Source organism: Mus caroli, unplaced genomic scaffold, assembly GCF_978045245.1.
Source record: "Mus caroli unplaced genomic scaffold, Mus_caroli_1 scaffold_17, whole genome shotgun sequence".
Lineage (NCBI taxonomy): Eukaryota > Metazoa > Chordata > Mammalia > Rodentia > Muridae > Mus > Mus caroli.
The window spans coordinates 47,617,017-47,689,105 of record NW_028227272.1 but is presented as its reverse complement, the minus strand read 5'-3'; the positions used below and the strand labels follow the sequence as shown (position 1 = coordinate 47,689,105).

General features: G+C 39.9%; 1 pseudogene; it reads left to right on the top strand.

Annotated features, from left to right (window-relative positions):
• Positions 1 to 41,447: 41,447 nt before the first annotated feature.
• LOC110311841 (26S proteasome regulatory subunit 4-like) lies at positions 41,448 to 42,853 on the top strand (annotated as a pseudogene).
• Positions 42,854 to 72,089: the final 29,236 nt, after the last annotated feature.

Below are 72,089 nucleotides of genomic sequence, written 5' to 3'. Positions count from 1 at the left end.
GAGCTGTCTCTGAGTTTATAGCTGCGTCACACTTCCTCTTTGTTCTCTGTATCATATGTGTGGTTGAAGATGTGATTTCAGGCTGTTGGCTGCTACACGTTCCCCCCATCCCCACCCAGGAGGAGGAACTCGGATCCTTCTGGAACTGTAAGTCAAAATAAACACTTCCATAAATTCATTTTGTCCATGGGCAGGCTGCTTATTTCTTTTATCTTTCCTTTATTTTCCCATACTTCCTTCCTTCCTCCCTTTTTTCTTCCTTCCTTCCTTCTTCCCTTCCTTTCTTCCTTCCTTTCTTCCTCCCTCCCTCCCTCCTTCTCCCTCTCTCACTCCCTCTCTCTCTTTCTTTCTTCTTTCCTTCCTTCCCTCCTTCCTTCTTTCCTCCCTCTCTCTTTCAACCACAGAAACATGAAAGTAACCAATATATTAAGTTTTCAGTGGCAAGCAACAGAACAGACCAAACTTGAAAGAAGAAGATCCTCAACATGGGGCCTTCTTGGGTAGCCATGGAGATGCACAGCTCACATCTTCCACTTTTAAAAAAATGTAAATATTAGCACCTCCATGAAACTACTTTAGCATTTTAGCTAAAGCTGTGCTCTTACATGCCTTTAGTCAAAGACTGAGCCTATTGTAAGTCCCATGCATACCTAAACAAGTCTTCTCAGATGGATGCTGCAGGCCCCTGTGTTGGGTTGGCCAATATTTGTGAGAGCTGCACCATAGACTGAGGTTCCTTCTACCTTACCTAACTTCTTCATCCCTTCCTTTCAAGGAGGAGATCTATACCAGGATCAGAGGCTCAAGGATCCTGCTTGTTCTTGCTCTTCACTGTTGTATTTCACAGTCATCTTTTCCCAAAAAGCACATGGCAATTTTAAGTTTATTCTAGGATACCTGAGCCTGAAGTCTAATTAAAACCTTTAGAGTCTCTAGTTATTAAAAAGATATAGTGGTTGGTTCCGGGACTCCGCTGAACTTAGGAACTTAGTCTGCACAGGTGAGAGTGAGGACCACAGAGGCAGACAGCTTCTGGGACAGGTGGGAGCCACAGAGCCGCTGAGGCAGCACCCTTTTGGGGCCGCAGACATCCGGCACCCTCCAAGCCGGAGGACAGTGGTCAGCCCTGCACGGGAGCCCTCTGCCTCAGGGTCAGGGAGTGCCATCTTGGTTCCGGGACTCCGCCCAAATTAGGAACTTAGTCTGCACAGGTGAGAGTGTGCACCACAGAAGCTGACAGCATCTGAGACCTGCCAAAGCAACACAGCAACTGGGAATGGTCCTGTTTTGGGCCTTCTTCTTTGGCCAGGAGGAGGTCCAAACACCAGATATCTGTGCACCTTCCCTGTGAGAGGAGAGCTTGCCAGCAGAGAGTGCTCTAACCACTGAAACTCAGAGGAGAGAGCCTGTCTCCCGGGTCTGCTGATAGACAGTAATCAGAATCACCAGAAGAACAATCTCTAAACAGAGATAACTATAACAACTAACTCCAGAGATTACCAGATGGTGAAAGGTAAATGTAAGAATCTTACTAACAGAAACCAAGACCACTCACCATCATCAGAACACAGCACTCCCACTTCGCCTAGTCCAGGGCACCCCAACAGACCCGAAAAGCTAGACCTGGATTTAAAAGCATATCTCATGATGATGGTAGAGGACATCAAGAAGGACTTTAATAACTCACTTAAATAAATAGAGGAGAGCCGGGCTGTGGTGGCGCACGCCTTTAATCCAAGCACTCGGGAGGCAGAGGCAGGCAGATTTCTGAGTTCGAGGCCAGCCTGGTCTACAAAGTGAGTTCCAGGACAGTCAGGGCTATACAGAGAAACCCTGTCTCAAAAAACCAAAAAAAAAAAAAAAAAAAAAAAAAAGAAGTACAGGAGAACACTGCTAAACAAGTAGAAGACATTAAAGAGGAAGCACAAAAATCCCTTAAAGAATTGCAGGAAAACACAACCAAACAGGTGATGGAATTGAATAAAACCATCCAAGACCTAAAAAGGGAAGTAGACACAATAAAGAAAACCCAAAGTGAGGCAACGCTGGAGATAGAAACCCTAGGAAAGAAATCTGGAACCATAGATGCGAGAATCAGCAACAGAATACAAGAGATGGAAGAGAGAATCTCAGGTGCAGAAGATTCCATAGAGAACATTGGCACAACAATCAAAGAAAATGGAAAATGCAAAAAGATCCTAACTCAAAACATCCAGGAAATCCAGGACACAATGAGAAGATCAAACCTACGGATAATAGGAGTGGATGAGAATGAAGATTTTCAACTCAAAGGACCAGCAAACATCTTCAACAAAATTATAGAAGAAAACTTCCCAAATCTAAAGAAAGAGATGCCCATGAACATACAAGAAGCCTACAGAACTCCAAATAGACTGGACCAGAAAAGAAATACCTCCTGACACATAATAATCAGAAAAAAAATGCACTAAATAAAGATAGAATACTAAAAGCAGTAAGAGAAAAAGGCCAAGTAACATATAAAGGCAAGCCTATCAGAATTACACCAGATTTTTCACCAGAGACTATGAAAGCCAGAAGATCCTGGACAAATGTTATACAGACACTAAAAGAACACAAATTCCAGCCCAGGCTACTATACCCAGCCAAACTCTTAATTACCATAGATGGAGAAACCAAAGTATTCCACGACAAAACCAAATTCACACATTATCTTTCCACGAATCCAGCCCTTCAAAGGATAATAACAGAAAAAAACCAATAAAAGGATGGGAACCACGCCCTAGAAACAACAAGAAGGTAATCCCTCAACAAACCTAAAAGAAGACAGCCACAAGAACAGAATGCCAACTTTAACAACAAAAATAACAGGAAACAACAATTAATTTTCCTTAATATCTCTTAATATCAATGGACTCAACTCCCCAATAAAAAGACATAGACTAACAAACTGGCTACACAAACAAGACCCAACATTTTGCTGCTTACAGGAAACTCATCTCAGAGAAAAAGATGGACACTACCTCAGAATGAAAGGCTGGAAAACAATTTTCCAAGCAAATGGTATGAAGAAACAAGCTGGAGTAGCCATTCTAATATCTGATAAGATTGACTTCCAACCCAAAGTCATCAAAAAAGAGGGAGGGGCACTTCACACTCATCAAAGGTAAAATCCTCCAAGAGGAACTATCAATTCTGAATATCTATGCTCCAAATACAAAAGCAGCCACATTCATTAAAGAAACTTTAGTAAAGCTCAAAGCACACATTGCACCTCACACAATAATAGTGGGAGATTTCAACACACCACTTTCACCAATGGACAGATCATGGAAACAGAAACTAAACAGGGACACAGTGAAACTAACAGAGGTTATGAAACAAATGGATCTGACAGATATCTACAGAACAGTTTATCCTAAAACAAAATGATATACCTTCTTCTCAGCACCTCACGGTACCTTTTCCAAAATTGACCACATAATTGGTCACGTAACAGGACTCAACAGATACAAAAATATTGAAATTGTCCCATGCATCCTATCAGATCACCATGGACTAAGGCTGATCTTCAATAACAAAATAAATAATAGAAAGCCAACATTCACGTGGAAACTGAACAACACTCTTCTCAATGATACCTTGGAAAAGGAAGGAATAGAAAGAAATTAAGGACTTTTTAGAGTTCAATGAAAATGAAGCCACAACATACCCAAACTTATGGGACGCAATGAAAGCATTTCTAAGAGGAAAATTCATAGCGCTGAGTGCCTCCAAAAAGAAACTAGAGAGAGCACACATTAGCAGCTTGACAACACACCTAAAAGCACTAGAACAAAAGGAAGCAAATTCACCCAAGAGGAGTAGACGGCAGGAAATAATCAAACTCAGGGGCGAAATCAATCAAGTGGAAACAAGAAGAACTATTCAAAGAATCAACCAATCAAGGAGCTGGTTCTTTGAGAAAATCAACAAGATAGATAAACCCTTAGCCAGACTCACTAGAGGGCACAGGGAAAGCATTCTAATTAACAAAATCGGAAATGAAAAAGGAGACATAACAACAGATCCTGAAGACATCCAAAACACCATCAGATCCTTCTACAAAAGGCTATACTCAACAAAACTGGAGAACCTGGATGAAATGGAGAAGTTTCTAGACAGATACCAGGTACCAAAGTTGAATCAAGATCAGGTTAATGGTCTAAACCGCCCTATATCCCCCAAAGAAATAGAAGCAGTCATTAATAGTTTCCCAACCAAAAAAAGCCCAGGACCAGATGGGTTTAGTGCAGAGTTCTATCAGACTTTCAAAGAAGATCTAATCCCAGTTCTTCACAAACTATTCTACAAAATAGAAACAGAAGGTACTATACCCAACTCATTCTATGAAGCCACAATTACTCTGATACCTAAACCACAAAAAGACCCAACAAAGATAGAAAACTTCAGACCAATATCCCTTATGAATATTGATGCAAAAATCCTCAATAACGTTCTTGCTAACCGAATCCAAGAACACATCAAAACAGTCATCCATCCTGACCAAGTAGGTTTCATCCCAGGGATTCAGGGATGGTTCAATATACGGAAATCCATCAACGTAATCCAGTATATAAACAAACTCAAAGACAAAAACCACATGATCATCTCGTTAGATGCGGAAAAAGCATTTGACAAGATCCAACACCCATTCATGATAAAAGTCTTGGAAAGATCAGGAATTCAAGGCCCATACCTAAACATGATAAAAGCAATCTACAGCAAACCAGTAGCCAACATCAAAGTAAATGGTGAGAAGCTTGAAGCAATCCCTCTAAAATCAGGGACTAGACAAGGCTGTCCACTTTCTCCATACCTATTCAACATTGTACTTGAAGTCCTAGCCAGAGCAATTCGACAACAAAAGGAGATCAAGGGGATACAAACTGGAAAAGATGAAGTCAAAATATCACTTTTTGCAGATGATATGATAATATATATGAGTGACCCTAAAAATTCCACCAGAGAACTCCTAAACCTGATAAACAGCTTCGGTGAATTAACTCAAACAAATCAATGGCCTTTCTCTACACAAAGAATAAACAGGCCGAGAAAGAAATAAGGGAAACAACACCCTTCTCAATAGTCACAAATAATATAAAATATCTTGGCATGACTCTAACTAAGGAAGTGAAAGATCTGTATAATAAAAACTTCAAGTCTCTGAAGAAAGAAATTATAGAAGATCTCAGAAAATGGAAAGATCTCCCATGCTCATGGATTGGCAGGATCAACATTGTAAAAATGGCTATCTTGCCAAAAGCAATCTACAGATTCAATGCAATTCCCATCAAAATCCCAACTCAATTCTTCAACGAATTAGAAAATGCAATCTGCAAATTCATCTGGAATAACCAAAAACCTAGGATAGCAAAAACTCTTCTCAAGGATAAAAGAACCTCTGGTGGACTCACCATGCCGGACCTAAAGCTTTACTACAGAGCAATTGTGATTAAAAACTGCATGGTACTGGTATAGTGACAGACATGTAGACCAATGGAATAGAATTGAAGACCCAGAAATGAACCCACACACCTATGGTCACTTGATCTTCGACAAGGGAGCTAAAACCATCCAGTGGAAGAAAGACAGCATTTTCAACAAATGGTGCTGGCACAACTGGTTGTTAACATGTAGAAGAATGTGAATCGACCCATTCCTATCTCCTTGTACTAAGGTCAAGTCTAAGTGGATCAAGGAACTTCACATAAAACCAGAGACACTGAAACTTATAGAGGAGAAAGTGGGGAAAAGCCTTGAAGATATGGGCACAGGGGAAAAATTCCTGAATAGAACAGTAAAGGCTTGTGCTGTAAGATCGAGAATTGACAAGTGGGACCTCATGAAACTACAAAGCTTCTGCAAGGCTAAAGACACCATCAATAAGACAAAAAAACCATCAACAGATTGGGAAAGGATCTTCACCTATCCTAAATCAGATAAGGGACTAATATCCAATATATATAAAGAACTCAAGAAGGTGGACTCCAGAAAGTCAAATAACCCCATTAAAAAATGGGGCTCAGAACTGAACAAAGAATTCTCACCTGAGGAAAACAGAATGGCAGAGAAGCACCTGAAAAAATGTTCAACATCCTTGATCATCAGGGAAATGCAAATCAAAACAACCCTGAGATTCCACCTCATACCAGTCAGAATGGCTAAGATCAAAAATTCAGGTGACAGCAGATGCTGGCGAGGATGTGGAGAAAGAGGAACACTCCTCCATTGTTGGTGGGATTGCAAGCTTGTACAACCACTCTGGAAATCAGTCTGGCGGTTCCTCAGAAAATTGGACATAGTACTACCGGAGGATCCAGCAATACCTCTCCTGGGCATATATCCAGAAGATGTCCCAACCGATAAGAAGGACACATGCTCCACTATGTTCATAGCAGCCTTATTTATAATAGCCAGAAGCTGGAAAGAACCCAGATGCCCCTCAACAGAGGAATGGATACAGAAATTATGGTACATTTACACAATGGAGTACTACTCAGCTATTAAAAAGAATGAATTTATGAAATTCCTAGCCAAATGGATGGACCTGGAGGGCATCATCTTGAGTGAGGTAACACAATCACAAAGGAACTCACACAATATGTATTCACTGATAAGTGGATATTAGCCCAAAACTTAGGATACCCAAGATATAAGATACAATTTGCTAAACGCATGAAACTCAAGAACAATGAAGACCAAAGTGTGGACACTGTGCCCCTTCTTAGAATTGGGAACAAAACACCCATGGAAGGAGTTACAGAGACAAAGTTTGGAGCTGTGATGAAAGGATGGACCATCTAGAGACTGCCATACCCAGGGATCCATCCCATAATCAGCTTCCAAAAGCTGACACCATTGCATACACTAGCAAGATTTTGCTGAAAGGACCCAAATATAGCTGTCTCTTGTGAGACTATGCCGGGGCCTAGCAAACACAGAAGTGGATGAGCACAGTCAGCTAGTGGATGGATCACAGGGCTCCCAATGGAGTAGCTAGAGAAAGTACCCAAGGAGCTAAAGGGATCTGCAACCCTATAGTTGGAACAACATGATGAACTAACCAGTACCCCGGAGCTCTTGTCTCTAGCTGCATATGTATCGAAAGATGGCCAGTCGGCCATCACTGGAAAGAGAGGCCCATTGGACTTGCAAACTTTATATGCCCCAATATAGGGGAATGCCAGGGCCAAAAGAATGGGAATGGGTGGGTAGGGAAGTGGTGGGGGCATGGGGGACTTTTGGGTTAGCATTGGAAATGTAATTGAGGAAAATATGTAATAAAAAATATTAAAAAAAAATTCCACCAGACAACTCCTAAACCTGATAAACAGCTTCGGTGAAGTAGCTGGATATAAAATTAACTCAAACAAATCAATGGCCTTTCTCTACACAAAGAATAAACAGGCTGAGAAAGAAATTAGGGAAACAACACCCTTCTCAATAGTCACAAATAATATAAAATATCTTGGCGTGACTCTAACTAAGGAAGTGAAAGATCTGTATAATAAAAACTTCAAGTCTCTGAAGAAAGAAATTATAGAAGATCTCAGAAAATGGAAAGATCTCCCATGCTCATGGATTGGCAGGATCAACATTGTAAAAATGGCTATCTTGCCAAAAGCAATCTACAGATTCAATGCAATTCCCATCAAAATCCCAACTCAATTCTTCAACGAATTAGAAAATGCAATCTGCAAATTCATCTGGAATAACCAAAAACCTAGGATAGCAAAAACTCTTCTCAAGGATAAAAGAACCTCTGGTGGACTCACCATGCCGGACCTAAAGCTTTACTACAGAGCAATTGTGATTAAAAACTGCATGGTACTGGTATAGTGACAGACATGTAGACCAATGGAATAGAATTGAAGACCCAGAAATGAACCCACACACCTATGGTCACTTGATCTTCGACAAGGGAGCTAAAACCATCCAGTGGAAGAAAGACAGCATTTTCAACAAATGGTGCTGGCACAACTGGTTGTTAACATGTAGAAGAATGTGAATCGACCCATTCCTATCTCCTTGTACTAAGGTCAAGTCTAAGTGGATCAAGGAACTTCACATAAAACCAGAGACACTGAAACTTATAGAGGAGAAAGTGGGGAAAAGCCTTGAAGATATGGGCACAGGGGAAAAATTCTTGAATAGAACAGCAATGGCTTGTGCTGTAAGATCGAGAATTGACAAGTGGGACCTCATGAAACTGCAAAGCTTCTGCAAGGCAAAAGACACCATCAATAAGACAAAAAAAAACACCAACAGAGTGGGAAAGGATCTTTACCTATCCTAAATCACATAAGGGACTAATATCCAATATATATAAAGAACTCAAGAAGGTGGACTCCAGAAAATCAAATAACCCCATTAAAAAATGGGGCTCAGAACTGAACAAAGAATTCTTACCTGAGGAATACAGAATGGCAGAAAAGCACCTGAAAAAAATGTTCAACATCCTTAATCATCAGGGAAATGCAAATCAAAACAACCCTGAGATTCCACCTCATACCAGTCAGAATGGCTAAGATCAAAAACTCAGGTGACAGCAGATGCTGGCGAGGATGTGGAGAAAGAGGAACACTCCTCCATTGTTGGTGGGATTGCAAGCTTCTACACTACTCTGGAAATCAATCTGGCGGTTCCTCAAAAAATTGGACATAGTTCTACCGGAGGATCCAGCAATACCTCTCCTGGGCATATATCCAGAAGATGTCCCAACAGATAAGAAGGACACATGCTCCACTATGTTCATAGCAGCCTTATTTATAATAGCCAGAAGCTGGAAAGAACCCAGATGCCCCTCAACAGAGGAATGGATACAGAAATTATGGTACATTTACACAATGGAGTACTACTCAGCTATTAAAAAGAATGAATTTATGAAATTCCTAGCCAAATGGATGGACCTGGAGGGCATCATCTTGAGTGAGGTAACACAATCACAAAAGAACTCACACAATATGTATTCACTGATAAGTGGATATTAGCCCAAAACTTAGGATACCCAAGATATAAGATACAATTTGCTAAACGCATGAAACTCAAGAAGAATGAAGACCAAAGTGTGGACACTATGCCCCTTCTTAGAATTGGGAACAAAACACCCATGGAAGGAGTTACAGAGACAAAGTTTGGAGCTGTGATGAAAGGATGGACCATCTAGAGACTGCCATATCCAGGGATCCATCCCATAATCAGCTTCCAAACGCTGACACCATTGCATATACTAGCAAGATTTTGCTGAAAGGACCCAGATATTGTGGTCTCTTGTGAGACTATGCCGGGGCCTAGCAAACACAGAAGTGGATGAGCACAGTCAGCTAGTGGATGGATCACAGGGCTCCCAATGGAGAAGCTAGAGAAAGTACCCAAGGAGTTAAAGGGATCTGCAACCCTATAGTTGGAACAACATGATGAACTATCCAGTACCCCGGAGCTCTTGTCTCTAGCTGCATATGTATCGAAAGATGGCCAGTCGGCCATCACTGGAAAGAGAGGCCCATTGGACTTGCAAACTTTATATGCCCCAATACAGGGGAATGCCAGGGCCAAAAGAATGGGAATGGGTGGGTAGGGAAGTGATGGGGGGGTATGGGGGACTTTTGGGATAGCATTTAAAATTTAATTGAGGAAAATACATAATAAAAATATTAAAAATTAATAAAAAATAAAAAATAAAAAGATATAGTGTCCTTAGCTATAATAATAAATATAAATAAACCTTTAATCCTAAAATATGTGTGAATAATTTACAAATTTTTCCTATTTTTATGCCAGTGACTACACTGGGAATTTTGTGTTTGTTACTTTTTAAATATAAAAATTTTTGATTATTACTACTTAATAAATCACCCTGTTTTTCTTGAGCTTTACATGTTTGATATTTATACCTACTAAAAAGCCTCATTTCAGGGTCACTCTTCATCCTAATGAGCTGGGATCTGAAATGAATATAGAGTTGGAGATAAGATGGACTTATTATTGCTCTTCAATAAATTATGTAAGACTAGGTGGCTGGGACAACATATGAGGGGCTAGAAAGATGGATCAATGATCAAGAATACTCCCTGCTCTTACATAGGGCCTGAATTCTATTCCTAACACCCATATGGCAGCTCATATCCCATTCTAGCTCCTCATTCCTTTCCAGAGGACCTGGTTTCTTCTGGTTTCACAAGGCAGCAGGCACGCATGTGATACACATATATTCAAGTGAAATGCTCAACACATAAAATAAATAAATCTAAAAATCTTTAAATTAAAAAAAAGAACAATGTGTTTCTACTATCCCATGGCTTCTGCGTGTCAGGAATGAGTATGTGGCTGTCCGGGTCCAACTTTAGGTCTCTCCTTGACTATGCCCCTCTGTGGCTTGACAGTTCTTATTGTGATGACTTAGATGGTATGAAGTGGACCGGGAAATAGATTCATGTAACAACACAAGTCGATCATATCAAAGTGGAATTTAGATCACCATCATTATTACAGGCACATTTCTTGAGTCTTAGGCCTTGGGTCCTGAGCACTGGCAGCCTTTAAGACAGCCCCAGAGAGTTCTGTCTCCTGCTAGTCCTTGTGAAACTCCCACTTCTTTCTCAATTTCAGGGAAAACACTGAGCTCACAGCACTTCTTTGGTTAAGTTTTTTGTTTTGTTTTGTTTTTTGCTATCACCTTCACCTTGCCAGTCACCTCTGCTGATTTCTCAACTTGTCTGCTTTTTTAGTTTGCTTGTTTTTTGTGGTGATAAAGATCAAATTCACGGCCTTACACATGCTTACAATGCCCAGTATCACAGAGCCCTCCACCTTTATAAGTATGCAATACTGTAAAGGTCCCTAGGCTAAGACATGGTGACACCTTCTGTTTAAAAGTCAGGAGGAACTGAGGAACTGGGACCCTCAGTCTATCAACTAACTGCCCCATGATCCCCTTGGAGACCTGCCTGACCAATGGCTGCAACAGCTTTCCAGGCCATACATCCTATAATTTTGCCTAAAGGCTGATGTCAGTATTATTAAGGACCAGGGAAATAAAGCAACAAATTTCAGTGGCCTGAAAGGTCTTCACTGCCAAAGTAAAGTAAGGGAAGAGTGGAGTGGGCATAGCTGTTTAAGAGTAACTGAAAGCTCTGTATGCAGCAGTGCACAAAATTGTCCCCACAAACTATGGGTGCCACCACCATGCAAACTACAGCAACGAGGCAGTAGTTCTGGGTCCATGGCTGCTCCACAAGGCATTAGTTCTGGGTCCCTGGCTGCTCCCTCCGTTTGCCAAATAGGAAGATGGAGTTGGGTGGTGATCAGATTCCATTGTTTTTCAAAATTGTCTAGGAGAGCTAAGGGACTAATAGGCAGTGGGGGGAAGGGAGTAGAATATACTCCAAGTCCATTATATACATGTGTGTAAATGTCCTGATGTTGCTTGGTACTGTGTGTAATGAATATATGTCAGTGAGAAAAATAAAAATTAATTTTAAAAATTCCATTGCTCTTATTCTTTATGGTTCCTTGGCCTGGCTGGATATGGAGTCATAATGGGCTCCAGTTTATAATAACATATTCAGTCCAATGTAGTCGAGAATCTACTTTGTGACGTCAGGAAAGCCAGGAAACCCTATCAGATCAGGAAACACAAGGTTTCTAATGGAGCAAAGGAGCAAAAGATGGCTTCCTTTCTCAACTTGAGTAGGAACAGAAGTGGGTTATGTTTTCCCACCTTCTGAGTCAGTGCTTGTCTCAGGGGAGGGGTGTGCATGTGGGTGGGACTGCCCACAGAGGCCAGAAGGGGCATCAGGTTCCCTGGAGTTAGAGATACAGACAGTTGGGAGTTTCCTCATGTGAGGTCTGAGAACCAAACTGCTGTCTTCCACAAGAGCAGCAAATAGTGGACGTTCATAGAAATATGTGGTGGCCAGACATTATTTTTTCAGCTAGCATATTCAGTACTTTATTAAAATTCAAAGAGCAGGAGGCTGGAGAGATGGCTCAGCGGTTAAGGACATTTGCTTCTTCATGCCATCTCTCTGGTGCACTTGGAGAGCCTGACACTGCAGGAGGTTCTGATACAGAGCTTCCTGGGTCCTTGAAGTCAGGTGATGATGATGGCTAAGGCTCTGTCAAAATAGATAGAGACCCAGAGATACAGTAAGGCCAATTATACTGTGGACTAGTTAGTGTAAATACCAGATAATGTTGAAAATGCAAGGCATACTTAAAAATCATGAGTTGCATATATTGAAAACTATGAATTTATTAACCAGAGCTGGAATTGTTTAAATCCAGATAAAATAACCATAGTAAAATTGTCTCAAAACTAAAGTGCTTGCTAAAAACAAAACACCATTAAGCAAGAAAAAAATAATTCCTTGCCATTAGTATTCATTACTTGAACATTATTCCATAAAGATAAAGTGGTTGTTTTGATACATCCCTATGCACTTGAATCAGTCACTTTGTGTCCAATAACATGTCACAGATATTTCCTTTTAAGAATGTGGTGTTTTAGACAAAACATTTAAATATTTTCAGTAAATTACCTTCAGTGTTCATAATGCTGTATTTTATGGATGGTGAGATTAAAATTATTAAAATCTCCACTGACACAAGGTAAAGGCAACAGATTTTAAACCAAACAGATTGTAAGATGTCAGCATACACCAGATCTTTCCTGGTCAAAACAGAACAACATTACATTCTAACTAGAAAACCAGAGAGAGAAAACCAGATTTTAGAGATATACTGATTCCCACACCGATGTCAACCCTCAGTATGGGGCTGGGGGTGAGGGGAATCACATTTCTAAAGTGAAGCATTAGAAGCAAAAAGGCAAGGCCTATCAGTCATCAGAAATGAGACCACAGTGGCCCACGGAGCCACCGCTGACCTGGCTAAGTAGTGTCTTCTGGTTGTGGCGTCATTCTATTCCCCCTCATAAGAAATGGGTAGATACCTATTTCTAGCTCTTGCAGCCACCCACCCTCTGAGACAAACACGACTGCAAAGTGACCTCCCAGACGGGCAGGAGAAAATGGCAAGGCACGCTGACTTGGAGGAGACAGTGTGTTAAGGAACACTGAATGTGTTCTCTCTGAACTCACCCTGTCTCAATGAGCCACAAGAGGCAACTTGGAGGAGCCAAGTGAAACTGAATAGAAGAAGAAATTAGCGAACAAATACTTTTTTCCTCTTCAGGAAAAACCAAAAAAAAAAAAAAAAAAAAAAAAGAAAGAAAGAAAAAGAAAAAAGAAACAAAACAAAACAAAAACAAAAACAAAAAAAAAACAAGTAAGAACCCGCCGTTTGCAACCCAGGTTGGAGAGTCCTATACTCATGTGACATTCCTTGGTTCCTCCCACAAGTCCCAATACAAGCTCAACTCCCCTGAGGGTCCCTGTCTGCACTGCCGAAATCAGGTGAGAGAGAAACCCTGTACACCGCAATCATCCACGGATGTTATCTTGAATCGGTATTTTGTTTTCTCAGTATGGTCTCCTAACAGGGATTATTTTTTTCCCAAGAACCACAAGAGGGAGTGTTCTTACTTCTTTGTCACACTGCCTAGCTCTGCCACTGGAGAGATATTATCCCTATTTTGTTTAAATGATAAGGCATATTATTAAACAGTAGGCAAGCTCCTTTATAGTCATCTAAAATCTGAGAGATTATCTGCTTCTCTTTTATTGATTCGTATTTATTATTTCCTAGATATTTTCTTGGCCACTCATGATGAAAGAGAAAGCAGACAGTCTTTCCCTCCAGTTTCTTCTCTCCTGTGTATCATCTGGGCTTGTGAAAAGGGATTTCTCCATTAAGCTGTGTGCAGCAAGTGCAAGAGCTGGGTACAGGGTTCATGAACCAGCAGCAAGGGAGTCAGTTATCTAGGAGTAATGGCTGCGGCAGCAGGCTGGCTGCTTTTGTTCCTAAAAGGCTAACAGGAAAGCACACACCTGATTCTATCCCTTCTCACCCAGGATGATAATAGTTTATTTTTTTCAGAATCTGAATTAGGCTGACTTTATACACTGACTCCTTAAGCCTGGCTCATGAACAGTCGCTAAAACAAAAGAATTGAAAGTATCCAGGGACACACAAATGTGTGCATGCACACACACACATACACATGATACACATCCACATGCATACACATGCACACAGGAAGGGAGAGAGGGAGAGAGAAATTGAGCTCTGGTCAAACCTTCTGATGACAGGTGACCATCATAGGGCTCTCTTTCATTCTTTTTGTTTTTTTGGGTTTTTTTTGTTGTTGTTGTTTTGTTTTTTTTTTTGAGACAGGGTTTCTCTGTGTAGCCCTGGCTGTCCTGGAACTCACTTTGTAGACCAGGCTGGCCTCGAACTCAGAAATCCGCCTGCCTCTGCCTCCTGAGTGCTGGGATTAAAGGCGTGCGCCACCACGCCCGGCTCTCTTTCATTCTAAAACAAAAACAGAGAGCTCTTCTCAAAGGGGAAAAAAAGGTATTTTTTGGGACAGGTGCAGCCATGGCATATTCAAGGAGCTCCAACAAATGGGGAGTTTTCAAAGGCTACACTGATGACTTTCCATCTGATCCTTTAACCCTTGGCCACAGTGGTGAGTGAGAGTAGCCTTGGTCTAGGACTGAACAGACAATCTGGACAGATGTCCTTGTACAAGTACTGTTTATGTAAAGCTGCGGTGGCTTCTTGTGGCTGCGTTATGGTGCAGCGTAGGCTGCGAGTCTTTCGTGTCCTCTGGGGTACTGCTGACCAGGCAAGTTTGCATAAGAAGCTTCCCTCAAAGTCTCTGGGCACTGTTTACTCTTTTTTTTTTAGTTGGCAGTATGAGTCTATTTTGATTTTTAAAAATTTCGAATTTCTTTTACACAAGGGATAACTCACGGATTCAGGTACCTCCCGTTATTCTATTTCAGCATCTGCCTACTGAGTTCTGTCTTGGCTTGTGTGCAGAGTAAAATAACTTTAGGAGCCAGAGTGGGAACTGGTCCATTTTACTTTGTTCTACAAGCCATCTCCAGTCCCAAAACCCATTTGGATGGGAAGTAAGCTTTGTGTATGGCCTGGAAAGAGACTACAGAACTAGTAAGCTTGTAGACCACAGACTCTTAATGTGGGTCTCATAGTTTTCCAGGCCTGTCAGCTTGACTGAAAATAAATGACATCCTTTAACAGAAATTTAACATTTCTTCCAATTAAATGTTGGTATGGTAGATGCTGCATGTCTTAGTCAGGGTTTCTGTTCCTGCACAAACATCATGATCAAGAAGCAAGTTAAGGAGGAAAGCATTTATTCAGCTTAAATTTCCACATTGCTGTTCATCACCAAAGGAAGTAAGGACTTGGAACTCAAGCAGGTCAGGAAGCAGGAGCTGATGCAGAGGCCATGGAGGGATGCTACTTACTGACTTGCTCCCCCTGACTTGCTTATCTTGCTTTCTTATAGAGCCCAGGTCCATCAGCCTAGGGATGGCACCACCCACAATGGGCTGGACCCTCCCTCCTTGATAACTAATGGAGAAAAAGCCTTACAGCTGAATCTCATGGAGGCATTTCCTCTACTGGGTCTCAGTTTGCTATGATAACTCCATCTTGTGTCAAGTTGACACAGAAAAACCAGCCAGTCTGCTGTAGTACTCTAAGCCTCACGCTATTGAGCCTATCTGAACTCAGCCCAGCCAAGATGAGCAATTTCATATGTGATATCAGTGTCTCTCGTAGGAGATGACATAGCTGTCCCTTTCCATCTCCATGTTTTCTCCAGAGTTTTAGAAGGTCACTCAATGGATACATAGGTACCACCTAAAAGTACAAACTGACTAATAACCACAGGGCAACATTTAAACAGGGTTCAGTACAGGTTCACATGTAAAGAGACCAGCCCCCAGTTCTTTACTGCAGCAATTCTGATGAATACTCTAAAACCTTTCCAAAGTTTTGCAAGTAGACTCCACTGCTAATGTTCTTAGCGAAGATTAATACAATGATGAAATGTCTACTTACTTTCCTCTTGGCTGTCTTGTTCTCCCCAGCAGCTCACTCTTTCCTAAGATGATCTCCCAAGTTCCTGTGTCAAGGCATCACGTCAGCCTCTGCTACCTTGAAAACCAGTTTAAGTGTTAATGTGAAAACAGGTTCCAGCAAAACCTATCTCACTATGGGGCTTTACCATATCCATACAGCAACTGTTGCATGTTTAAGTGTGAGTAGATAAACACTACATATGCTGTGACATCGTAATGACTAAGAGCAGCTATGGTATACTGGATGTGGTAAAAGTACAAGACAAAACATGAGCATCCTTCTAGTGTTGGAATGGTATAGGGCAGTGGTTCTCAACCTATGGGTTGTAACCCCTTTAGGGGTTCAAATGACCTTTTCACAGGAGTTGCATATCAGATATCCAGCATGTAAGATATCTACATTATAATTTATAATGATAGAAAATTAAAATTATTAAATAGCAATAAAATAATTTTATGTTTGGGGGGGTCACCACAACAAGAGGAACTGTATTAAACGGTCATAGCATTAGGAAGTGAGAACCACTAATATAGGGACAAATGTCTTTTAAAGGAATTAGTTGTGTAAGCTGTGCTTGGTGGCTCGTGTTCATAGTCCCTTAGGCAGAACAATCTCTGGTTTGTTTCATTTGTTTGTTTGTTTTATTGTTTTAGAACACACGAACTACATAATTACGTTCCAGGTCAGCCTGGCCTAGAGTGAGATACTCTGTCTCAAAACTACACCAGAATGAAAGATATGTAGATAAAACTGAGAAGTTGGAATTACAAGTTTCTTTTAAACTTTGTGTTGTGAAAATAATCTCTACCTTCTTCTAGAGAAACAGCATTTATCAACTGAAGACCCCGTGATAGCTCAGCTAAAGGAGACGTTCATCACACATGCCTATATTCTTCAAGATCTACACTTCCTTCACTGTCTATATGTCTGTCCAAAAATGACTGCTGCCTAGTCCATGCAGGGAAGGATAATTTTTGGTGTAAATCATAAAATTTGTAAGATTGGAGCAATATATACTAACAAGAGCTAGACACGAGCCTAGAGTTAGGAAACATCCTATGACCCCGACTGAGGAAGGGTTAATGAATGTGACTATGCTCCCTCAGATCTTAATGCCCTAGAGCCACCTCTTCCATGTTGCCACAGTGGCTCCTCTATGCTTGGATGTGACATTGTGCTGTATTAAAGGAAGTAGAGATGACAGATTGTGTTTGGCAAATTGATGGAAGGAACAGGATTACATAAATGGACACTTCAGATGGATTAATTATTTGAGAATGAAAAACTACCTGACTCTGTTCCATAGAAACCATCCTTCACCAAGGACAAAGCCATATACTAGTGATAGAGACCCCAGTGTCCAGGCTATGAGGAGTATAATTCTCTTAACTTTGTGGGATCCTTGAGGATTTGACTAAGATTCATATAATTTCATTTAAGCTATACCTACTGTCTTAGTTAAGGTTTTATTGTTGCAAAGAGACATCATGACCAATGCAACTCTTATAAAGGCAAACATTTAGTTGTGGCTAACTTACAGTTTCAGAGATTTAATTCCATCATGGTGTGAAGCATGGCAGCATGCTGGGAAACACGGTGCTGGAAGAGCCAAGAACTCTACACTTTGATCTGAAAGCAGCCAAGAGGAGATTATCTTCATGTAGACAGACAGAAAGGGGAGGACTCTCTTCCACACAGTGCAGAACTTGAGCAATAGAAGACTGCAAAGCCTACCTACACAGTGACACCCTTCCTCCAACAAGGCCACACCTCCTAGTAGTGCCACTCCCTATGAGCCAAGCATATTCAAACCACCACACCTACCAATCTCAAATCAACCAGCTCTTTTCTCCTTTTAAAAATGTATTTTAATTCACAAGTAAATGTCATATAATTATAGCATACACCATGGTCTTTTGACCTATGTATACTTTCTGGAATGGCTAAGTCAAACTCTTTGTGTTGTGTGTTACTTTATGTACTTTTCTATTACTTGTTGGGCTGAAGTGAGGAAATACTTGAGCAGGGCTTAGTTGGGACAGGGTACATTCACTCTGCTCCATGTTGACTGGGCAACTCTGAGTCTGGAAGCTTATCTGTCTACTGATTATTGATGGAGACCTGTGGCATTAGCTACAAGTGTCAGCTCAAACATTTTTTATGTGTGTCTACATGTGTCTCCACAACATGGTGGCTGATTTACAAGAGTATGTTTTTCAAGAAAGACAGACACAGAAAAGCTGTACTGTCTTGGCTAGCATATTGTTGATACTAACACCAATTCATATTTCAGTTCTTTTGATGCAATTAAATAACTTTGGGCACTGTGGAAGGAGACAGTGGTTCAAATGAACCCAATGAAAAGCATGTTGGAAAAAGTGTGAACAGTTTCTCAAACTACACCCACACACAGTTCACTTAAAAACTAATTTACAATATCCCCCTGACCTGACTAGAGGCTTTTATTATTCCAACCATTAATAAAAATACTTCATTGATAATATAAAATCTGAGATAAATATAAGACTTGACAGGAAACCCCTGGATATGCTTAATAACAGAGTGGAGATGACAGGGAAGAGTACCTTAGGGGAATTATCAAAAGATCCCACATTTGTGTAGTTGGAGCTCCATAAGGGAAGAGAAAACGAATACTATAATACCATTTGAGGAAAGGATGTCTAAAAATATCCAGTGTTAGAGAACCTCATACATTTATAGACAAATAGTCCCCAACACAACCATAAAAAAGTTTGACTATATATATTGCCTGTGCCAATATATATAGCCAAACTTTTAAACTGAAATGCATAAGGAAAAAAACTGTAAACACTCATGAGACAGAACAGGAATTTAAAAGGGAAAGAAGGCAACATTTCCATTGGCTGTAGGTGTCTCCTGTTGGATCAGAGGCCAGAAGATTGTCACAGTACTTACAAGTGAACACTTATCCCTTGAAAACACTGAGGAACCAGAGTGGTGGTGGCACATGAATTTAATCCCAGCAGAGGCAGAGACCATGCACATTTCTGAGTTCAAGACTAGCCTGGCCCCTCCATAGTGAATTCCAGGACACCCAGGGCTGTTAACACAGAGAAGACTGTCTCAAAAAACAAAAACAAAACAAACAAACAAACAAAAAAACATACTGATGAAATAAATATTTCTGAGATAAGAGAAACCAGGAAAATGTATTACCAAAATATTGCTCTAAAAATTGTTGAGGGGAAGTTTTTTGGCTTTTTAATTTTCATTTTTAATTTTTAATTTTTTGAGATTACAATACAATGACATTTCTCCCTTCTCCTTCTACCCTCCATACCCTGCTACATAGTCCTCAGAAGCAATTTGTTTAGATCAAAAGATAATCAGAATATCAGGAACAAAAGAAAAAAACCAAAAAAGTGGAACTATGAGTTAGCATGGCTTCTCTTGAGCGCTTTAGGGTGCACTTGATGGGATCTGTGAGATGATGCAGCAGGTAGGCTCAATGGCTCCAAATAGGGCGATCTGAGTACAGTCCCCAGAGCCCACATAATCTGAGAAAAGAACTGAATCCTCCAGGTTATCCACACACACGCACACAAGCACACTCATGCTAACTCACAAAATAAATGAATGTAACAAAAAAAAATACATTTGTGAGATAGAAACTAAACAACTTCATTCGTGGATAATTTCTGTGAACAGTGATGTAATAGCTTGGACAAACCTATGAAATAAAATCGATGAAATAAAAATGCCTATACAGTAGTAGTAAACTTACTTTATTCTAGTGCAAGTGGCAAAATGGAGTGTTGGAATGGCCCATGAAAAAGCCTAGTCGGCCATCACTGCAAAGAGAGGCCCATTGGACTTCCTCGGCCATCACTGCAAAGAGAGGCCCATTGGACTTGCAAACTTTATATGCCCCAATACAGGGGAACCCCAGGGCCAAAAAGGGGGAGTGGGTGGGTAGGGAATTGGGGGGGGTGGGTATGGGGGACTTTTGGGATAGCATTGAAAATGTAAACGAGGAAAATACCTAATAAAAAAATAAATTAAAAAAAAAAGAAGCAGAAAATAAACATAAGACCTATCATGGAAAGTCCATAGAGGGCTGGACTGAAAATGGCTGCATTTGTAGATAGTAGACAGGTGTGCACATAACCTATTGTAATACTTGTTTTGTTTCTTTTACTATTTGAATAATTTATTTTGACATAATAATAAAATAAAATGTGGGATGCTGTAAAAAAAAGAAAAAGAAAAGGTAAACACTCTCAAAAGGTTGATACGTAAACTATAACTACAGAGAGTGAGAGAAACAATAGGTGAGACAGAATGCCGGAAGCTCCTAAAACTAGAAGGATGATGGTAAAGAAAATATGCAACAATGAAGGAAAAGGAAGATGGCGAACTGTAGAGTGCAGGCCTAAGTCCAGATGCATCAGTCGCTCAGCACACACAGTCAACATACACAAACACAAAGAGAAAGACTGTGGGAAAAGATTTTAAATGGAAACTGGAACTGGAAGCAAGTTAAAAAAAATAAATGGATAAAAGAGGGGGCACTGGGAGGAGAAGAGGGAGGGAAAAACTTAAGTCAAGTCATATATATATATATATATATATATATATATATATATATATATTTAAAAGGACTTACTTTGTAAAAATGTAATTATGTATGTGTTTGTGTGAGGGTATGTACATGTGAATTCACCACCCATGGAGGCCACAAAGAAGTTATTGGATAGCCTGGAGTTGGGGTTACAGATGGTTGTGAGCTGCCTGAGGTGGGACCCAAACTTAGATCTTCTATGAGAGCAGTAAGTGCTCTTAGCTCCTGACCCATCTCTCCAGCCCCCAGGTCCTCTGCTTTCATTGGATATAGTGTTTTACAGATTTGAATGACACCTTAGTTGGTAGTGTTGCTCAGTTCTCTCTTCTTTGTTTGCTCTATAGAACATGAGAGGCATTGAGGTTGCCTTGTATAATTACACATTTGTGTACTCCTCTTTCTGTTTCCCTGTCAGTTTTAGCTTCCTATGTTTTTGAAGCTCTGCTGTTGGTCTACTCTCTGCCTGCCAAATCTCCAGAGGGGCCTGTGCTCCTGAGTTCCCTTCACTACCATTCCAGGCCCACACATCGACTGTCCACCCCACTGTCAGCCACCACAACACCCAGCAACCTGGTAGAAACAAAACCCTAGAAGCTTATAATTAACAAGTCAAATTTATATATCAATAAATTCTCAATTCTCAACATGCCCACACAAGAATTTCAGGGCTAATTGATAATGGTACAAGCTGCCCACCTCGATTTGACATGTTATCCCAATTATTCTATCCTTTATAATGTCATATCTACCTGTGGCTCTTTAAAGTCATGCTGCTTCAAGCATCTTCTTCCTGTCTGTCCTCCATCTTGCTTTATTTCCCCTCTCCAGTCATATTTTTTCCTTCTCTCCCTCCCTCCCTCCCTCCCTCCCCTCCCCTCCTCCTCCTCCTCCTCCTCCTCCTCCTCTTCTTCTTCTTCTTCTTCTTCTTCTTCTTCTTCTTCTTCTTCTTCTTCTTCTTCTTCTTCTTCTTCTTCTTCTCCTCTCTCTCTCTCTCTCTCTCTCTCTCTCCAACTCTTAGCTCCTCCTTCCTTTCCCTGTCCAATCACAGGCCTCCTGCTGAGCTAATATTTTAATGTAATTGGACAGGGAAAATCCTGCCACATCAGTCCTCTCTCATTTAGGGCTATTTTTTCTTGATGCTTTGGTGCTTCAATTACTATGTGACAACCTGCTTTCTACTGGATTCTTTTTTTTTTTTTTTTGGATGAGTGTTTAAATGAAGCACCTTTTCTATTGTACACACACACACACATTTTTTTTTTTTTTTACATTACCAAATAGGAAAGGCTGAGAAAGACACAAACTATCACTCTTGGGACTGAAGGAGTTTGTCACTTAGATCCAACTTTAATGAGGAGCACCGTGGAAGAGCAGTTACACATTAACTCAACAGCACAAGGCTCACCCAAGTCACAAGCACCACCAGCTGCTGGTACTCACCAAAGATAAAACACACATTCTAGGTAGACTCATCACTTTGACACAAATTGAATTTCTAATTTTAAAAATGTGGTTCAGAGATTTCTCCTGGCATATTTGAAGAAAAATGATTATCAATGCTACACCCTCTTTCTCAAAAGAGAATCACAAAAGGCCTCCCCACATGCATTCATGAGACTAACGTGCTTACTGGACCAATGCTAGACAGAGATGACAAGAAATTCTTTCAAGTTCCTGACTCCTAAACGTCAACACAAAAATCCTAGATAAACTATCAACTAATAAAGTTGGATGTGGTGGTGTATTCAGTAATTCCAGCACTTTGGAGACTAGGGCCAATGAATCATGAGTTCAAATCCAGCCTGGGCTGCAAAGTAAGCTTATTGTCTTCCTGTCTTGTACAACAAGGCCCTGTCTCAGAAACCAAACCAAACCAAACCAAACCATTAGCATATTGTATACAGCAATGTCTGAACAATGGCCAAGGACCATCTTGAGAAATGAACGTATCTGTTGTGGTATCTAAACTGGGATACTACATGATATCAATAGATTCAGGAAAAGAATATTTAGTAAGCATCATCACTTCATAATTCAAGAAATTAAAAACAAAAACAAAAACCTTTCCTCATTCTAGGAATAGATGAAAACTCTCTTACCGTGTTAAAAACTGGTCTTTGAATCAATAAAAGCAACAAAATTAATAGACTCTAGCTGACGTCATGCGTATTAGTGAAAGATAATGCTTTAGATACAGCGCAACAGTAAAACACAGCTTCCATCATTCCTGCTCAGCACAATAAAGGCCAGTAGAGTAGGAATTCAATTATCCTGATCTGGAAGAGACAAAACTGTCCAGGTAGGAATTCCAAAGTGATTGACAAAAAACACCAAGAACTAATAGGTGCATTTTGTAATGTCTTGAGAATTATTGTTAACACAACAAAATCAATCGTTTCTACATGCTTGCCATGAAGAGTTGGAAACTGAAACAGTTTTGTTTTTTTTAAAGAAATGTAGCTCCCGTGGAGTGAAATGTTCAGACATAAATATAACAAATATCTGCTAAAAGAAGTCATCTCAGAATGCTCGGAGACACTGTGTTCTTAGATTAGACGATTTGGCATAATAAAAGCGTCAATTCAAATGTATTTCCAACTAAAATCCCACAGGGCTTTGCACACACATACAGTACAAACTGATTCTAAACTTTGCAGGGGGGCTGCAAGATGGATCAGAAGGTGAAAAGCACGTGCCACGCAATTCTAAAACAAGATTCAATCCCAGAATCCTCAAAAAGCTGGATGCTGCAACTCAGATCTATAACCTCGGCCCTCCTCCTAGGAGATTGAAGGTGGGAACAGGATAATCCCTGGGAAGCTTTTATTCAGTGAGTCTGGAATACACAGAGCAGCAGAGTCAAATGAGACCCTACTGCAGCAAGATGGCAGATGGCGAGCCATGACGCCCCACCCCCAAACACACACACACATGCCACGGTACGTGTGCACCACACTCTTAATAAAAAAAAATGAAAATGTAAGTGGATGAGGAAAACAAAGGAACCATGGTAGCCCAGACAATCTTTGAAAGAGCAGAAAAGCTGGAGGAGATTTAGAAATTGATAAAGCTATAATAATCAACGCAGCATGCTACTGATAAAAATATCTAGAGAAAAATCAACTGAATGAAATAGGGAAGACAGGAGAAACCCACACAGACCCAACTGATTGATAATTCTTTTACAATGAGTAGATACTCAATGAAATACCTTTTTGAGATATTCGGTGGATATACTCAATACATAACAACGGGAAGATTGGAATCTATATATACAAAGATGAACCTCAAACTTCACACCTTATACGAACTTTAATTCAGTATGAAATCTGGGTCGAAATAGATAACGACAAGACATTTGAGGAAAACTCAGAAAGTCTTCAGGATGTAAGGTTAAGAAAAGAATTTTTAAGTGTGATAGTAGAGGTACAATTCAGAGGGGACACCACAAAAGATTGATGGTATTTCCTATAAAACCTTTCAAAGACTATTGGGAGATGAAGGTTAGCCATAAACAGGGAGAAAATATTTGCAAGTCACGTATCTGATGCTTTGGCGGGGGGGGGGGGGGGGCGGCTCAAAGATTCTTCCAACTCATCAATATGACAAACAACTAGTTTTTGAATGGTTGTAACCTTTGTATAATCAATTAAGCAAAGAAATGATTTTAAAATAAGTGCATGAAAATATGCTAAACATTATGGAAATGATGGTGAACTCTGACTACTTCACCCATCCATACAAAGAAGTTAAAATTAAAAAGCAAATATTGACAGTTTGTCTTTTTCTCCAATATGTATTGTTGGCCTCTTTGTCAAAAATCAGGTGTGTCCTGAATTCCAGTAATGTCTACTTTTATGTCAGCACCATACAACTTTTATTTCTAGGGTTCTATAGTATAACTTTAAATCTGGGATGATGATACCTTTAGTAGTTATTTTATTTTTAAGGATTATTTTGGCTATCCTTGGGTCTCTTATATTTCTTAAAACAAGTTTTTTCTTCAATTTCTGTGAAGACTTGCATAGTAATTTGAATATGTAGACTAGTTTTGGTAAACTGATTATTTTCACAGTATTAATCCCACTAATCCATAAGAATGGAATGTCTTTCCATCTTTGTTATCTTCGTAGTTTTTTGTTTTGTTTTGTTTTGTTTTGTTTTGATGTCTTAAAAGTTTGAATTATATGTCTTCCATTTCCTTGGCTCAATTTATTTCACAAAACTTTTAAAGGCTGTTATGAATAATATTATTTCCTTGATTTCTCTTCATACATAGAAAGACTACTGATTCTTGTGTGCTCATTGTGTACCCTGCTGCCTTGCTAAATGTGTTTTAGCAGCTGTAGCAATTTTCTGGTGGATACTCGAGGGTCTTTTACTACAGAATCATATCATCTGTAAATAAAGGCACTTTGACTTACTCCTTTTCTATTTGTATCCCCTTGGATTCTTTCACCTGTCTGTTGCCCTAGCTAAGACTTCAAATACTATACTGAACAGGAGAGGGAAAGCAGACATCCTCATCTTGTTGCTGGTTTGATTGAAAATGATTTCAGTTTGTCTCCGTTTTCTTGATTTGAGCTGTGGGTTTGCTGTATACTGTCCTTTGTTATGTTGAGATATGTCCCCTGTATTCCTTGATACGTAAACAGTACAGACATTCTAGGAAATAGTTTGGCAGTGTCTTATCTACCAAACATTACCTTGCCATAGGACTCAGTCCTTAATATTTACCCCAGAGAAATGAAGCAATCATTCAACAGCTCTGGTAAATACGACTTTCAGGGTGAATCTTTATATCTCTAAGAGCTCATGTCTTGAAGGCTTGGTCCACACTGGTTGTAAAACCAGGCATTGTTGGAAACTCTCAAAGGTGACTTGTTGGAGCTGTATGTCATTGCACATGTACTTTGATGAATACACAGGAACTCTGGCCCGTTTTCTTTTTCCCTTTTCAGTTACCAGGAGCTGTTCTTTACTGTTCACCCTCAAGCATAATGTTCAGCCTCATCACAGACCCAGAGTAACAAGGCCAAGCATAACATAAACCTTTCTTCCTTGTAACCTGGTTATCTCAGGTATTTTAACCTGGTTATCTCAGGTATTTTAACCTGGTTATCTCAGGTATTTTAACCTGGTCATCTCAGGTATTTTGTCCTAGTGAAAAACACCTAACACATGCATCTCAACTGTCTTCCCTTCTTCGAGGAACATATCAACTGTGACACAGGGCGACTGGACAGTGATTAGAAAATGTAGTCAGTGAACTACAAAATCCCATCCCCCAAATGATGCCAATCAACCACAGTTTGTGTTGTCACACTTTTTGAAAAAAAAAAAATCCTTTTCAAAGCAAAGGTAAAAATAAAACCTTAAGAAGCAAGCTAATGGGACCTGAACTCAGAGCTTTTCCTCGGAGTTCCTTTTTTAGCTTTTCCTTTATATTTATTTTGAAGTAAGAAATTGCTAAATTATCCAGGCTGCCCTTGAACTTGGTATCCTGGCTCAGACCACCCATTTTGGTATTGTAGATGCCAGCTACCATGTCTGTCTAGACAAATAAAAAAAAACCTAAATCTTATCTTTTAAAAATGCATTTCAGCTCATCCGGCCGGAACAGCACCTGGGTAGCTAGAGCACAGGGTCGGCTGACACCCGCCAGCTACCCACGACCCCTCCACAGGATTTTGAGACTGCTGGTGAGTGGAACACAGCTTCTGCTCCAGTCCAATCACGCGGGACCTGAGACTGCTCTGGTTGGGGAGGCAGAAATCCGGCCTACATAGGGCCACAAGCCTCTTCCGGTCAGAAAAGCACCGGGGTAGCTAGGGCGCAGGGTCGGGTGACACTCGCCAGCTACCCACAACACCCGCCACAGGATCTTAAGACTTCTGGTGAGTGGAACACAGCTTCTGCTCCAATACAATTGCGCACGGGACCTGAGACTGCATTAGTTAGGGAAGCAGAAACCGGCCTGAGTAGGGCCACAGGCCTCATCCGGCCGGAACAGCACCGGGGTAGCTAGAGCGCAGGGTCGGCTGACACCCGCCAGCTACCCACGACCCCCGCCACAGGATTTTGAGACTGCTGGTGAGTGGAACACAGCTTCTGCTCCAATCTTAAACAGTGACAACAACAACAACTAACCCCACAGATTACCAGATGACGAAAGGTAAACGTAATAATCTTACTAACAGAAACCAAGACCACTCACCATCATCAGAACCCAGCACTCCCACTTCGCCCAGTCCAGGACACCCCAACACACCGGAAAAGCTAGACACGGATCTAAAAGCATATCTCCTGATGATGGTAGAGGACTTCAAGAAGGACTTTAATAACACACTTAAAGAAATACAGGAGAACACTGCTAAACAGGTAGAAGACATTAAAGAGGAAGCACAAAAATCCCTTAAAGAATTACAGGAGAACACTGCTAAAGAGTTACAAATCCTTAAAGAAAAACAGGATAACCTAATCAAACAAGTAGAAGTCCTTAATGAAAAACAGGAAAACACATCCAAACAAATGATGGAAATAAAAAAACCATACTAGACCTAAAAAGGGAAGTAGACACAATAAAGAAAACCCAAAATGAGGCAACACTGGAGATAGAAACCCTAGGAAAGAAATCTGGAACCATAGATACGAGCATCAGCAACAGAATACAAGAGATGGAAGAGAGAATCTCAGGTGCAGAAGATTCCATAGAGAACATCGGCACAACAATCAAGGAAAATGTAAAATGCAAAAAGATCCTAACTCAAAACATCCAAGAAATACAGGACACAATGAGAAGACCAAACCTACGGATAATAGGAGTGGATGAGAATGAAGATTTTCAACTCAAAGGACCAGCAAACATCTTCAACAAAATTATAGAAGAAAACTTCCCAAATCTAAAGAAAGAGATGCCCATGAACATACAAGAAGCCTACAGAACTCCAAATAGACTGGACCAGAAAAGAAATACCTCCCGACACATAATAATCAGAACAACAAATGCTATAAATAAAGATAGAATACTAAAAGCAGTAAGAAAAAAAGGCCAAGTAACATATAAAGGCAAGCCTATCAGAATTACACCAGATTTTTCACCAGAGACTATGAAAGCCAGAAGATCCTGGACGGATGTTATACAGACACTAAAAGAACACAAATTCCAGCCCAGGCTACTATACCCAGCCAAACTCTCAATTAACATAGATGGAGAAACCAAAGTATTCCACGACAAAACCAAATTCACACATTATCTCTCCACAAATCCAGCCCTTCAAAGGATAATAACAGAAAAAAACCAATACAAGGACAGGAACCACACCCTAGAAATAACAAGAAGGTAATCCCTCAACAAACCTAAAAGAAGACAGCCACAAGAACAGAATGCCAACTTTAACAACAAAAATAACAGGAAACAACAATTACTTTTCCTTAATATCTCTTAATATCAATGGACTCAACTCCCCGATAAAAAGACATAGACTAACAAACTGGCTACACAAACAAGACCCAACATTTTGCTGCTTACAGGAAACTCATCTCAGAGAAAAAGATAGACACTACCTCAGAATGAAAGGCTGGAAAACAATTTTCCAAGCAAATGGTATGAAGAAACAAGCTGGAGTAGCCATTCTAATATCTGATAAGATTGACTTCCAATCCAAAGTCATTAAAAAAGACAGGGAGGGACACTTCATACTCATCAAAGGTAAAATCCTCCAAGAGGAACTATCAATCCTGAATATCTATGCTCCAAATACAAAGGCAGCCACATTCATTAAAGAAACTTTAGTAAAGCTCAAAGCACACATTGCACCTCATACAATAATAGTGGGAGACTTCAACACACCACTTTCACCAATGGACAGATCATGGAAACAGAAACTAAACAGGGACACAAAGAAACTAAGAGAAATTATGAATCAAATGGATCTGGCAGATATATACAGAACATTCTATCCTAAAACAAAAGGATATACCTTCTTCTCAGCACCTCATGGCACCTTCTCCAAAATTGACCACATAATTGGTCACAAAACAGGCCTCAACAGATACAAAAATATTGAAATTGTCCCATGCATCCTATCAGATCACCATGGACTAAAGCTGATCTTCAATAACAAAATAAATAATAGAAAGCCAACCTTCACGTGGAAACTGAACAACACTCTTCTCAATGATACCTTGGTCAAGGAAGGAATAAAGAAAGAAATTAAGGACTTTTTAGAGTTCAATGAAAATGAAGCCACAACATACCCAAACTTATGGGACGCAATGAAAGCATTTCTAAGAGGAAAACTCATCGCTCTCAGTGCCTCCAAAAAGAAACTAGAGAGAGCACACATTAGCAGCTTGACAACACACCTAAAAGCACTAGAACAAAAGGAAGCAAATTCACCCAAGAGGAGTAGACGGCAGGAAATAATCAAACTCAGGGGCGAAATCAACCAAGTGGAAACAAGAAGAACTATTCAAAGAATCAACCAATCAAGGAGCTGGTTCTTTGAGAAAATCAACAAGATAGATAAACCCTTAGCCAGACTCACTAGAGGGCACAGGGAAAGCATCCTAATTAACAAAATCAGAAATGAAAAAGGAGACATAACAACAGATCTTGAAGACATCCAAAACACTATCAGATTCTTCTTCCAAAGGCTATACTCAACAAAACTGGAGAACCTGGATGAAATGGAGAAGTTCCTAATCAGATACCAGGTACCAAAGTTGAATCAAGATCAGGTTAATGATCTAAACAGCCCTATATCCCCCAAAGAAATAGAAGCAGTCATTGATAGTCTCCCAACTGAAAAAAGCCCAGGACCAGATGGGTTTAGTGCAGAGTTCTATCAGACCTTCAAAGAAGATCTAATCCCAGTTCTTCACAAACTATTCCACAAAATAGAAACAGAAGGTACTCTACCCAACTCATTCTATGAAGCCACAATTACTCTGATACCTAAACCACAAAAAGACCCAACAAAGATAGAAAACTTCAGACCAATATCCCTTATGAATATTGATGCAAAAATCCTCAATAAAGTTCTTGCTAACTGAATCCAAGAACACATCAAAACAATCATCCATCCTGACCAAGTAGGTTTCATCCCAGGGATGCAGGAATGGTTCAATATACGGAAATCCATCAACGTAATCCAGTATATAAACAAACTCAAAGACAAAAACCACATGGTCATCTCGTTAGATGCGGAAAAAGCATTTGACAAGATCCAACACCCATTCATGATAAAAGTCTTGGAAAGATCAGGAATTCAAGGCCCATACCTAAACATGATAAAAGCAATATACAGCAAACCAGTAGCCAACATCAAAGTAAATGGTGAGAAGCTTGAAGCAATCCCTCTAAAATCAGGGACTAGACAAGGCTGTCCACTTTCTCCATACCTATTCAACATTGTACTTGAAGTCCTAGCCAGAGCAATTCAACAACAAAAGGAGATCAAAGGGATACAAATTGGAAAAGATGAAGTCAAAATATCACTTTTTGCAGATGATATGATAGTATATATAAGTGACCCTAAAAATTCCACCAGAGAACTCCTAAGCCTGATAAACAGCTTCTGTGAAGTAGCTGGATATAAAATTAACTCAAACAAATCAATGGCCTTTCTCTACACAAAGAATAAACAGGCCAAGAAAGAAATTAGGGAAACAACACCCTTCTCAATAGTCACAAATAATATAAAATATGTTGGCGTGACTCTAACTAAGGAAGTGAAAGATCTGTATAATAAAAACTTCAAGTCTCTGAAGAAAGAAATTATAGAAGATCTCAGAAGATGGAAAGATCTCCCATGCTCATGGATTGGCAGGATCAACATTGTAAAAATGGCTATCTTGCCAAAAGCAATCTACAGATTCAATGCAATCCCCATCAAAATTCCAACTCAATTCTTCAACGAATTAGAAAGCGCAATCTGCAAATTCATCTGGAATAACCAAAAACCTAGGATAGCAAAAACTCTTCTCAAGGATAAAAGAACCTCTGGTGGAATCACCATGCCGGACCTAAAGCTCTACTACAGAGCAATTGTGATAAAAACTGCATGGTACTGGTATAGTGACAGACAAATAGACCAATGGAATAGAATTGAAGACCCAGAAATGAACCCACACACCTACGGTCATTTGATCTTCGACAAGGGAGCTAAAAACATCCAGTGGAAGAAAGACAGCATTTTCAACAAATGGTGCTGGCACAACTGGTTGTTATCATGTAGAAGAATGCGAATCGATCCATTCCTATCTCCTTGTACTAAGGTCAAGTCTAAGTGGATCAAGGAACTTCACATAAAACCAGAGACACTGAAACTTATAGAGGAGAAAGTGGGGAAAAGCCTTGAATATATGGGCACAGGGGAAAAATTCCTGAATAGAACAGTAAAGGCTTGTGCTGTAAGATCGAGAATTGACAAGTGGGACCTCATGAAACTACAAAGCTTCTGCAAGGCTAAAGACACCATCAATAAGACAAAAAAACCACCAACAGATTGGGAAAGGATCTTCACCTATCCTAAATCAGATAAGGGACTAATATCCAATATATATAAAGAACTCAAGAAGGTGGACTCCAGAAAGTCAAATAACCCCATTAAAAAATGGGGCTCAGAACTGAACAAAGAATTATCACCTGAGGAATACCGAATGGCAGAGAAACACCTGAAAAAATGTTCAACATCCTTAATCATCAGGGAAATGCAAATCAAAACAACCCTGAGATTCCACCTCACACCAGTCAGAATGGCTAAGATCAAAAATTCAGGTGACAGCAGATGCTGGCGAGGATGTGGAGAAAGAGGAACACTCCTCCATTGTTGGTGGGATTGCAAGCTTGTACAACCACTCTGGAAATCAGTCTGGCGGTTCTTCAGAAAATTGGACATAGTACTACCGGAGGATCCAGCAATACCTCTCCTGGGCATATATCCAGAAGATGTCCCAACCGGTAAAAAGGACACATGCTCCACTATGTTCATAGCAGCCCTATTTATAATAGCCAGAAGCTGGAAAGAACCCAGATGTCCGTCAACAGAGGAATGGATACAGAAATTATGGTACATTTACACAATGGAGTACTACTCAGCTATTAAAAAGAATGAATTTATGAAATTCCTAGCCAAATGGATGGACCTGGAGGGCATCATCTTGAGTGAAGTAACACAATCACAAAAGAACTCACACAATATGTATTCACTGATAAGTGGATATTAGCCCAAAACTTAGGATACCCAAGATATAAGATACAATTTGCTAAACGCATGAAACTCAAGAAAAATGAAGACCAAAGTGTGGACACTGTGCACCTTCTTAGAATTGGGAACAAAACACCCAGGGAAGGAGTTACAGAGACAAAGTTCGTAGCTGTGATGAAAGGATGGACCATTTAGAGACTGCCGTATCCAGGGATTCATCCCATAATCAGCTTCTAAACGCTGACACCATTGCATACACTAGCAAGATTTTGCTGAAAGGACCCAAATATAGCTGTCTCTTGTGAGACGATGCCGGGGCCTAGCAAACACAGGAGTGGATGTTCACAGTCAGCTATTGGATGTATCACAGGGCTCCCAATGGAGAAGCTAGAGAAAGTACCCAAGGAGCTAAAGGGATCTGCAACCCTATTGTTGGAACAACATGATGTACTAACCAGAACCTCGGAGCTTTTGTCTCTAGCTGCATATGTATCGAAAGATGGCCTAGTCGGCCATCAATGGAAAGAGAGGCCCATTGGACTTGCAAACTTTATATGCCCCAATATAGGGGAATGCCAGGGCCAAAAGAATGGGAATGGGTGGGTAGGGAATTGGGGGGCGCTATGGGGGACTTTTGGGATAGCATTGGAAATGTAATTGAGGAAAATATGTAATAAAAATATTAAAAATTAAAAAAAAAAGAAGTTCAACATAAAAAAAATGCATTTCATTGTTACTGACAATGCTGTCTGATTAAGTAACACCATAGCCTTTCAAAAACCTGTTCTTTCTCAGATTATGCCAAATAACAATTAACTTGTTATTGGTTACTGTGAGGGAAGATTCCCACTCTTGTTTCTTTGCACACAATCCTTCTGCTTTGGGGACACTGAAGACTTTGTCCAATTTAATTTGATTGCTTACAAAAAAAAACCAAACCAAAACAAAACAAAAAACAAACCTCTAGTCAGATTAGCTTTGGGTAATAAAAACTTTACCATGAGTCTTACTCCCTCAAGTTCCTCGGTAACAGACAGGAAATGCAAGCACTTGAAATAATTGCTGCAAAAAATAGCTTTATCTCTAGAGTCTAGAAAGACATGAAGGGAGGAAAAAGCTTTGCTTGGATGGGTAATCAGGCAGGGCAGAGTGTAAAACCACTGAGGAGTTCCTTAGCAAGCTGCAGCTACATGGCTGGCTTCTTTCCTCGGCACAGACCACGTGAGCAATCATAAAGAAACCTGAGAAACTTTGGGGATAGGATATGGAAACATGAACCAATCCAGAGATCAGCAAGGGTTTTTTGGTTTTGGTTTTGGTTTTTTGGTTGTTGTTGTTGTTGTTGTTGTTGTTTTGTTTTATTTTCTGTAAAGGATCAGATGGTAATTGATTTGTATTTCTTTTTTTTTCTTTTGTTTTTTTATTAGTTATTTATTTCATTTACATTTCCAATGCTATCCCAAAAGTCCCCCACCCGCTCCCCCACCCGCTCCCCAACCCACTCCCCCACCCACCCACTCCCACTTCTTGGCCCTGTCTTTCCCCTGTACTGAGGCAGATAAAGTTTGCACGACCAATGTGCCTCTCTTTCCACTGATGGACCACTAGGCCATCTTCTGATACATATGCAGCTAGAGACACGAGCTCTGGGAGGGTACTGGGTAGTTCATATTGTTGTTCCACCCATAGGGTTGCAGATCTCTTTAGCTCCTTGGGTACTTTCTCTAGCTTCTCCATTGGGGGCCCTGTGTTCCATCCAATAGATGACTGTGAGCATCCACTTCTGTATTTGCTAGGCCCGGGCATAGTCTCAGAAGAGACAGCTATATCTGGGTCCTTTCAACAAAATCTTGTTAGTATATGCAATGGTGTCAGCGTTTGGAAGCTGATTATGGGATGGATCCCCGGATATGGCAGTCTCTAGATGGTCCATCCTTTCATCTCAGCTCCAAACTGTGTCTCTGTAACTCCTTCTATGGGTGTTTTGTTCCCAATTCTAAGAAGGGGCAAACTGTCCACACTTTGGTCTTCGTTCTTCTTGAGTTTCATGTGTTTAGCAAATTGTATCTTATATCTTGGGTATTCTAAGTTTCTGGGCTAATATCCATTTATCAGTGAGTACAAATTGTGTGAGTTCTTTTGTGATTGGGTTACCTCACTCAGGATGATGCCCTCCAGGTCCATCCATTTGCCTAGGAATTTCATAAATTCATTCTTTTTAATAGCTGAGTAGTACTCCATTGTGTAAATGTACCACATTTTCTGTATCCATTCCTCTGTTGAGGTGCATCTGGGTTCTTTCCAGCTTCTGGCTATTATAAATAAGGCTGCTATGAACATATTTCTTAATCCATGAATGATCTATCCCAATAATAACTTACAAAAAAAGAGAACAGATGCAGGCTACCTGTGTTCCAGGGCTACAGGTTTCTCACTCCCATATTTGTCAAACCAATTTAACTATACATTTGAGCTGTAGAGGAAAATCACAAAAGATGTATATTCCTATGAAAAAAAGTGACTTATCGATAGATCTAATAAAGAACCAATGTTTTCTGGTCCCCATGACCTCATATATCTGAGCCTTCTCTTTATATGAAAGCTTAAGGGCTTACATAACCTAAGATCATTGCTTCTGGCCTACAATGTTGCTATGTTTGTTATCTGAAGTTAGAGGATATGTTGAGGACACTTACAATTACAGTGGAAGGGTTCATTACTTACACACCCTTTCTTACTGTTAGATTTCTCTGAGGGTACCAGAATGTACATGGATAGAAACGTCTGTTTTGCTATGTGGCTGATGAGTCCCCTTATCCTTTACCAACTGACACCTTCACTTGATGTTAGCCATAAAGACCAGAAGCAAATGCTATCATCTCCTTTAAAACATACCTCCTCAGAGCTTTCCAGAAAGTCTTAACTGAGCCAGGAGGATTCCCTAAGAATGCTTTGAGCTGGACACTTTGATCTCTGCTGAGACAGGAGCTACCTGTTGCTGCATAATCCCAAACTTACTTCATCACTGCACTTCATGAATAATAGGAACTAGATATGAGACCAAGGTACTGAAGTGACAATGACTGGGGTGATGTAACAAATTTGAGGGCCATGACTAGATCACCTTCATTTGTGTCTAAATCTGTGATGTTCTCTTTCAAAAATCAGAATCCAACATTATCTACAGCCATTAAAATTCAGGTGAGTCAGCAGGTCAGGAATAAGCTGTACACCTTTTTTTTTTTCAACTTCTGTTTCAAGAACACATAGTAATTACCCACAGAATACAAAGTGTATCCTGTTTTTTTAAAAGAATATCCTGATGCTTTAGCAGTAGTAATGCATTTTATTATGAGCTGCCCACAGGCAGTTCTTAGGTTGTGACTCACTTGAACAGGTTTGTTGATTTTGATTTTTTTGGATTTTAATTCCCCCAGTCTAAAGAACATTTTATTCTCAAATGAGGGGGTGGAGAAGGGCATAAAGAATAAAATATGCTGGAATTCCCCAGAATGGAGTGAGTTAGCACAAATATGGAACGACAGGCAGCTTAATCAAAGACCAGAATAAGGACATGATCGTGTGTCACACCAAAGCTGCTATGTGATTTCTTATGTTTAGTATTTGCTTTCTCATGACTCTGATTTCGGGAGCTGTATTATCATGACTCATCCTTCTGTTTACGAGGCTGACGTTTTGTTCTCTCCTGTCACTGTGAGGAGAATCTGATGTTCACATCATTCTAATTTTCTCTCCTAAAGGAGCTAGTTATGTCTGCAGCTGATACTCTCGGCAAAACAAAAAGGGATCATGCATTGCGCTGGGTTTCAGAACGTTAAAGGACAAGGACAGCTTCTAAGGAGGTGCAAAGGCCTAAAATCCCTTAATCAGGTTTCTGATCGAACACAAGATGCCCTTATATTATGAGCCTTTTGAGAGCAGCAGTAGCATCATGTCTTCACCAAATCAAATAGGATTCTTATTTTAGCCTCCACGGCAGCTCTTTCCTTGCAGAGAGAAGCAAATCCCTGAGCAGCCTGTTCAAGAAGAACACAATAGCCATCTTCCTCTCCCTCCCTCCCTCCCACATGGTTCCAGCGGCTATTGCATCTTAGTTAACGAACAACTAGCATTTCATGGATTCTATTTTTCCAGTCCTTTGATTCTTCTATCAAACTTGTTACATGGCTACTATTGCTACCTACAAATTACAGAGCAGAGAAGGAACCAGAAAGACAAGGGCTTGTTTCTGACACACAACCAGCAGGTGGCAGAGCCAAGACTCAATCAAATATATGGTACTCACACCAGTGATTAGGATTTAGAATCATTATGAAAACAAAACTTGAGGGATGCCTTGGAAGGAATTACTAGAGTTGGTTCATCAAGGCAGGGAGATTCACCTTAAATGCGGAAGGCATCATTCCATCATCCACAGTCCTGAGATGAACAGGAAAAAGAAGTCAAGTTGCACTCTGAATTTCATCTCTCTCTGCTATCTGACTACAGAAGAGATGGGACCAGCAATCTCAAGTTCCTGCCATCTTGGTTTCCTCCCCATGATGGACTGTCACCTTGCACTTCCTTCCTTACATTGCTTTATCAGACCATTTTGTGTCAACAACAGGAAGCATAACTAATACAGCCCCTCAGACTCCAGGCTATGAGTGAGGATGCTCTGGCTAAGGTCTTAGACTGCACAGTCAATGACTACTTGCCCTCCATCTTGTATGTCTCGAACAGGATAGGTGGGCCCTGATGAGAGACACAACACATAAGCAACATAGAGTCATCATGGTAGATGTGCCTACAAATGTCCTGCAGGATCTCTGTCCTGGACTCCTTCTGTCTGTGTGGAATTTATGACTCAGTAGACAAGAGTACCACTTTTAGATGTAGGATATCCTGATAGCTGGTTGGCATCCATAGTAACTTGGTATACGGTCCTTGATATAGTGTAATCACATACCTCAGAAGTTTCATTTTTATACTAATGTAACTAGTGGTCAGTATGCACTGAACCTGGAAGACCCACTTTTTCAAATTGAGTCCAGCTTAAGCATGGAGAAATTGGGAAATTCGTTCAGTGAGCAATTTGCAATTTAACACCTGGTTAATTTAATAGATACCCAAACCTGTCTAGACACAGACTATTATGGCTTTAATATGTCCCACCCAAAGTTTATGTGCTGGGAACTTAATCCTCAAATGTATTTGTTAATGATATTTGGAGGTGATTAGGATTAAATAAAGTCACAAAGGAACGGCTTCTATAATGACATTAATAGAATATACTGCCTGATGGACTGATGGAAAAATTCCTTCTTTTTGCCTATTAGTACATAAATTATGCTTAGTGCTTTTCTAATTTTTATTAGCATTTATTAATTGTACAGACTAATGGGTTTCATTATGACCTTTCATTCATGCATCCGGCACACTTTATTATTTCCAACTCCTTATTACCATATCCTCCCCCACTCCTGTTTATCTTTCCCTACCTGCAAACCTTCCTTCTACTTACCCATGCTATCTCTATCATAACCTTTTCTCTTGAATTGTTACATGTATACATGCATATAAATACACAAAGGCAGCCTGCTGAGTCTGTTCGTGTTGCTCATATGGGAATGTGTTTACAGGTAACCCCTCGTGACTGGATAGCCAATCAGGGAGCTTGTCTCTGCAGAAAACTGATTCTCCCTCTCTCTTTCTGCACCCATTAATTGCTTGTAGGTCTTTGTTCAGTGGTAGGGCCTTGTGTAATTTCTCCAGTCTATGTTGTCATGTCAACATGTGGTCTTGTTCACACAGTTGTATTGTTGAGATTTTGTGGGTTCAGCTTCCCTGTCATATGGAGAAGAGGCAATCTTGCAGCGGACATCCTCACCCTCTGGCTCTTTCAGTCATTCTGTTCCTTCTTGTACATTGTTCCCTGAACACTTAGGCACTAGTGTTGTAGATGTATCAACTGGGCTTGGGCTCCCCACGGCCAGCTGTTTTCTGCACTTAAACTTTTTGTGAAATTATAATTACATCATTTCCCCCTTCCTTTTCTTTCCTCCTGGGGTAGTTTGAATGAAGATGACCCCATAGGCTCAAAAGGAGTGGCATTATTTGAAAGGATGAGAACATGTGGCCTTGTGTAGAGTAGGTATGGCCTAACTGGAGAAAGTGTGTCACTGCAGGGTGGGCTTAGAAGATTCAGAAGCGCAAGCCAGAAACTGTGGCTCTCATCCTCTGCCTGCTGATCCAGATGCAGAACTCTCAGCTCCTTCTCCAGCACCATGCCTGCCTGCACACAGCTCTGCTTCTCTCCATGATGAAAATGCACTGCAAGCCAGCCCCAATGAAATGTTTTATTCTATAAGAGTTGCCATGGTAATGGTGTCTCTTCACAGCATCTCCAAACCCTTCCATATCTTCCTCGTTGCTCTCTCTCAAATTCATGGCGTACTTTATAATTAATTGTAACACACACATGTATATGTATTAGATAAGTAGATAGATGTATATAGGTAACACATATATGTAATATATGTATGTGTAACAAATATACGTATCACATATGTATACATGACCTATATGCATAACATGTACAACATTATATATGCATACATATATATGTAGATATATATTTACATACCTATATACAGTCTACTTAGTCTGTACAGTAATTCTTATGTTTTCTGCATTTTTGACCAGTTGTTGCTTTCTGTAATCATCTCCATCTTCTGCAAAAAAGGTTGTTTAATGAAGGGTGACAGCTACACTTAGCTGTGGGTACGTGATAAGGTTTTAGAATGCAAGTAGAAGTAATGCTAGTTTAGGAAAGCGGCAGTAGGAAGTTCTCCTCTAGGTTCCATGGTCTCCACGGCCATGGTCAGTCAGCTGGGTTTACAGTACCAGGGATCAATTCCCTCCTATTGAGCAGGCCTGAAGTCCACTTAGAAAGCTGCTGGAATACAGGGCCCCTAATGAAGGAGCTAGAGAAAATAACCAAGGAGCTAAAGGGGTCTGCAACCCTATAAGAGGATCAACAATATGAACTAACCAGTACCCCCCAGAACTGTGTCTCTAGTTGCATATGTAGCAGAGGATGGCCTAGTCTGCCATCAATGGGAGGAGAGGACCTTGGTCTTGCAAAGATCATATGCCCCAGTACAGGGGAATGCCAGGGCCAGGAAGCGGGAGTGGGTGGGTTGGAGAGCAGGGCAGGGGGAGGGTAGAGGGGACTTTTGGGATAGCATGTAAAATGTAAATGAAGAAAATATCTAATTTTAAAAAAGAAAGCTGCTGGTTACTGATACAATATTCATGCCACTATTCCACCTTTGGGTCTATCTCGTAGCTGGGTAGGACAGTGCCTGGCTTCTTCCTCTTGGCAGCTCACATAGTACTTTCCAGAACTCTAAGAGCTAATCCATGGGTACGCAATCAAACTTCCCCGTGTTAACCTCACCCAGCGGCCTGAACCCTGAGCGGACGATGGGACCCCATTTTTTACCCCACATATATACATTGTTATTTTTACATAAACATAAAATAATTCTCTATGGCTTTTTCAAATGTTCTTAAGGTTATTAATCCCTTCCCCTTTCCTCCGTATCCCTCACGCTCCTCATCCCCAGCTAAAGACCCCCCGACTTTCCATTTCCCCTTCATATTAACTGTGTCCTATATTCTCTCCAGAGCTCCTTGCCCCGCACCATGGTCCCTTTCAACTCTCCAAGTCTCTGCAGTTATTCCAGGTTATATTCTCACATCGGAATATCTGAGTCTAGGAATCACGGATAAGAGAAAATAAGCAACCATTGTCTTTCTGGGTCACGGGGTCTATTTTCTAGTTCTGTGTATCTGCAAGTTTCATGATTTTGTTTTTCTTTACAGAGGAATAGTATTCTGTAGTGTGTAAAGTACCACATTTTCATTATCCATCTGCCAGTTAAAGGACATTTAGGTTATTTTCATTTTCCAGCTATTGTGAGAGTGGAAATGAACATGGCCAAGCAAGTATCTAGAGAGTAAAGTGTCAAGTGTTTGGGGCATATGTCAAGGAGTAGTGTAGTTGGGTCGAACACCATATGTATTTTTAGCCTCTTGAGAATTATTCACACTGATGTTCAGAGGAGCTACGCCAGTTTACAATTCCAGCACTAGAGAATGAGGCTTCTCCTCTCCTCACATCCTCTCCGCAATTTGCCGTTAGGAGTTCTCTTGATCTCAGCTGCTCTGACTGGGTGAGGTTAAATCTCAAAGTTGCTGGAATTTGCATTTCCATAATTTCTAAGGATGATGAACACTTCTTGAAGTATTTCTTACCTGTTATTGTTCCTTTCTTTGAAAAGTCTTCATTCATAGACATAGCCCATTTCTTTTTTAATTTTTATATTTTATTGAAAATAGATTTTTCTCTCCTACAACACACTCTGACCAGTTTCCCCTCCTCCACTCCCCTTGATTCCCTCACACCTACCCCCACCCCAATCTACTTCACCCCCATTTCTTCTACAGAAAAGTTTGTGCTCTAAGAGACAATAGTCTAACAGAGTAAAACTAGATGAAATAAAACAAGGAAAAAGCTCCCATGGAGACTGGCCAAGGCAACCCAACAGGAGAAAAAGAGTCACAAGAGTACATATCCTAATTTTAATTATTTTTTCTTAACTCTCCTTTTTGAGTTCCTTATATGTTGTGAATATCAAATAATAGAAATATTTTTTAGGAAAAAAATTAGCTATAAGATAATAAGATATAGACTCCAAGTACAGCAGCTATTTAAAAATGTCCATGCCAGTTTAGCTATACCTCATATGGTTACCTGGGGATTATTTTTTTTTTTAAAGAAAAGCACAGAATAAATTGAAAGGACAAATATACATATACACATTTCTGACAAAAATTAGGAATTATTTCATCATTTTAGGCTTCCCAGTGACCAACCCAACTTGGGATCCATCTCATGGGGGAGAGGAATGGGGGGCACCAAGGTCTGGAACTATTACTGATGTTGTGATGTGTTTACAAACAGGAAGGAGTCTAGCAAGGCTGTCCTCTTAGAGGCCCTACCAGCAGCTGCTGAGACAGATGCAGCTATGTGCACCCAACTGTTGGACTGAAGTCAGGGACACCCTATAGAGGACTTAGTAGAAGGACTGAAGAAGCTGAAGGGGAGGGTGACCCCGTAGGAACTCCATCAGTCTCAACTAAGATCCCAGAGATCCCTTGGGGAACCCCAGAAACTGAACTACCACCCCACCACACCTGCACGTGTATAGCAGAGAACTGCCTTGTCTGGCCACAGTAGGAGAAGATAGCCTAGTTCTAACCCTTCAGAGACTTGAGGCCCCAAGGAAGGGGGATACTTGAGGGGGAGCACCCTCTTGGGAGCAAGGGGCAGGGGAAATGGGGTGAGGAACTGTGGGGGGGCAGGAGGGAGAAAATGGCCAGAATGTAAATAAATAAAATAATTAATTAAAATATTCATCATTTTAGATATTGCTTTCTGCATTGCCTCCTTATTATGAAATAAAAAGGAAGAATAAAAAATACATAAACTATTTTAAGTATAAAGAAACACACAATCGGCTTTGGTGGATACACTTCCGGCGGTGGCGACTTGGACGACTGAAGGAAGATGGGTCAAAGTCAGAGTGGTGGCCATGGTCCTGGGGGTGGCAAGAAGGATGACAAGGACAAGAAAAAGAAATACGAACCTCCTGTCCCAACTAGAGTGGGGAAAAAGAAGAAGAAAACGAAGGGACCAGATGGTGCCAGCAAACTGCCACTGATAACACCTCACACCCAGTGCCACCTGAAATTACAGAAGCTAGAGAGAATAAAAGAATAAATAAATTAATAATAAATAAATAAATAAATAAATAAATTCCTCTCATGGAGGAGGAATTCATTAGAAATCAGGAACAGATGAAACCATTAGAAGAAAAGCAAGAGGAGGAAAGATCAAAAGTGGATGACCTCAGGGGGGACCCCCATGTCTGTAGGAACCTTGGAAGAGATCATTGATGATAATCACACCATTGTGTCCACATCTGTGGGCTCAGAACACTACGTTAGCATCTTGTCATTTGTAGACAAGGATCTGCTGGAACCAGGGTGTTCTGTCCTGCTCAACCACAAGGTGCATGCTGTGGTAGGGGTGCTAATGGATGACACGGATCCCCTGGTCACAGTGATGAAGGTGGAAAAGGCCCCCCAGGATACCTACGCAGATATTGGGGGACTGGACAACCAGATCCAAGAAATTAAGGAGTCTGTGGCGCTCACACTTACCCATCCTGAGTATTATGAGGAGATGGGGATAAAGCCCCCAAAGGGGGTCATTCTCTATGGACCGCCAGGAACAGGTAAAACTCTATTGGCCAAAGCAGTAGCGAACCAGACTTCAGCCACTTTCTTGCGAGTGGTTGGCTCAGAGCTTATCTAGAAGTACCTAGGTGACGGGCCCAAACTCGTCCGGGAGTTCTTCCAGGTCGCTGAGGAGCACGCACCATCCATGGTGTTCATTGATGAGATCAACGCCATTGGGACCAAAAGATATGATTCAAACTCTGGAGGTGAGAGAGAAATTCAATGAACAATGTTGGAACTGTTGAACCAGTTGGATGGATTTGATTCGAGGGGAGATGTAAAAGTTTTCATGGCCACAAACCGAATAGAAACTTTGGATCCAGCACTTAACAGGCCAGGCCGCATTGACAGAAAGATCGAGTTCCCCCTGCCTGATGAGAAGACCAAGATGCATATCTTCCAGATTCACACCAGCAGGATGACACTGGCTGATGATGTAACCTTGGATGACTTGATCATGGCAAGGATGACCTCTCTGGGGCCGACATCAAGGCAATCTGTACTGAAGCTGGCTTGACGGCCTTGCGGGGACGCAGAATGAAAGTAACAAATGAAGACTTCAAAAGATCTAAAGAGAATGTCCTTTATAAAAAAACAAGAAGGCACCCCTGAGGGGCTGTATCTCTAGTGGCCCACAGTCGTCTTCAGGGATGGAAGCTGCCCCGAGGAATCCATTCTCCAGTTCAGTTTTGCCAGTAGAAAGCCTGTGTCGTGGAGGACGCTGTGCAGGCTGCCTCCATCTGTTGTTGGTCATTGTGCATTGTGCCGTGCTGCTCTCTACAGAGGAAAAGAGTCCCCACCAAACATTCCTGACATAAGACAGTCCTATTCGTTCTCAAGTGGATCCCTAGCTGTAGTTAATCTGGCCTAATGAAACATAGATATCACCTATGAATGCAGATGTCAATATCCTAAATAAAATGTTATAAGACTATTTCAGAAGTCTAATAAAGATCTGTGAAAGCAAGTGTGTTTCATATCAGGAATAAAGAAAAAATCCAATATAGAGACATTTATTAAAGTAGGAAAATCATTTGATTATATCAAGAGATGAAGAAAGGACACCCAATAAAATTCCACCATGTTCCTGATAGAAATCTCTTAGAAAATAAGACTTGAAAAACATTTCCATGATGTGTTTTTTAAAAGTGTAATTATTACAAAGCATAGTAAATGTAATTTTAAACACTGGAATTCAGTCTCTTGCAGTGATATAAAAGGGATGGTCTCTGCATCTTAAATGATCATTCATCTCTTCTCTTTAATTGAAAACCCTTGAAAGCTGAGACAAGATACTGGTATTATGCCACCACATTTATTACCATTTTTAGGGTGTTTTATACACCATATCCTCATGCCTCATAATCTTTTAGTGAAAGTAATGCCTAAATTATCCCAGAGACCATTGGCTGAAATTAATCAGTAAAAACAGTTATTTCCGTTTGAGTTCACAAATGAGAAACACCCATAATTTCTATTCCAAATAAAATGGTTCCTTCCAGAATTTCAATAGTTGTGTAACACACGGACTCTGTCAATCATTTCGCCTTGTGTTTAAAATAGAAATGAAAGAATAAAGAAAGAAAAGGAAGAAGGGAGAGGGAGGGAGAGAGAACAGAAGGGATGGAAGGAGAGAGAGAGAGAGCAAGGCTTTCTTCTGAAGGCTCCTGCATTCCTACAGACCCAGGCTTTTCCTGATCAGAAATCCTTACCCATGGTGCAAGCCTGCTTCAGTCTGATTTCTGTATTCTCTTATCACTTAGTACGTGCTCGAGGATGTACCCCCTCAGTCAGCGCTAGGAGCAGGCTGGTCCAGATGTGTTGGTCAGGTCCTCTGGGTAAAGTTTGCCCCCCACCATCTCTCAGTACCTTGTTAAGATTTTCCTCAGTCTTTGTCATCCGGTTTCATACATCCAGAGATGGAGAGCTCACTGGACCCATTAATGACAAACATGACTTGCTCAGTTTCTAGGGACCCGAGGTTTGCACAGGAGCCGTTCTTAGTCATCCCTGCCTCGCTCAAAGGAGCTTCTCATTATTTTGCTCTCTATCAGAGAATCCCGGCTCCCTTCCTCTTGTATTTCATTTCATCTGTCTCCTAAACAGCATTAAATCCCCCAGGGACACACAGTACCACTTGGGCAGATTTACGTGAGAATGATATGAATCATTTGAAGGATGAACTCAAAGCAAGGAAGAAACCCTCACAAGATTCCCAGTTTTTAAAATCTAAATGAGAGGTGACTTGCGATAACAAAAACCCCCTCTGCCACCCCCCTCTGCCACAGGCTGTGGTGGCCCACACCCAGCCCGTGGAAGGCAGGCAGAATCTCTGAGTTCAAGGCAGCCTGGTCTACAGAGAACATCCAGGGCTACAAAGTTTTCACTCTGTCAGAAAATAAATAAATAAAATAAAATCAAAATCAAAACCAAAACAAACAACCCCCCACCAAAACAAAAAACAAAAACCCTAACCCTTCTCTTTTTTTGTACCTCGGGGATTAAAGGTATCATTTTTTAGCTGTATATTTGATGAATAAATGGTTAAATGGATAAATTGCTATGTCTCTCTGTCTCAGTCTGTCTCTGTTCCTATCTCGGTCTCTGTCTCTCTGTATCTGTAGCTGCAAGAACTACACATTGGTTATTCAATTTTACTTAAATTTGAATTTAAGTAAATTCACACTGTGGGGGCCAGGGGACAGTGTTGGGGTAGTTGGAATGGTCCTGGTGGTTTTGAGCAGAGTCTCCTGTGTTTCTTTTACTGTATTACGTACTCCTGACTTACAAGCTTCTGGGTAATTGTCCGGACTCCACCTTCACAGTAGGCGTGCTGTGATTACGGGTTTCTATCACAGTATCATATATGACACAGGGTCTGGAAATCAAACTTGGAGGACTGAACTCAAGCCATCGTTGCATGGCTTGAGTTGCATCGTTGCCCTTGCTTGTTTACCAGCAAGGGCATCTTCCCACTCTTCGATGGTTCATGTTGTTGCCGTGTGGTGGTCCAAACTGACCAAAGCTCCGTTCTTGAAAAGAGCAAGTGATCACCTTTAACATTCATAATTCCATAGTTTCCAAAGATCATTCTTTTTGTCCCTCCTTTCCTTTCCCCCCTCTCTTCTCTTCTCATCCTTTCTTTCTTCCTGTCCTTCTCTGCCTGTACCTGCCTTTAGAAAACTATAGCATTCAATTACTGTAAAAAACAACAACAGAAACCAATTCTTTACTAGGATAGTATACATTCTAGTAGTAATGACTCCAGATGAACAGTCAAAAAATATCAGAGAGAGAGAGAAACACTCATCTATGCATTATGTGGGGGAATATGAACTACTTTTGGGTTTTAGTATATTTTCCTCAGCAAAAATAGCAACAAAATTATATTTAACTGAAAAACTGATTAATCGCTTAGATTCCAGATCAGAAGAAAAGCTAGATATGAGGAAATTTTGGAATGAAGTCAAGAGTCTTAAAATATACTTGGCAAATACATGAGATTTGGTTAACTTAGAAATACTTAAATTTAGATTTTTTTTAAAAGCTCTCTGTCATCTCTCTGGCTTTAAAAACATGTTAAAACAAGGTTTTGAGTATTATAGTAGAAGTTAAGTGTCCTGGTTAGGTGTATGTGTGTTGTTGTTGCTGTGTTTTTGTTCGTTATTCTGGTGTTTGTTTGTTTGTTTTGTCAACTTGACAGTAGCTAGGGCCATAGGGAAGAGAGGTCCTTAAATGAGGAAATGCCTCCTTCAGATTGGCCTGCAGGCAAATCAGTGGGGCATTTTCTTGTGTAAGGGTTGCTGTGGGAGAGCCCAGTGTGAGTGGTGCCTCCCCTGAGCAGGTAGTCCTGGGTTGCATAAAACCTCAAGCTGATTGAGCCATGGAAGAGAAGCAGCTTTCCTCCATGGCTTCTGAGTCACAGTTCCCGCCTGCAGGGTCCTGCTTGTGTTCCTGCCCTGACATCCTTCAGTGATGGAATGTAATCTCTAAGGTGGGATAGACCCTTTTCCTACAAGGTGTATCTGGTCACTATGTTATTACAACAATGGAAAAGCAAACTAGCACTGTGATAGCTTTTCCTGGTTGTCAACTTGACTGTATCGGGAATGAACTACAATGTAGAATTGAATGACGGCTCACCTGTGATCCAGATCTTGAGTTTGGAAGACACAGGTTTCTGATCTGGATCTTGGCACGCAGATCTTGAAGCATAGTGGTCATGAAAAGCTTAGGCCCAGGAAAGGTAGTACACTCCTTTAATCGCAGGAGACTGAGACAAGGAGATCTCTGAGTTCAAGGTCAGCCTGGGACAAAGCAAGTCCCAGATCTAGGCATAGTACATACACACTTTTAATCTGGACCACAACTTCTGCTGGAGACCTACATAAGGACATTGGAAGAAGGAAGATTCATTCTTTTTTGCCTGGTTGCATGTACTTGCCAGCACATCTGTTGGAATCTACCAGCTGAAACAACTAGCCTCATGGGACCGAGAAACTACTAGATTCTTGGACTTCCCATTCACAGCTGACCATTGTTGGGTTAGTTGGACTACAGACTGTAAATCACCACAATAAATTCCCTCAATATAGAGAGACATTCCGTAATTTCTGTGACTCTAGAGAACCCTGACTAAGACAAGGACAGTAGGTATAATTTCTAATGATTTCTGTCTTCCAAATGTCCTTCATTAGTTACTTACCTGCATCTTCAAGGGTATACATTTTTCCAGGAATTGTTTGACATTATAAAATGCATATATAAGCCTTTAATCCCAGCACTTGGGAGGCAGAGGCAGGAGGATTTCTGAGTCCGAGGCCAGCATGGTCTACAAAGTGAGTTCCAGAACAGCAAGAGCTACACAGAAAAATCCGATCTCGAAAAACCACACACACACACACACACACACAAAGCCACAAAAAAAGGGTATACCTAGATAATTTTAGTGAATAAAATTTGACAACTATTTCAAGTTTTCAGGTGTTTTTTCTTTAAGATAGATTCTTTTCTCATACAATATATCCTGATTACAGTTTCCCACTCTCTATTCCTCCAGTTCCTCCCCACCTCCCCACCTCCCCACCTCCCCACCTCCCCACCCCCCCACCTCCCCACCTCCCCACCTCCCCACCTCCCCACCTCTCTGGATCCACTCCCTTTCCATCTCTCATTAAAACAGAACAGATTTCTAGGAGATAAAAATTAAAAATGACAAAAGAAAACATAATAAGATGAAGCAAAACCTATCATATCAAAGTTGAACACACCAATCTAACAGGAGGAAAAAAAGTCCCTAGAGCAGACACAAGAGTCAGAGACCCACTCGTCCGTCACACCCAGTAGTCCCATAAAAGTACGAAATAGCTACAATATATTTGCAGAAGGCCTGGTGCAGACCCATGCCCTTCCTGTGCTTCCCGCTTCATTCTCTATGAGCTCATATACAACTTGCTTAATTGATGCAGAAGACTTTGTTCTGCTGGTAGTTTTTTTGTTTGTTTTGTTTTGTTTTGTTTTATTTTTTTAATCCCCTCTGGCTCTTACAATCTCTGAGGGATTCTCTGAGCTCTGAAGGGAGGGATTTGATGAAGACCTCCCATTTAGATTGCTCTCTCTCTCTCTCTCTCTCTCTCTCTCTCTATATATATATATATATATATATATATATATATATATATATATATATATATATCCATATTATATATATCTCCTGTAATGGATCTCTGAATCTGTTCCCATTTGCTGCCAGAGAAAACCTTTCTGATGATGACTGGTTAAGGCACTGATCTATGAGTATAACAGAATAAAAATATCATTAGCAATCATTTTATCGATACTTATCTTGACTGGTGAGTTTTTGGTTTCACCCTAGGTCTCTGGGTTATCTAGTCTCTGGTTCTAGGTTATCCTTCCAGCGTCAGATATGGGTTCCTTCTCGTGGACGGGTCCTTAAGTGCAATCAAACATTGGTTGACTATTCCCACAAATTCTGTGCCACCACTGGCATAGCATAGTTTGCAATGACAGGACAGACTGCAAGTCAAAGATTTTGTGGCTGGGTTAATGTCCATGTTTCTCTTTTAGTAGCCTGCAGGATATTTTCCCACATTAGAGACATTAGAACATAGGGGTGAAGGCTCTGTGTAGCACCAGATCAACTACTCCATGTTCATTGAGTCGTATGATATTGTCTCCGGGTCCCCACTTCAGGATCCCCTGTCAGTGACGCTTTGGGTTCTTGCAGTCAGTTTGCAGAAGGAAGAAAACCTTTATCGTAGTAACAACCTGAGTTGTGTGAGGATTTCCACAGGACCCCCTTGCCCAAGAACTCAATTGAATGTAACTCAGTCCTGCCACTGGAAGCTTTGTCTGGCAGATGCCCAGTTGAGACTCTGTATCCCCCAATTCTAGGGGTCGTTATTAGGATCCCCTTCATAGATTACAGGCAGTATCTCCTATGCTATGTTTTCACAATGCCCTCCCCCAAAGACCACTAATTATAGCTGACTCCACCTGCACTCTCTCCCTCTACCTCATCTCTCTCCCCCTCTTACCTGGTTCTCCAGCTCCAACTACCACCTGCTCCCAGTCTGCCCATAAAATCTATTCTATTTCTCCTTCCCAGGGAGATCCCTGTGTCACACACACACACACACACACACACACACACACACACACACACACACACTAAACCCCTCCTTGTTACCTATCCTCTCTGGATCTAGGGATTATAGTTTGGTTACTATTTACTTGATAGCTAATATCCACTTATAAGTGAATACATGCAATATTTATCTTTTTGGTTCTGGATTACCTCACTCACGATGACTTCTTTTCTAGTTCCACCCATTTGCCTATAAATTTCATCTTTTAAGCAGCTGAGTAATTCTCCATTGTGTAAATGTACCATGTTTTCTTTATCCATTCTTCTGTTAAGGGACATCTAGAGTTTTTTCAGTTTCTGGCTATTATGAATAAAGCCGCAATGAATATGGTTGAGCAAGTGACCATGTGGTAAATGGAGTGTCGTTTGGATATATGCACAAGAGCTATACAAATAGGTCTGGAAGTAGATCGATTCCCAACTTTCTGAGGAAACACAGTGCTGATTTCTATAGTGGTTGCACAAGTATGCACTTCCACCACCAATGGAGGAGCATTCCCATTGCTCCACATCTTTGCCAGTGTGAGCTGTCACTTGTGATATTGATCTTAGCCATTCTGACAGGTTTTAGATGGAATCTCAAAGTACTTTTAATTTGCATTCTCCTAATTGCTAAGGATGTTGAACATTTTGTTAAGCGCTTCTTGGCACTTAACATTTCAAATTCTATTGAGAATTATCTTTAGATCTGTACTCTACTTTTGATTGGATTAAAAGTAGGATACAGATCTAATTTGGTGTTTTATATCTAGTTTCTAGAGTTCTTTATATATTTTGAATATTAGACCACTATCAAATGTGAAGTTGGTAAAAGTCTTTTCCCATTCTGTAGGCTGCTGTTTTGTCCTGTTGACAGTGTCCTTAGCTTTACAGAAGCTTTTCAATCTCATGAGGTCACATTTATCAACTGTTGATCTTCGTGTCTGTACTATTGGTGTTCTGTTCAGAAAGTTGTCTTCTGTGCCAATACATTCAAAGCTATTCCCCACTTTCTCTTCTATCAGGTTCGGTGCATCTGATTGAGATATTTGATCCACTTGACCTTGAGTTTGTGCAGAGTGAAAGATATGAATCTATTTGCTTTCTTCCACGTGTAGGAATTCAGTTTGACCAATTGTTGAAGATAATGACTTTTTTTTCCAGTGTGTATTTCTGGTTTCTTTATTGAAAATCACATGTCCATATGCATGTAGATTCATGTCTGTTTTCAACTTGATTCTGTTGATAAACATGTCTGTTTTATGCCAATAGCATGTGAGTTTTTACCACTATAGCTCTGTAGTATAGCTTGAAATTGGGAATGGTGACACCTCCAGCAGTTATGTTCTTATTCAGAATTGTTTTAGTTATTCCTGGGATCTTGTTTTTCCAAATGATGTTGAGAATTGTCTTTCAAGGTCTGTAAAGAATTATGTCAGAAATTTAATGGGGATTACACTGAATCTGTAGATTGCTCTTGGTAGATGGCCATTTTTACTATGTTAATCCTACTAATCCATTCGCATGGAAAATCATTCCATCTTCTGATATCATCCTAAATTCTTCCAATACTTGAAGGTTTTATCATGCAGCTCTTTCACTTGCTTGGATAGAATTAAACCAAGATATTTTATATGATTCATGACTATTACGAAGGATGTAGTTTTCCTGAGTTCTTTCTCAGTCCATTTGTTGTTTTTATATAAGAAGGCTAATGATTGTTTTTAAAGTTAATTTTGCATCCATCTACCTTTTATCCATTTGCCAGTTGTAGAAGTTCCCTGGTGGGACTTTTAGGGTCATTTATTATCTACAAATAACAATAATTTGACTTTTGCATTTCCAATGGTTTTGGGTTTTTTGGGTTTTTTGTTGTTGTTGTTGTTGTTGTTGTTGTTGTTGTTTTGTTTTGTTTTGTTTTGTTTTGTTTTGTTTTGTTTTGTTTTTGTTGGGAGACGTGTACTGACTGCTTCTACCTCACTAGGGGTGATAGTTGTACTTAAATTGTTTATTTGGTCTTGATTGGCATGTGCTTCTGCTCTGCTTTTCTTCTTCCTCCTCCTCTACATCCTCTCTCTCTGTCCCCACATTCTGCTCTACCTTCCCTTTATCTGCCCAATCATCAGCTCTCCTTTATTTTACAAATTAAGGTGGGAAGCAGGTTTACAGGAAATCACCTGAGTGCTGACTCATTCCTTGTTCACAACCCCTCACAGGAGAATGGAACTAACATCAAATATAATTAGCCCCAGGGCTAGCCACAACACATTTCTTTTAGATTTTCCAATTTGGTGGAATACAATTTTTTTAAGTATGTCCCTGAATTAAAGTGTGTCTCTGGATTTCCTTTTCTATTGTTACATCCCTATTTTCATTTCTGATTTTGTTAATTTAGATTCTCTCTCTCTCTCTCTCTCTCTCTCTCTCTCTCTCTCTCTCTCTCTCTCTCTCTCTCTCTCTCTCTCTGAAGAGAGTCTGTCTTACTGATTTTTTTCAAAGAATCAACTCTCTGTTTCTTTGATTCTTTGTATTGTTCTCTTTGCTTGTATATTTTTGATTTCAGCTCATAGTTTGATTATTTTGGCATCTACTCCTCTTGGGTATGCTTATTTCTTTTTGTTCAAGAGTATTCAGGTGTGCTGTTAATTTGCTAATATGAGATCTTTCCAATTTTTTAATGTGGGCACTAAGTTCTATGAACTTTTCTATTAGCCCTACTTTCATTGTATCTCATAAGTTTGAGTATGATATACATTCATTTTCATTGGATTCTAGAACACCTTTAATTTCTTTTGTATCTCTGTTTGGACCCATTTCTCATTCAGTAGAGAGTAGTTCCCTTTCAGCAGTTTCTGGATTTGTTCTTATTTAGCTGAAATCCATGGTGGTCTGATAGAATGTAGGGAGCTATTTCAATTTTCTTGTATCTGTGGAGACTTTCTTTGTCTCTGAGTATGTGGTCAATTTGGAGAAAGTTCCGTGAGGTGCAGAGAAGATAGTATACTCTTGTATGTTTTGGTGAAATGTTCTGTAAATGTCTGTTAGGTCCACATCGTTTATAACGCCTATTAGCACTAATGTTTCTCTGTGTAGTTTTTGTCTAGATGACATGTCCATTGGCAACAGTAGAGTACTGAAGTCTTCCACTATCAGTGTGTGAGGATCAATGTGTAATTTAAGGTGTAGTAGTGTTTCTTGTACAAGTTAATTTTGTATCCATCATCCTTTTATCCATTTGCCAGTTGTAGGTGCCCTTGTGTTTGTGGCATAGATGTTAAGAATTGAAATGTCATCTTCATTATTGATTGCAGCTACTTTATTGTCATTGCTGCTATTGCTGTTCATGGTGGTGGTGTTAGTGCTGTTTGTGACTCTGTGTGTGTGTGTGTGTGTGTGTGTGTTTTCCTTCTATCACCTTCTGTAGGGCAGGACTTGTAGATGAATGTTGTTTAAATTTGACTTTATTATGGAATATCTTATTTTCTCCATCTATGATGATTTAAACTTTCTGGGGTATAGTAATTTGGGCTGACATTTGTGGTCTCTTAGACTCTACAGCACATCTTTCCAAGCCATTTTGATCTTTAGAATCTCCATTGGGAAGTCGGTTTTAATAATAATAGGTCTGCCTTTATATGCCTTATCCCCTTACAGCTTTTAATATTATTTCTTTGTTCTATATGTTTAATGTTATGATTATAACGTGGCAAGGGAACTTTCTTTTGTAGTCCAATCTATTTGGTGTTCTGTATGCACCTTGTCCCTTTATAGGCATCTCCTTCTTTAGGTTAGGAAAAGTTTCTTTTATGTTTTTGTTGAAAATGTTTTCTGGATCTTTGAGCTCAGATTTTTCTCCTTCCTCTATTTCTATTATTCTTAGGTTTGATCTTTTCATAGTGTCTGTGATTTCCTGAATATTGTGGATCAAGAGGTATATATATATAACATTTTTTGATGAATGTACCCACTTTTTCTTTTTTTTTTAATTTTTAATATTTTTATTACATATTTTCCTCAGTTACATTTCCAATGCTATCCCAAAAGTCCCCCATAGCGCCCCCCACTTCCCTACCCACCCATTCCCATTCTTTTGGCCCTGGCATTCCCCTATATTGGGGCATATAAAGTTTGCAAGTCCAATGGGCCTCTCTTTCCAATGATGGCCGACTAGGCCATCTTTCGATACATATGCAGCTAGAGACAAGAGCTCCGGGGTTCTGGTTAGTACATCATGTTGTTCCGACAATAGGGTTGCAGATCCCTTTAGCTCCTTGGGTACTTTCTCTAGGTTCTGCTTAGTGAGCCCTGTGATACATCCAATAGCTGACTGTGAACATCCACTCCTGTATTTGCTAGGCCCCGGCATCGTCTCACAAGAGACAGCTATATTTGGGTCCTTTCAGCAAAATCTTGCTAGTGTATGCAATGGTGTCAGCGTTTAGAAGCTGCTTATGGGAAGGATCCCTGGATACAGCAGTCTCTAAATGGTCCATCCTTTCATCACAGCTATGAACTTTGTCTCTGTAACTCCTTCCCTGGGTGTTTTGTTCCCAATTCTGAGAAGGGGCACAGTGTCCACACTTTGGTCTTCATTCTTCTTGAGTTTCATGCGTTTAGTAAATTGTATCTTATATCTTGGGTATCCTAAGTTTTGGGCTAATATCCACTTATCAGTGAATACATATTGTGTGAGTTCTTTTGTGATTGTGTTACTTCACTCAAGATGATGCCCTCCAGGTCCATCCATTTGGCTAGGAATTTCATAAATTCATTCTTTTTAATAGCTGAGTAGTACTCCATTGTGTAAATGTACCATAATTTCTGTATCCATTCCTCTGTTGAGGGACATCTGGGTTCTTTCCAGCATCTGGCTATTATAAATAAGGCTGCTATGAACATAGTGGAGCATGTGTCCTTCTTATCGGTTGGGACATCTTCTGGATATATGCCCAGGAGAGGTATTGCTGGATCCTCCGGTAGTACTATGTCCAATTTTCTGAGGAACCGCCAGACTGATTTCCAGAGTGGTTGTACAAGCTTGCAATCCCACCAACAATGGAGGAGTGTTCCTCTTTCTCCACATCCTCGCCAGCATCTGCTGTCACCTGAATTTTTGATCTTAGCCATTCTGACTGGTGTGAGGTGGAATCTCAGGGTTGTTTTGATTTGCATTTCCCTGATGATTAAGGATGTTGAACATTTTTTCAGGTGCTTCTCTGCCATTCGGTATTCCTCAGGTGAGAATTCTTTGTTCAGTTCTGAGCCCCATTTTTTAATGGGGTTGTTTGACTTTCTGGAGTCCACCTTCTTGAGTTCCTTACATATATTGGATATTAGTCAATTATCTGATTTAGGATAGGTAAAGATCCTTTCCCAATCTGTTGGTGTTTTTTTTTTTTTGGCTTATTGATGGTGTCTTTAGCCTTGCAGAAGCTTTGCAGTTTCATGAAGTCCCACTTGTCAATTCTCGATCTTATAGCACAAGCCATTACTGTTCTATTCAAGAAATTTTCCCCTGTGCCCATATCTTCAAGGCTTTTCCCCACTTTCTCCTCTATAAGTTTCAGTGTCTCTGGTTTTATGTGAAGATCCTTGATCCACTTAGACTTGACCTTAGTACAAGGAGATAGGAATGGGTCGATTCGCATTCTTCTACATGTTAACAACCAGTTGTGCCAGCACCATTTGTTGAAAATGCTGTCTTTCTTCCACTGGATGGTTTTAGCTCCCTTGTCGAAGATCAAGTGACCGTAAGTGTGTGGGTTCATTTCTGGGTCTTCAATTCTATTCCATTGGTCTATTTGTCTGTCACTATACCAGTACCATGCAGTTTTTATCACAAATGCTCTGTAGTAAAGCTTTAGGTCCGGCATGGTGATTCCACCAGAGGTTCTTTTATACTTGAGAAGAGTTTTTGCTATCCTAGGTTTTTTGTTATTCAAGATGAATTTGCAGATTGCACTTTCTAATTCGTTGAAGAATTGAGTTGGAATTTTGATGGGGATTGCATTGAATCTGTAGATTGCTTTTGGCAAGATAGCCATTTTTACAATGTTGATCCTGCCAATCCATGAGCATGGGAGATCTTTCCATCTTCTGAGATCTTCTATAATTTCTTTCTTCAGAGACTTGAAGTTTTTATTATACAGATCTTTCACTTCCTTAGTTAGAGTCATGCCAAGATATTTTATATTATTTGTGACTATTGAGAAGGGTGTTGTTTCCCTAATTTCTTTCTTGGCCTGTTTATTCTTTGTGTAGAGAAAGGCCATTGATTTTTTTTTGAGTTAATTTTATATCCAGCTACTTCACCGAAGCTGTTTATCAGGCTTAGGAGTTCTCTGGTGGAATTTTTAGGGTCACTTATATATACTATCATATCATCTGCAAAAAGTGATATTTTGACTTCATCTTTTCCAATTTGTATCCCTTTGATCTCCTTTTGTAGTCGAATTGCTCTGGCTAGGACTTCAAGTACAATGTTGAATAGGTATGGAGAAAGTGGACAGCATTGTCTAGTCCCTGATTTTAGAGGGATTGCTTCAAGCTTCTCACCATTTACTTTGATGTTGGCTACTGGTTTGCTGTAGTTTGCTTTTATCATGTTTAGGTATGGGCCTTGAATTCCTGATCTTTCCAAGACTTTTATCATGAATGGGTGTTGGATCTTGTCAAATGCTTTTTCCGCATCTAACAAGATGACCATGTGGTTTTTGTCTTTGAGTTTGTTTATATACTGGATTACGTTGATGGATTTCCGTATATTGAACCATCCCTGCATCCCTGGGATGAAACCTACTTGGTCAGGATGGATGACTGTTTTGATGTGTTCTTGGATTCAGTTAGCAAGAACGTTATTGAGGATTTTTGCATCAATATTCATAAGGGATATTGGTCTGAAGTTTTCTATCTTTGTTGGGTCTTTTTGTGGTTTAGGTATCAGAGTAATTGTGGCTTCATAGAATGAGTTGGGTATAGTACCTTCTGTTTCTATTTTGTAGAATAGTTTGTGAAGAACTGGGATTAGATCTTCTTTGAAAGTCTGATAGAACTCTGCACTAAACCCATCTGGTCCTGGGCTTTTTTTGGTTGGGAAACTATTAATGACTGCTTCTATTTCTTTGGGGGATATAGGGCAGTTTAGACCATTAACCTGATCTTGATTCAACTTTGGTACCTGGTATCTGTCTAGAAACTTCTCCATTTCATCCAGGTTCTCCAGTTTTGTTGAGTATAGCCTTTTGTAGAAGGATCTGATGGTGTTTTGGATGTCTTCAGGATCTGTTGTTATGTCTCCTTTTTCATTTCTGATTTTGTTAATTAGAATGCTTTCCCTGTGCCCTCTAGTGAGTCTGGCTAAGGGTTTATCTATCTTGTTGATTTTCTCAAAGAACCAGCTCCTTGATTGGTTGATTCTTTGAATAGTTCTTCTTGTTTCCACTTGGTTGATTTCGCCCCTGAGTTTGATTATTTCCTGCCGTCTACTCCTCTTGGGTGAATTTGCTTCCTTTTGTTCTAGTGCTTTTAGGTGTGTTGTCAAGCTGCTAATGTGTGCTCTCTCTAGTTTCTTTTTGGAGGCACTCAGCGCTATGAATTTTCCTCTTAGAAATGCTTTCATTGCGTCCCATAAGTTTGGGTATGTTGTGGCTTCATTTTCATTGAACTCTAAAAAGTCCTTAATTTCTTTCTATTCCTTCCTTGTCCAAGGTATCATTGAGAAGAGTGTTGTTCAGTTTCCATGTGAATGTTGGCTTTCTATTATTTATTTTGTTATTGAAGATCAGCCTTAGTCCATGGTGATCTGATAGGATGCATGGGACAATTTCAATATTTTTGTATCTGTTGAGTCCTGTTACGTGACCAATTATGTGGTCAATTTTGGAGAAGGTACCGTGAGGTGCTGAGAAGAAGGTATATCATTTTGTTTTAGGATAAACTGTTCTGTAGATATCTGTCAGATCCATTTGTTTCATAACCTCTGTTAGTTTCACTGTGTCCCTGTTTAGTTGCTGTTTCCATGATCTGTCCATTGGTGAAAGTGGTGTGTTGAAGTCTCCCACTATTATTGTATGAGGTGCAATGTGTGCTTTGAGCTTTACTAAAGTTTCTTTAATGAATGTGGCTGCTTTTGTATTTGGAGCATAGATATTCAGAATTGATAGTTCCTCTTGGAGGATTTTACCTTTGATGAGTATGAAGTGCCCCTCCCTGTCTTTTTTGATGACTTTGGGTTGGAAGTCAATCTTATCAGATATTAGAATGGCTACTCCAGCTTGTTTCTTCATACCATTTGCTTGGAAAATTGTTTTCCAGCCTTTCATTCTGAGGTAGTGTCTATCTTTTTCTCTGAGATGAGTTTCCTGTAAGCAGCAAAATGTTGGGTCTTGTTTGTGTAGCCAGTTTGTTAGTCTATGCCTTTTTATCGGGGAGTTGAGTCCATTGATTTTAAGAGATATTAAGGAAAATTAATTGTTGTTTCCTGTTATTTTTGTTGTTAAAGTTGGCATTCTGTTCTTGTGGCTGTCTTCTTTTAGGTTTGTTGAGGGATTACCTTCTTGTTGTTTCTAGGGCGTGGTTCCCGTCCTTGTATTGGTTTTTTTCTGTTATTATCCTTTGAAGGGCTGGATTCGTGGAGAGATAATGTGTGAATTTGGTTTTGTCGTGGAATACTTTGGTTTCTCCATCTATGTTAATTGAGAGTTTGGCTGGGTATAGTAGCCTGGGCTGGAGTTTGTGTTCTTTTAGTGTCTGTATAACATCCGTCAGGATCTTCTGGCTTTCATAGTCTCTGGTGAGAAATCTGGTGTAATTCTGATAGGCTTGCCTTTATATGTTACTTGGCCTTTTTCTCTTACTGCTTTTAGTATTCTGTCTTTATTTAGAGCATTTGTTGTTCTGATTATTATGTGTCCGGAGGTATTTCTTTTCTATCTCCAGTCTATTTGGAGTTCTGTAGGCTTCTTGTATGTTCATGGGCATCTCTTTCTTTAGATTTGGGAAGTTTTCTTCTATAATTTTGTTGAAGATGTTTGCTAGTCCTTTGAGTTGAGAATCTTCATTCTCATCCACTCCTATTATCCGTAGATTTGGTCTTCTCATTGTGTCCTGTATTTCTTGGATGTTTTGAGTTAGGATCTTTTTGCATTTTACATTTTCCTTGATTGTTGTGCCGATGTTCTCTATGAAATCTTCTGCACCTGAGATTCTCTCTTCCATCTCTTGTATTCTGTTGCTGATGCTCGTATCTATGGTTCCAGATTTCTTTCCTAGGGTTTCTATCTCCAGTGTTGCCTCATTTTGGGTTTTCTTTATTGTGTCTACTTCCCTTTTTAGGTCTAGTATGGTTTTGTTCAATTCCATCATCTGTTTGGATGTGTTTTCCTGTTTTTCTGTAAGGACTTCTACCCGTTTGATTATGTTATCCTGTTTTTCTTTAAGGATTTGTAACTCTTTAGCAGTGTTCTCCTGCAATTCTTTAAGGGATTTTTGTGCTTCCTCTTTAATGTCTTCTACCTGTTTACCAGTGTTCCTTTGTATTTCTTTAAGTGTGTTATTAAAGTCCTTCTTGAAGTCCTCTACCATCATCAGGAGATATGCTTTTAGATCCGTGTCTAGCTTTTCCGGTGTGTTGGGGTGCCCTAGACTGGGCTAAGTGGGAGTGCTGGGTTCTGATGATGGTGAGTGGTCTTGGTTTCTGTTAGTAAGATTATTACATTTACCTTTCGCCATCTGGTAATCTGTGGGGTTAGTTGTTGTCGTTGTCACTGTTTAAAGATTGGAGCAGAAGCTGTGTTCCACTCACCAGCAATCTCAAAATCCTGTGGAGGGGGTCGTGGGTAGCTGGCGGGTGTCAGCTGACCCTGTGCTCTAGCTACCCCGGTGCTGGTCCGGCAGGAAGAGGCCTGTGGTCCTACTGAGGCCGTTTTTCTGCTTCCCTAACTAATGCAGTCTCAGGTCCAGCACGCAATTGGATTGGAGCAGAAGCTGTGTTCCACTCACCAGAAGTCTTAAGATCCTGTGGCGGGGGTCGTGGGTAGCTGGTGGGTGTCAGCCGACCCTGCGCTCTAGCTACCCCGGCGCTTTTCTGACCGGAGAGGCTTGTGGCCCTACTGAGGCCGGATTTCTGCCTCCCCAACCAAAGCAGTCTCAGGTCCCAGGCAATTGGATTGGAGCAGAAGCTGTGTTCCACTCACCAGAAGTCTTAAGATCCTGTGGCGGGTGTTGTGTGTAGCTGGTGGGTGTCAGCCGACCCTGCGCCCTAGCTACCCCGGCGCTTTTCTGACCGGAGAGCCACTTTTTCTATTGTATCAGCAGTGCCTGAGATTTTTCTCTTCCATCTTTTGTATACTGTTGCTGAAGCTGTAGTTCCTGTTTAAATTCCTAAATTTTTAATTTCCAGAATTTTCTTTCTTTATGTTCTCTCTACTGATTCTATTTCCATTTTCAAATCTTTGGAGCACTTTTATTCATTTCCTTCAACTGTTTTTGTTTTCTTGGGTTTCTTTAAGAGATTTATTCATTTCCTCCAGCTTTTTGTTTGTTTTTTTTCCTGGCTTTCTTTAAGGATTTTATTCATTTCCTCACACTGTTTGTTTTTCTTTTCCGGGATTTCTTGAAAGGATTTATTCACTTCCTCTTCAAGGCCCTCCATCGTCTTCATATACTTGTTTTTAAGGTCTTTATCTCATGCTTCATCTGTGTTGGGGTAGTCAGGGCCTGCAAATGGTAGGATAGCTGGGCTCAAGTACAGACATCGTCCTTATGGTTATGGCGGTTTTGCACTGGCCTCTAGCTATCTCCATTTGGAATAATTAAAGGGCTAGGTGCTGATTTCTGGATTTGTCTTTGTCAGATGTTTGTTTTGTTCCTTGGATTTTGTTTCTTCCCTAGATTTTGGGAGAGTGTGGTGGCCGTTTTCCTGGTCTTTTTAGCATTTAGGGAATGCCTACTGGTGTTGGGGGCTAGGATTCTGGGATGGGTTGGTGGAAGGAAAGTTGGAAGAAAAGGTCTTCCTTAATCCCTTGGGACTGGGGTCACAGAGGAAAGGGAGACCACAGCAGATTTGCTGTTATAGAGCTGGGAAAGAAACTAAGGTATTGAATCTCAGATGCAACAGGAGAGGTGTGGACCTGCCTTCACCCTACTTGTTGCCATAAAAGGAAGGGAACTTGGGATAGCAGGGGGGTGCCTGCTGGGTTCAGGGTCTTTGAGGAGTGGGGATGTTAGAAGGAGTAAGATCTGTGGCTTCTATGGCAGATGGGAGTGGGGGTTACCAGAGGCATTCTACAACACAGCTGGGATGAGACAGGGGGATTGGAACTTGGAAGACAGAGAAAAGAGAAGGTCTGTAGGTAACCTACCTGTTTTCTGGTAGACATGGCCTGTGGCTTAGATGGGAGTGCCTGCTGGAGTTGGGACCTGGGAAAAAGCAACAAATGGGGGCAGGGGGTTTGAAAAGGAAGATCTATGGGATCCACAGGAAATGAGAGGGTAGGGGGACTGCCATGGGGTTCTGCTGCAGAACGGGGAAGAGACTGGGGGATTGGATCTGGGGGAACAGAAAAAAGTTTTTAAAAAAATTTCAGGTTTATTCAAACCTAACTATAAAACAATATTTTGATTTAGCCCTAACCCAGAAGCTATCTCCAATTGATAATCACCCTTAAAGGAAGAAAACTGTTTGTTTGGGTTTTTTTTCCAACAGAACCAGCCTTAAGGATAGACCTCACCACCCAGCAGTAGTCCAAGGCTCACATGAAACAAACTCAATGGCAATTTTACAGGTTCTTAATCACATAATGCTTTGGGCATTATTTTTCTTCTTTTCTCCCTCCCCTCCCCTCCCTTCCTCTTCCCTTCCCTTCTCTTCCCTTCCTTTCCCTTCTATCCTTCTTTCTTTCCTACAGATCTTTTGCATACATATTATGGTTTCCTGTGTTGAATTTTTCTGGGATTTCTGTGTATGCAAATGTGTCTCTCTGTGTCTATATGTGTTTCTTGTGCCTTTTCTTTGACTCTTTTTCTTCTTTTTGTTTGTTTGTTTTTTGTCCTATTCTGGTTAGTTTTTATTTTATCTTTTTTTCTTAGATGCTATTTGTATTCCAATGAGAGAGAGAGACTGAGAGAGAGAGAGAGAGAGAGAGAGAGAGAGAGAGAGAGAGAGAGAGAGAGAGAGGGGAGAAATGATAAATTGCTTCTCTGCTGTGAAATGAGTCAATTCAAACCAGATTAAAATATATATAGTGGGTTTTTGGCAAGCCTCTCTTGGGTGAGTTCACAGGTTCTAAGAAACAAGGCCAGGAAAATCACCTTGGGAAGGAAACAGAGGGGAGAAGGAAGAGAAAGAAAGCCAGCATAGACAATGAAGAAGGGTGGGGAGCCAAGTTCCTTAGCTAGAAAATTCAGAGCAGAGGGTAATATGTGCCCTGTAACAGGTAGGTACTGAGGGATGCTGAGAGAACCTGGAGTCCAGGTCTGCTTTGATATAAAAAATATGCACCTCAGCTATTTGACCCATGGTCTGACTCCCAACAGATTTGGGTTGGTGGGAAATCAGAGAGAATCTGGGACAAGTTGAGGGAGGGGAAACTATATCATAGTATATTCTATGAAAAAAATCTATTTGCAATAAAGAACAAGTTTAGTATTATGAACCTTTCTAACTATAAGACTTAACATCTGATTTAAAAATTATTTTCCAAATCCTTAGAACTTACGATAACACTAAATTGTGTTATTTAGTAAACTGTGAATAGCAAGAAACATTGTATGAAATTTCATTTGCCATGTATTTTATAGTGTACCAATTAAATTAAATAGCTACCAATTAAATAAATATGTCATTTTCAATAATATTAAACATTCTTCCACTTTAAAATGTATATAAATAACAGTCTCAAAGATGTTACCCACAGTGATCCTGATTGTCTATCTTCTAGTTTTCTCTTTTGTCTGAAAAAAAATCAATACTTAACTGTGTTAATGAGTAGAGTTATTAAAATTTGTATGTGAAACAATCAATATGTCTTATTAATATATCTATATATGTTGTATATGTAAAGTAGATGGTTTTTAAATAATTTTATATCATCATTTATCTTTTTGTTTTACATTTTACTGTAATTTTTAATTCAGTTTCTTAATTTTTAACATATAGTATTTCATTCAGGCTCTATCACAAGTAGGGTATAGAACAAGCTACATCCCCCACCCCCATATACACAAATCCCCCGTATTATCAAAGATATACAAACCACTCATCATACCTAAGCCTTACAACTACTGAACCCTGTTTCTACAGTCATAACTTTTCCAGAATATCCTTTACACTGAGCCTTTTGACTGTTGACTGACTTCTTAAACTTAATCTGCCATATTTTATATCCAGCCATGCTGTCACATGTATAAAATATTCAACTTTCTATTGCTGAAAATAGTCTACAATTGCTCTCCATTGATGCAACTGGGGACCACTGAGTTGATTCTAGCTGATGCAATATAAAAAGAAAAAAAAATGCTCCTCTGTTTTTATCAGGAATGAATGCATTGAACCTCTCTAAAAATTTGAAACGAATTGGTATCTTGATATTACATCTTCTAACCATAAACATACTTTATTTCTGTTTTTTTATTTCCATAACCATTAATATCTTAGGATAGTCAGCAGACAGAATTTGAAAATATTTTATTAGTCTCATACCTAAGCAAAATTTCAATTTATTGAGGAACTGTCCCAAATTTAAAAAAAAATGTTCCCAATTGTTATTCAATAGGATATTAGTTGTTGATTCTCTTAAAAATAGGTTCTTTAAACTTGGTGTGGTGTTGCTGACCTTTAATCCAAGCACTCAGGAGGCAGAGGCAGCCAGGTCTATGTAGCAAGCTCCAGGCTAGCCAAGACTACATAGTGAGACCCTATCACAAAAAAAGAGTAACTAAAAATAGGTTCTTTGGGATTTATCGTTGTTCCTGTGAACAGGAACCATTCTATTTCTTCCTCTCTGTTTTTAAGTCCACTCTTCTGATTATATATAATCAGATATAACTTATATATAATCTGATAGAACTTGTATTAGAAGGCTGGATAGGAGCACTGAGAGTTGCTACCCCACCTCTGCTTTTACAGGTTAAATATTTAGCCTGTGCTCTGAACATGGACTCATCCGGAGAACCTTTGCAAGTTGAGTTAGAGTCCCTTTTCCTCCGACTACTTGAGAACTTCTTTAAATGATATCTCTGAATCTATCAACATGGCTATTTTCTGTTAGCGAGGTGAATGTTAGTTGACTTTTGAATGCAGAACCAGCCTTGCGTTCCCAAGAGGAACGCTACTTGAGGGACTGTTATGATCACGCTAGGCTCACTTTGCTACGGTTTTATTGAGGATTTGGGGTCTGTTCTTGAGGAGGCCTGCAGTTTTCCTATATGGACTGACTTCATCTGCTTTGGATATTGGTAAATTCTGCGTACTTAATAAATTGGAAATTTGACTTGTACCTATTTTATCAATGATATCATTCAAAATTGGTTTTATTTCTTAAAAAAAAAAAACCTATTTGGCATTTGTCAATCCTCTGAGAGTTTTCTCGTTCATGCTATTTTAAAGTATGAATTTAAACTTTATACAAATATGAGACTGTTTGGGTACTCTGTTTCTTATTGTTTGCCTCTTTGAAGAAATCGGTCTACTTTATCTTAATTATGAAGTGCAGGTGCAGAGAGCTACTCACAGCAATCTCTTGCACATTCTTAGTGCCTACAGAGTCCAGAGTGACAACTCTGCTGCCGTTACTAACGTATGTCTCTTCTCTCTTCTGCTTTCCAGCAGCTTCCTATCAAATGATTAAACTTTTCAAGAATCAAAACTTTTCAAGAACCGAACTTTTCATTTGGGTTTTATTGGTCCTACTCTTTTCATGTTTCAATTTTTTAATTTTGTTCCGATCTTTGTCATTCCCTTCCCTCTGTTTGTTTATGGCGGTACCCAGCTGTCTTCTCTGGGTTATTAAAGTGAAAACTGACATTATAGATTCCAGACCTCTTTGCCTTCCAGTATTAGCATTTGGTTGATAGAACTTGCTCTCCAAATATGCTGTTAACTGCATCACAAAAGTTTTACGTTATTGTATTTTCATTTTGTTAAAAAAAATATTTACTTAAGACATCTTTGGAGTACATTCTTACTGCTATGGTTATTATTCGGTCATCTTTATGAATGTATATTTTACCTCAAGCAAAACTGTATTTTCCAGAATTAGGTAACACTCTACAGGATGATGAGACAATGCAGAAAAAGGAAATCCCTTGAGGCGTGATGGGAAGGATCTTATCAGACCCACTTAGTAAATAATATTCAAACTGTACATTCCAGACTTTTAAATGTCGTAATTGATGAGATATAACTCATCAGTGAACCAATAAAACACTCTCTCAGCCAGGGCCTCCAACCTAAGGACCTTCAGGCTCCAGACTCTCAGCTGTAGGCTGCAGTGTGTTCCAGGTTTCCAGTTTTTGTGGGTTGCCATCCATGCTGGAGTGGATTTTGGTGGTGCAGCTGTCTTAGGATCATTTATACCCCAGTAATAAAGCATCAACTTTATTCCTATAAGTAACCTCAATAAAACTCATTCATTCACCAAGGTGAACTTTATAATATCCTTACTTTGTTGTGGGCTCCCTATCTGGGCTATGTAGGGGTGTGTGTGTGTGTGTGTGTGTGTGTGTGTGTGTGTGTGAGAGAGAGAGAGAGAGAGAGAGAGAGAGAGAGAGAGAGAGAGAGAGAGAGAGAGCATGTGTGTGCATGGATATAAATTGTCTCCCAGGGAAAGGTCTATAAGGCAACTTTGAATAGCACGTTCTATGGAAGACTCACAAGCAAGGTTACTCTGCTTTATTCCACAGTGTTGTGTTCTTGATTGCCTTCACTGTTTTCTTTCCCCCCTTTTTTGATTCAGGCTTCCTTACTCTTAGACAGTATGTACTGCTTCTTCTATGTAGTGCTTGCAAACCATCTATGCTTAATAATTTGGGGCTTGCTTATATAGTTCTTGGCACTAATTTTAACCCTGCGTATAACCTGAGGTTCAGCCAAAGCATTCACTCCATGACTTCGGGGCTTTCCCTGTTTTCCTTTTGGTGTGGCCCAGCTTTGTTTGGTTCCTGCTCTTCTTACAAACAAACTGCTTTCCTCATTGACTGAACTCAGTCAGCAAGCGACGTGCATGGCTGCCAAACTCATGACAGACAAGATAGAAACCTAATGTATACACAGTCAAAATCCTAGGGAAAAAAAGTGTTTCTCTCTAGATGAGAAAAAAATGCAAGGCAAGCTCACCATTGCAATCAAGATTTCACAGAAAGTGAGTCTGGGAAAAAAAAAGCAAGAACAGACAGGACATATTTAGATATCCCTCCCTTTGACAGACTTATAAGAAAGGAGGCTGTGCTAAGGTAAATCTTCATCTTTGTACAACTTACAAATTGCAGTTAATACTCTTTCATACCTCAAATATAATCTTAATTGTTACAGGCTTCAGTGATCTGCCTTCAGTGGAAATAGTTAGATGTGAATGTCTGATAAAATCAACCTGGCACTAGGCAATGGAATTTGTGCCAGGCTATTTCTGTATGACATGACATCTACCTCTGGGTATTCGAAGTACCAATGATTATTAGCGGCACTCTATAATCTTAGAATCATACAGGGATCTATGATGTCATTAACTGATGTCTGCTTTCAGGACAGTTCTTAATATCCTGTAACCATTTGACCTACAAATTTGCCTCCAGAGGAAAAGAAGAAATTTAGATAATTTGATTCATAAAGTAAAAGCTTTAAATTTCAATTTAATTTAAAAGTAACCAATGAAGAAACTGATTTGAAACTGCTCTCTTCTACATTTCACATGTTATGTTAGATTAAGAAGTCAGTAGAATTCTATAGATGATGGTGCAGAGGGAGCCAGATAATGGCCATAATGCTAAAATGATGCAAATTGTCACCCACGGAGTTCATAAATTTAGGTAAGTGGTAGTTAAAGGAGAGGCCTTTTGCACTGGAGTACAAGCTGAATTGGGGAAAGAACGTTACATCATCTGTTGGGGCTAGAATATCACTGTAACTAACAGAGAGATAAATACAAAAGTCATGAAAGTGATAGCTTGGGTCATGCCCAAATGATTATGTTGCCTTTCCAAATTAGACATCAGTTCTCCTCATTGAATTTGTTCACCCTTGACTCCAGCTCATATCAGATTCTTTCTTGTCATAATCATCTGTGCCACAATACTGAGGTGTGGGCTCTCCAGTTGCTGTCCTATCACATAATCCAGACATAATCTTTCTAAAGAAAAAAAAAAAAACCAAAGAGCTAATGATTGAAACGACTACCATATGACTATCTTTATCTATACAATAAACACTGATATAGTGCTGAATGGATCTTGTTTCTTGGTGACAATAGCCAATCCTCTGACTTGAACTAGTGAAAACTTAAGAAGAATAATACTGAAATCTGGCTATACTGAAGAAAGGCAAAAGTAAATATTTTCACTTAGTGCAGGAATTACTTACTACCAGGAAGATAAAAACGTATACCATTTTAACTGTTCACTTATCAAGACAAGTTGTCACAACTGTTCAAGCCTTTCATCTCGTTATGCTCATCAATTCAAAAATCTTTAAATTGCTATCATTGAAAATCAGAGCATCATCTACCCCCACCCCCCCATCCAAGTAGCCCACTTTTGGAGAGACACTTGGAAATCTCCCATTGAGGTGGCTTTAAAGCTCTGTAAGTATTTGTTCATAATTTCTACATCTTGAGAAATTATCCACATCCTGTGGAGTTGGCATTCTTTATTAGTATTCATCTAGTGAACTGAAGCTTGGTTGATTGGTTGGGGTTTTTGTTGATGTACTGGAGTAGGGTAGAGCTAATACCACTACACTTCTCGTTTACTCTTATTACCTTGAGTATAAAATGGGTCCTTTTTTACAGAATATCTAACCTAACTGGTTTCCTTTCTTCCTTCCCTCCCTCCTTCCTTCCTTCCTTCCTTCCTTCCTTCCTTCCTTCCTTTCCTCCTTTCTTAAGTTAATTATTTATTTGTCTTTTGCTTGTGTACTTACTTACTTTAATGTGTATATGTAGACAACTTGTGGAAGTTTGTTCTCTTTTCACCATTGTGGGTTCCAGGAATTGCACTCAGGTCATCAGGCTTGGTGACAAGCACATTTACCCACTGTCTCACCTGTGCACCTGACTTGATTTTCTATAATTAATTAACTGTTTGGGTTTCTCAAGAACGTGCATGACTGTATTCTTCAGTGACCACTTATGTAAACTTATGTTTGTGCTAGAATATGGATGACTTATTGGAGATGGGGCAAAATTGGAATATTCATTGTCCTACTCTTCTGATAAACACGTATTGTTGTAACTACCCTATAATGCAAACATGTAGAAGAATTTCCTATGAATGAGAACTCTTGCTGGTTTCATAGGCAGCAGGCTCAGTTCTCTAAGAGACCATAGCTTTGTGTTCTGGACCAATCTTATAATCTCAAATCCCCAGTTAAAACATCTACTTACATGGTTCCCTCCATCTCCTCCTTATTAAAGTAAGTATTCTTTGTTTCAAACATTTTCTAAGCTTGGGTTTTGTGTCTTCCCCATCTACTGTCCAGTAACAGAATGAGGAAGGAGGAAAGGAAGTGGTCATATAATTTTGTCAATACAAACGAAGGGGTTCTTCGTTTGTATTGACAAAACTATTGGCTATACTTAGTGAAGTGTAAGTTTAACTCCAAATCTTTTATAATGAAATGAATTAGCACATCCTAAAAACCCTTCCATTTTTGTAGGACTCCATCACATCCTTATGACCCACGTCTAAATTAAACAGGTCCAATGTATAATATGACATCACCCTACATGTCTCTTAGTTAGTGATCTATTGCAGTGAGGAGACACCATGACAAAGGCAGCTTATAAAAGAAGGCACCCAATTTAGGACTTGCTTACAGTTTCGGAGGGTGAGACCATGACCATCATGGCAGGGAGAGGTGAGGGCAGTCAGGCATGATATAGGAACAGTAGCCAAGTGTTTACATTTGAGTTATAAGATGGAGGCAGATAGAGAGCTAGATTAGGCCTGCTATGGGCTTTTGAAACTTCAAAGCCCACCCCAAGGCAACACACCTTCTCCAACAAGGCTACACCTTCTAATCACTCCTAAAGAGTTTACCAGCTGAGAACCAAAAATTCAAATATGTGAGCCTACAAAGAGGTATTCCCATTTAAACCACACAGATGTAGAAGGCATTTCTGTATTCTTAGTCTAACATGAAGAGATCTAATTTTCATTTGTTTATTCGTACTTATATGAGACTGTTCAGTGCCCAGCATCTTATTCTGGGGATGAGAAAGCAAGGTAAAGGTGGAGATCTGCTTGTGAAAAGGGCTTCTGAGAGACCTACGTTGATGTTAAGTCAAAGATCTTCTACTGCGGATTATGTGCTACTTCCAGCAATATATGTCACCTTTAAGGAAAGGGAGGTTGTTTCCTTTCTTTGAGAGAACAGAGTTCCTACAGCTTTCTACCAGAACAATCATTTCCACGATGCAGGGACTGTCATGTGGACTACCCAGTGCACACTATTGACATCTTTCCTTATAATGCATAGCAAAAGTTTTTATTTTAAATTACTTGGGCCATTAGTCAGTGTCAATCTTTCCCCACAAGAATATAGCCTTTGCAATGTCAGGAGCCATGTTTTCATACAGTAGAAGCTTATGACTATGATTGGTGCTCTTTGCCTCATGGTGGACAGTCAACAGGACCTGCAAAGACCCCAGGAAAGCTCTTCAGTGTGTGAATAAAGAAATCTGCACAAATACAAAGGGAGCCAGACATCTTTAGGCAATGCTTCCTAAATCACGCTTTTCACAAAAGTTTTCGCCAAAATGTAATACTGCAAGGAAAATAAGTGAAACGGGGTGAATTTTCATAATGCCACATAGTTTGCACTACATTTTCTCCTACTCTTGTGGTATTAAAAAGCCCTCCACCACAATTTATAAAATACTAGTATTACTAGGTAATAGTTTTCAGTGTTTGTGATTTTTAAATTGACATTATTTGAGAAACTGAAATTGGCTACTCTATCTCAGTCATCCAACTTCATTCCATTTTAATAGTACCCCCTCTTCTTAAAGCATGAGAGTCTGATTTCATTGATCTAAGGCATGTCAAAGTATAATTTTCTAAATAATAAAACATGAATCTAGGACAAATATACAGTGTACAGGTGTCAGAATGTTTTGAGCACATTAATGAGAAAATGAGTCAAAATGTTAAACCTTTTCAAAGGGTATAAAAATTAAAGAGAGAAAAAAAGAAACCTGAAAAGATATTGTAATTTAGATATAGGACAATAAAATCTTAGTCACTAGGGGTTACCTTTTCCAAAGGACAGAAACCATTGACTCTTTCACCAGAAAAGAAATAATTTAAATTGTGTCAACCTTCCCTAAGTTGACATGTGAATTTAGAGAATTTGGACCCTCATCAATGGTAAATAGTAAATGAAGCAAATTACTTCCTTTTAGTGTGATGGGGGACTCACATCCATTCCTCAAGATGGTCTCATATTGTGCAGTCCTATGTGAGTGTTCGCCTTGCATACTCCTTGCGGGACTGCTCACACAGTACCCTCCCTGTGGGAGTGTTCATGTCCTAACTTCCAACCACAATAATTAGGGTCCACCTTAGCCCAGAATGGCTTCAACTTGATTAATTACACCTGCCAGGACCTTAGTTCCAAGGGAGGCCATTTAGAGATATTAGGGTTTAGAACACCAACATGTGAACTGAGGAGAAAATACAATTAAATCTATAATATGTGTTTGTGCTGAGAATTTTCTTGACTTTCTAATTTTTCAGGAAAAATAATGCCAACAGCTATTTCCAAAACCATTAGGGATGGTTCTAGAGTCCTTTATTCATTTCTTGGGACAGCCATGACAAACAACCATGACCTCTACGGTCTAAACAACAGAAGTCTATTTTTATACTCCAGAGAGCTAGAGGCAAAATCAAGATCTTGGTATTCTACATTCTAGATGAAGGTTCTAGGAAAGAGCTGTATTTTTCATCTCTCACATAGCTAAGGGGAGTCTTTAAGCATCTCCTGGTTTTCTTCTGCCTCTGTCTTTACATCTAAGTATTTGTAACTCCTTTGTTGTGACCCAAGGTCTTATGCAGCCCTACCTGCCTTCCAACTCTCTAACTAAGGCTGACCTTGATCTTCTAATCCTCCTCTTTCTGAGTGCTAGAATCACAGAGGTGTAGCCCTCCTGACACCTGATTTATGTGGTGCTGGAGAGCAAGCCCAGGGCCTCATGCATAGTAGACAAGCACTCTATTGATTGAGCTACAAATCAAGCTGTCCTTGTTTTTCACAGTTTGGGTTTGTTTTTTTGTTTTTGTTTTTGTTTTATTTTAGTTGTCCCATGGCTTACTGTAAATGCCTTAACAGAATCAAATTAGGATGAATGCACATTTGAAAATTAATAAATGGTTACTATACAATATAATCTGTCCACTGTCTCCTTCCACTCCTGTATCATTGGTGTGTGTGTGTGTGTGTGTGTGTGTGTGTGTGTGTGCTTCATACCCAAAACTACAAGGTTGTCATCAAATTTTATGTCTACTAAAGCAACTACAAACAGAGCAAAGTGAAGACTCCTCATACAATTTGTCATAGTCGCTATATTGTTTTCCACCGGAGTTGATGTCACCATCTCACATCCTTCATCCTCAGCTGGACTTTGCTGTCACTCACTTTCTGGCATTGCATTTCTATGCTCATCTACCTGTTATATATAGCTATTCTTAAGCCTATTTCAATAGGTTAAGAAAAGAAGCACGAATTTATCATTGGAGGGTTCTTCTTTGGTTGTCTTCTCTATGCTGTCTCTGACACACTACAGAGACATCTAGGCTGTTGCTCTCTTCAGTGTACCAACCTCCACTAAACTGCTAAGCATTGAAATCTCGATTGAGTTGGAGCTCCCAAACTGATGTTTCCTCCTTGGCTGAAGTGGTGCTTTGCGTTCCTAATGCTGCGACCCTTTAATACTGTTCCTCATGTTGGGCCGACCTCAACCGTGTAATTATTTTTATTGCTACTTCATACCTGTAATTTTGCTACATGTCATGAATCATCATGTAAATATATGATATGCAGGGTATTTGATATGTGATCCCAAAGGGCCTCATGCATACTAGACAAGCACTCTATCGAGTTGAGTTGTACGGTTTGAGAAGCACTGCTTTGCAGAAAACCATTGACACAAGGTCTATTCACTTAAAATTGTTGGGTTTCAAAGAAAATACATTTCACTAGTTATTCTTGATAGGAGAGCAGGTCCACAAAATTCCTTGCTGCTGTTCCTAATATTATCCGTTGTAATAGGTTTGGTCATTTGCTTTTAACTGCAAACATGAACTAACACGCATCAGTTGTCAAAAGTGGGAGAAGTAAATATACTACCAGTGTTGTAGTTTATGACATTTTGTGATTAGAAGCATTTGAAAAGTGGATCAGACAATACTTCAGACATATTTTTCTCTCACACTCTATGAGATACTGTCAATCTTTGATAAAAGGTGATTAGAGGAAAATATTTGAGAATATTTGCTGTGTTTGTCATAGTGTAAACTGTTGGAAAATCTACACGTAAAGTCCAAAGCAGACACTTACTGAAGTAAGTAGTTAAAAACGAGAGCTGGGTGCAAACCATAGTTACTTTTTGCATCGATCCAACTGCAAACATCGATCTAGGGACAACATCTCTGCTAAAGGAACAGCTAGGTCTGTTCATTAAAACTCTGTACCAACTTGGGAAGTTAAGGCAAAAAGAAGTCCCCTACTCACTCCATTCATTGGTCCATTTAGTGCATTAGAAGTGGTTTTAATTTCAAAATAAATTACTAGATAAATCACTGAGTGATCTCTTGTGGATTTGTACTCTGATACAAAAGCAAAGTATTCTGGGATGTTTCCTGTGTGTGATTTCATGTATTAATATTCGCTGCGATGTTCTTTGACAGTGATTGTCAGTTTACAAGACATGGCATCTATAAATGTGCTTTAATTACTTACTCATTTCAATCATTTAGCCAACAAATGCTTACAAAGTAAATACTGAGC